Source organism: Trifolium pratense, linkage group LG3, assembly GCF_020283565.1.
Source record: "Trifolium pratense cultivar HEN17-A07 linkage group LG3, ARS_RC_1.1, whole genome shotgun sequence".
Classification (NCBI taxonomy): Eukaryota; Viridiplantae; Streptophyta; class Magnoliopsida; order Fabales; family Fabaceae; genus Trifolium; species Trifolium pratense.
In genome coordinates, this window is record NC_060061.1 from 49882397 (window position 1) to 49940059 (window position 57663).

Genomic DNA, 57663 nt, shown 5'->3' on the forward strand with positions numbered 1-57663 from the left:
AATAGAACACAACAAAAAAAAAGTTAAAATAGTTACTACTAAATTGCAATGGTAATTTTCTTTTTGGTTTTTTCTAATTAACCCTTTAATGATTTAGCGGTAACTGCCCTCAATTTATGAAAGGGTTATTTTCATTTAATACTTTTAAAAATTTAAATGTATTCCATGTATACTCTTATTTAATTACTCTTAATTCAACTAACATACTTATTTTTAAATTCTCCCTCATAATAATTAAGGATATAAGTGAAATTAAACATTTAAAACATTTAAAAATTTGTCAAAATTTTTTATAAAAAGGACCATTTTTTTTTAAAGTTCATGATGTTTTTGCAAGTATACAAAATCGTCAAGTAGTATTTTAAGATTATCGTTTCCTCAGGGATTGTTTTAAACTCGTATCGCGGTAACTGTATTAGGAACACTATTTTTAAACATTTTGATTGGGGAAAATTTCAGAAAATCTTTCGAGTCTTTGTTTTAACAGGTTTTCAAACGATTGAGAGTTTGTCGGATCCAAGTATTTTGTATGCAACACGTGAACTTACGCACAATTAAATCGGTTAACTCACTCAATGACGAATTGATAACAATTGGATTCAATCTCTTGCAATCCAATACTCTCAATCAATCACAAATCCCTAATCTCTTAGGTGATTTGTGATTCATTGAGGCTTTTAACACAGAATTCATAAGTCATAATTAACTATTGTTTAATCTCTTGAACAACAATCAATTACTCAAACTTCTTAAATCCATAACTAACTCCTATTCTCATAGAAATTCAATTACTATTATCATTCATGCGATTAGCTAGAAAACACAAAAGCTTTACAATCAAAGAAGTTTGAATTGAGTTAATTACACCGATTACAAAGGTTCAAGATCACGCGAACGCATGCTCCATGCTCTTCCCCTCGAACTCTCAACCAAGAAGCTTAATGTGCCATCATCTTCATGCGCATCATCATGCTCTTGTGTTGTTCTTGCATCATCTTCATGATCCTCATCTTAGAAAATGGGAAGAATTGCGAGATGGAGTGAAAATATCAGTTTTGATCCAAAGAAGTCGAACCCCTGCACTGGAAACTCTGTTTCTATTTATAATTTCACGAACCTGCGCCATGCGCAGGCCCTTGCGCCCTGGCGCAAAGAGGTAGTTACAGCTGCGCAGTGACGCAGCTTCCAGCTCAGGATCCATTTCCCAGATGTTCATCTTGCGCCATGTGCAGCTCTTCTGCGCCGTGGCGCAGCTTACAACAATTAAATCTTCCAGCACAAGTCTTGATTGCGCCATGCGCAGCTCTTCTGCGCCATGGCGCAGAGCCCAGTGAAGTTCTCCAACAAATGTATCCTTACCCTGTGGCGCCATGGCGCATGCCTCAAAGAAAATCCTTCTTGAATGGCTCACAATTGCGCCATGCGCAGCCCTGTGGCGCTATGCGGCGTAGCCTACAGAGAACTTGAGCTTCCCATTGTGCTCAACTGCGCCACGCGCAACACTCCTGCGCCATGGCGCAGCCTGAACTTAATTTTTCCCTGCTTTGCTTGCGCAACACTCAACCTTCGATTCGGCTCCTTTTTCACTCATTATGATCAACTTCTTTACGTTATTACCTAAAAATTTTCTTAAATATGCTCAGATAACATGTCATGATGAGGATTCATCAAAAAGTGTTCATTATAAAAAGGACCAGAGAGAGTAATAAATTTGATAGTAAAAGCTATAAATCTCGAGATTAATTGTTGTGCACTGTCGGTGTAAAAATTCTTTACACATACATTCAACGATGCGTTGCCACATCATTACATGAATGTGACACATCATGTGTTTTTAAATATCATACATGATGTGTCAGTATATGATTGGATGCATGTGTAAAATAATTTTACACTGACGATGCATATAAATTAAATCCATAAATCTCATGTTTAAATTAGTATTGTTTGAACCACTTCTTAAAAACAAACTTAATTGCATTTTCGATCTTTATTTTATCAAACTCACAAAAAAGTCTCTATTTTGAAATCGAACTTTTTAATCTACTATTTTTATATTTGTTGCAATTTTGGTTCTAACTTTTTTTTTTTGGCCTTTTTGACCACAAAAGTGACGACTTTTAATGCCAAAAAAGATAAATTTTAATCTCAAATATGATATTTCATCTTTAGATTTAATGTTTGAGACAATAATTCATTTTTTATGATGCTAAAAATCACAATTTTTAGAGTAATAAAAATGTGGGTTAGGAACAAAATTATAACAAATATAAAAATAGAAGGACAAAATTATAACAAAATAAACTTTCACCAGTTAAAAAATTAATTATTTTTACATGACATATGAAAAAATTAAACAACAGTTGCGGATTTGATGGGTCTAAAATCTATAATAATAAATGTATGAAGAAAAAGTTGAATAAAACAAAAAGGGATGATGTTTCACTGCTTCACTTTCCCTTTTCAAACTACTCCATGCAATGCAAGTACCTAATCACTACTGCACTGTAATGCCCTCTTACGTTCCTATTTTCTGCTTTTTCTTTGGTGTCTATTTTATATAAATCTCAATTATTCATTCATTAATTTAACTTACGGGTACATTAAATATAAAATATTAGAAAAATTATTTTTAAGTGAATTATTATCATCATGCTTTAAAGATTTAATTTTTTTTAGTCCACCGTTTCAATTATTTTCATTAAAAATGAAAGATAATTGAAAATATAATAAAAAATTATAATATTTTAAGATATTTTTCAACAGCCAATATATATATATTTTTTTTGTATTGATCATCATAAATCAACCAAATAAAAATGGGTACGGAATCGTTGCATACCATACAAGTATTATGGTCCGGTACTGATACGTACTCAGTACGGGTACTTCACCATTTTAGGAGTACCCATACTACATAGCTTGGAGTATAAGTATAGCAATAAATTCCTCCTCGGGTAGGATGAGTGGTATACTATAATATTTATCTTCATATTCACCTACAGTTTGAAAAAAATATCGTACCCTCTATTTATGTGGGTAATAATCTTTGTATTTATAGCTACTGATGGACTATTCGCAAGTGTACGAATTCGCCACGTAGTAATAAAAATATCGATCCACAGGGATTGTGTGACTAAACGAGTATAATAGTGTCTATAAACATCATGTAATAAGAAAACATAAATTGGGGGTTTGTTTGAGTAATTTGACGGTAAGAAAAACGTGCTAAGTCAATAAGTGGAAAAGCGAGGTAGAATCATCAGAATCACCTAATCTATAGCTTAATCACATGCAATCTACCATACAATATGAATTCACTCAAGTATTCGCAACTGGATCAACATTATGGTGAACCGCAATCTCTTGTCAAAATCCACCCTATTCGTTGTCGATACTCCTCCGATCTCTCGGATGAAAGCTACCTACAACGAAGTATTTGAAAACGCGTTGATCGTTCGCTACACTCTATGTTTCAATCTCTCGACCGGAAACACTCAAGTGCTTAATGCAATTCAGTTCAGAAATTAAACCAATATTCTCATACGTGACTTAAATCTAGATCCATTACAACGCTAATGAAGAATCGTAAGGCATTAAGTATAGATTTGCATTAAACGAACACTATTACAAGAGTGAAATCATACAATATAGCAGATTACATTAGATTACTCTACATCCTAAGCTATCCTAAATCCTACCTCCACGAGCAGTTTAGCTCCTCATGTTGCTTCGTTCGCCTCCTAGCTTCAACTTCATGGCTTGAGAATTCATGCTGCTGATGTGCTCGAAGCTATCCAATGAAATTCAGGATCTAACGGAGAGAATGCTCAGAAAATCAGAACGTAGGTGAACTGTAGCAGAAAATTCGACCCAGATCCAGAAAACTGACTTTTCTATATATACTGATTGCAACCACGCTGCGCGTCAGATCTACCATGCTGCGCGTGGTTGCTGAATTTAACACTACGCTGCGCGTGAGATCTACCACGCTGCGCGTGGTTGCTGAAATTAACACTACGCTGCGCGTGAGATGGGCTACGCCCCTAGCGTAGTGCAATTCTCCTTCACGCCGCGCGTGATAGATCTCACGCCGCGCGTGATAGAAGCAGGTTTTTGGTCTCTCTGGTGCAGGAATTACGCTGCGCGTGGTCCATCACACCCACAGCGTAGTGCAATTGTGATTTTCCTGCATATTTTCCTGCTTTCTTGTAGAACAAGCAATCTTGCTTTCGAGTTGATTTCTCTTGATTTTATTGCTTAAAAACTACTAAAATGAGTCTAATGTTCCTCAAATAGCATGGATTATGAGAGTGTGACGATCCGTCATCAGCTACGTACTTAAGTACCCATCATTCTAACGTTCATATTTTCGTTAACATATTTAAATTTTATTTGTTTTTACTTTATAAATAAACATTTTAAAAATTTGTAAAAATTTCATAGTGTTGTGTTCTTGCCTGAAACTGAGATACTGATACTTAACTAAATGTTATTCTATGTTTAAGTCTTAAAGTAGGTAAATATGTAAAATATGATAGATCTTCAAAGATGGGGAGAGGAGTATATATAGGCCTAGGGGTAACAGCCAACGAGAGATACCCTCCGTCTTCTTGGGAGCGTATACTCCACGTGGGCTACAATCTCGGTCTGTTACCCTTAGGGTTTTGACTAATTCTCATCCTTATCCGGTATTTAAGGAAAGTATCTACGATCAAGCATTAACTTTAATGGGCCTTCAGTTATCTGTGGGCGAATAGCCCATTTAGATGAGTTGGGTCTTGGGCGAAAGGTATATTTTTGTCCGATCCATGTTGTATTTTTAACAATTTATACATATTTTCATATAATAATAACAATAATATAAATAAAAAAGTAAATATATATTATGCGGGTATGGGAGATGCTGATGGACACTAATTGGAGGGCCAGCCAACACTTTGACATCCCTAATTGGAGGGTGTGTTAAATGTCAAAAACCAAAAAGGGAGGTTATTTAAAGAAAGCAATCCATTTATCTTTTATCCATTTACTTTTTACTTCTCTTAATTACATTTTAAACGTGGAGAAGTAAAAAATTTCGAGTTCAAATTCATGTTCTTACATATAAATATTTTTGCAGCTACCAATTAAGCTACATTTACCATTAAAAATAGAACATTTCTTTTAAAAATTAATTCCCTCTCTAAATGTATATTTTTTTTTAGAATTTTAAATACATTTATAATATGACAATGGTAGGAGGATATATACAAACAATAATAAGGAACAAAAAATTATGTTTCTTTTGTTAGTAGCAAAAGTTGAATCCTCCAACCTTCTTAAACCATGGAAGCATCTAATCACTCATTCAATTAATTATTTTGCTAACATTCACTATATTTTTAACCCGCGTCTATTATAAATTTATAATTACTACCTCTTAAATGGTTGACTTCAAAAAAATCTAACTCTGATTCCTTTTTTAAAGTTTTTTTTTTTTACGCAAGTAAATTTAATTTATTTTATTGATAATAATTTTAATATAAGGTGGTCAATAATTATAAATTTAGAGATTAGCGATAAAACGAGTCGCTTGAGTTAAAACATATATAGACTACTCAATTTAGAAGATTTATATTATCAATGCACTCTCCCAACATTAGGGATGACAATGGATGCCCATGGTTGCAGTTTTTTTATTTATTTATAATGGTTGCGGGTTTGATATTACCCAAACTCACACTCATATATTCGGGTGCCACCCAAACCCAAATGTTGTTCGGGTGGGAAAATAAAACTCACACCCGCTGAGTTTGAGTTTTTTCACTCAAACCGAAACTCGTAACAAAAACACGCATAATTAATTATCTGCTCAAACCTGACCCGAACTATATTTGATAAAATGCAAAATGTAGCACAATTTGATAATATAATTTGTAAATTTCAAAATAGTTTTTTTTTTTTTAACTAAACAATTCAGGAAATGTTATCATCACTACAACTTGCACCAGCATAACATTCAAAAACTTAAAAAAAGAGCAAAATACAAAGAAAGGACATAATAGGATATCATAGGTAATTTAATATATAAACGGGTGGGTGAATGAGTTTCGGGTGTGAGTTTGATACGCCCAAACTCATACCCATATATTCGGGTGCCACCCGAACATAAATTCAAATTCAGTCAACTCGAATTTCGTCCGTTGACTTGGATTTGGGTTCAGGTGGGTCTACCGAGTTTGAGTTTTCATGCCATCTCTACCCAACATGTTCACTTTCAACATATATACAAATTAAATCGATATTTCGATCTATAAAAAAATTTCACACCTAGTTTAGTTTTTCTTTTGGTTAAATAAATTCACCTAGATTTTTTTTTTTTTTTTGAGAAAGTTCACCTAGCTGTTGTCAACGAATTTCCGACCATCATCAAATAAAATCTTGATAAGTAAAGTGCAAGGGAAATTTGAGTACTATGCATTATTTAGATTGTATTTGAGGGTACCCCTAGAGAATATATATATATATATATATATATATATATATATATATATATATATATATATATATATATGTTGTGTGATGAAAAAGTTCGTTATTCTTTGGGAAAATAGAGTATTCCATGTGTGTAAGATTCCTCAAAGCACATGGCTCCCTAACATATCTACAATACATTCCAAATCCTCTCCCTATATGTTATGCGTTGTGTTTTTTCATCCTCACTTGTTTGTTTATTTTCTACACTTGATTCTTCAATTTCAATGATTATATAATATTTAATGGATCTCACAAAAGGCCAAAGTAAACCAACTTTAACACATGCACTCATGAGAAAAAATGAACTTTGATCATGGCATGTAGTAGACTATCCACATCTGTAGGGTCGTCCTATCCGTCGATATATCTGTAATCGTTGAATTAAAATTGAACAATTTAAATTTTAATAATACATTATTATATAATATTTTTTTAAAAAAATTATCAAGTTTGAAATCTTTACTGTTCAATCTCGATTAACAGTTATCGACGTGTGCCAATTTTTTGAAATGCTTTCAAATACTTGAAATTTGAATTTGATGAAATTGATGAAAAACATATTTTCATAGGATACAAATGTAATGTATCCATCCAATTAAATTTCTCCATTAATTTTGTATGCATACAAATCACACACACCCTCATCAACTTATCTACAACTAATTAATTGAAAGTGATAGTGAAATATTATATTGGGGCATAGAAGCTATAACAATGTAACCCTACACCATAAAGAAAAAACAAAGTCACATGTGATGTGCCGGACACAATAAGGCAGGACTAACCAAATCATCACTAATCCATGCTATTCATAGGAAACATTGCTCACAAAACCAATTTGATTGGCACATTATTCCTTTCCTTTTTAGAAGAAAATATATATCATACCCTACTAATAATAATAATATTCATTTGTATATAGACATATAGATTATTATAATAACCTAGCACAAAAGAATTATATTATATGCAAAGGTGGAATCTAACCTTCATTAGAGTTGGTTTTATATCCAATCAAAATGGTAAAAGTAGTCATGATGCATGGATTAATTAGAGAGAAAAAGGTAGAAAGAAGAACTATAGGTTATATATGGTTTCAAAAAAGTATACTAGATTGTGTAATAAAGAAACAAAAAGAAATGAATCTTGAAGAATAAGGGCAAAATGACATTTTTACTTTATCTTATGCTTTTTTAAGGCTGTGAAGTGAAATTGAAATCATGTGATATTTTATTTTACCATGCTTGGATTTCAAGTAAAGCGCCTGCAAATAATAAAGTTTTTTTTTTTTTTGACAAATAGTTAAATTTAAATTATTTTTTATTCACCTATACTATGTACTTTCACTTTAATTGTTTGAGTCATGGATCCAACCTGAATTACCATTAGGTGAAAATAGCTCAAACCAATGATCAATAATAGCCAATGACTTCTTGTTCAAAAAATAACCAATGACTTAACCTGTAAGTTTATTTAGAGATAATTTTATGACCTATTTGAAGTAAAGGTCTTATTTTAATTAAAAACTAAATTACCATAGATTTTCTAAAACGTTAGGTTATACTTTAAAAATGATTTTTGACATATAAACAAATTAGATTTAGACTCTAAAACTCAATTCAACCTACATATTTTTACCCCAAACTAGCTTTAAGTAGACTAACGTTCAAAATTGAAAATAGATTGCCGCCAGTTAATTAAATAGTAACTACAGGGTAATCTCAATCGTCCTATATGTTATACCATAATAAGTGTTTCATATTATAATTTTTCTACTTTTTTTTTATCGAAACGAGCTTAAAAAGTTTTACGAGTCTCGAGCAAAACAAATCTATCACGTATAAATGATCATTGTGTGTTACCTCTCTCAATCTCACCATACTCAACTCTTCTCCTTTTATTGTTGCATCAATGTTCTATCCACAAAATTAAACCACAGTTATAAACCTATAGGTAATAAATGTTACAATTGTGTACGTTGAGGTGTGAATTTCAATTTTGTCGGCCAACACGAGTTGTTCAGATCTTATATAAGTATATTTCAGTAAACCAAATATGCACTCTTAGTTCTTAAGAAAATGAATTTAGAGGCCAATATGGTGAGAAAATGAAAAACGATTGGAATTGAGTGCCAATATTTTGAAATGAAAGAAAATGAATGCCATGTTGACATGTAGTAGTGGTACATAATAATGAAAAGATTGTCTTGTTCAAAAATAATGAAAAGATTGTGAAATAGAAAGGAAATGAAAAGCGATTTAAATGAAAGATTGTGAAATATATATAAAGGAAAATCAATTTTAAAGATGCTTAGAAAAATTAGAGAAGAGCTTATAACTAGAATGACAAAACTATTCGTTCCGGGTAGACATCAACATATAGTTGAGTCACTTCTAGTTTGGTTTTTATGTTGTTTTTCTTAAATGTTTTAGGAGAAACAAACAAAAATTGGAAACATTTTGTACCTAGAGAAAGGAAGCCATGAAATTTGTGGTCCTTTACAAATTAGATTATTTTTGGAAAACAAAGAAAAAGAATAATAGTAGCTTTTTAATAAACAAGAAATTTTAAAGTAAAAAAAAAATTAGTAGTGAAGTTTTTTTGTTTCTTGTCTAATTAGTAGTGAAAATGACATTACTTAAAACACAATAATATGAGATTTGGTACCATTTGACTAAATTAAATTTAATGAAAATGATTTCAATAAACAATTTAACATAGTTAAACGAAAAACTAAAAAAATATTATAAATAAGAAAATTTATAGAGAATCATCGGTTTGGATTTTTATACATGTTGAGTCACTTCTAATTTGGATTTTATTGTTTTCTTAGTTGTTATGGAAGAAACAAACACAAATTGGGACCATTTTGTAGCTAAAAAAAGAGAGCCTAGAAATATGTGGTCCTAAGCAACATATTCTTTAGAAAAGGAACAAGTATAGCACTACTTTATAAAATAACAATGGTTTGATTGCATGCACATGTATCCCAATTGTATATGTAGTGTAGTCAATAGAGAGAAGCACATGTCATTTTATTCATGGAAGAAGGTTGAGAAAAAGTGGCGGTTGGATTAGAGCATTAATTTATTAACTTGCATATATTAAGAAAAAGATGGTGATAAATGAGAAGGTAATAAAGGAAAATAAAATAAAATTTGAGAATTAATTGAATTGCAAACATTTATTTTAAAGTTATTATGATATTATAGTACGAAATTTTCATTATAGTAGTTTAATACTAGTGAATAGTCTATTTCAGGAGAGCTACGAAACTCACAAAGTGAATTCTTCGTTTTTTACAGAATTTTTTCCTATACATAAAAATTAAGAATCAAATTTCTAACCACTTATTTAAATAACCAACATTCTTACTTTCTAAACTAATTCATTGTTGGTATTAAAATTGCAGACATTATTAGTGGCCTATGGGAACACTTATGCTTCTACATTTTTATAAATTAGTAAAATATATCAAATAATGCAAGAGTTTAACCAAAATGAATTGGTCAAGTCATAAAAATATTAGGCCTCTTAGCTAGATGGTTAGAGGTTCGATTTTTAGTTCCTGCATATGAAAAGAATTTGGTTAGTGCTAAGGGAGAACAAACCTTATGTGTTTGTCAAATTTTTCAATGGAGATTAATCATTACTAACGATAACGATAAATCAAAGTTAACGATTGTGAAAATTTTGTACATAGAAAAAAAATTCAAGGAGTAATATTTAATTATTAAGTTATACATGTTGCACGGGCAAATGTGTTTGGCGAATTTAATTTGAATACTCTAGTACCTAACTTACATTGTCATAAACAACAACGTGGTCGTGCCGGAGTGGTTATCGGGCATGACTAGAAATCATGTGGGCTTTGCCCGCGTAGGTTCGAATCCTGCCGACCACGCTTTTTTTTAATTTACCTAAAAAAACTTACATTATTGGACACCAGTGTCTTAACTAGATGGTTAGAGGTTCGATTTTTAGTTCCTGCATATGAAAAGAATTTGGTTAGTGCAAGGGAGAAAAAACTTTACGTGTTTGTCAAATTTTTCAATGGAGATTAATAATTACTAACAATAACGATAAATCATTGTTATCGATTGTGAAAACTTTGTACATAGAAAAAAATTCAAGGAGTAATATTTAATTATTAAGTTATACATGTTGCACGGGCAAATGTGTTTGGCGAATTTAATTTGAATACTCTAGTACCTAACTTACATTGTCATAAACAACATTGTGGTCGTGCCGGAGTGGTTATCGGGCATGACTAGAAATCATGTGGGCTTTGCCCGCGCAGGTTCGAATCCTGCCGACCACGCAGTCCATGCTTTTTTTTAATTTACCTAAAAAAAATTACATTATTGGACACCAGTGTCTTTTGCTAAAGTTTAATGTTATCTCTATTTTCTATTTCATATTAATTTATATTTAAAATATTCACATTTTAAATAAATTTTATCTAAAGATACCAATATCACTAAAAATTTATCTTTATGTAATATTGAGTAATCTTTCTATTCTCACTGTTGAATAATTTTAAGATGAAAAAATGAACTGAAAAATTTAGTAAAAGAGAAACCAATTGGGACTTGGAGCTCACACTTCTTGATTTTGGTTTCCCTCAGATAACTATATCTCTCTCATTAACAAAAAAGTGTCTCATTTATTTGCAACATACAATGCCAATCAATTTGATGACAAATCTATTTTGATGTTTTCTCTCTAGGCCTCCCATGTATCTTTTATACCTCCAAATATTCCAATTTTGCTCTTGTTAAAAACTTCGGTTCGCAGAAACCGAAGTTTTTTTTAGTTCAAATTCAGGAAAAATTCGGTTAACAGAAACCGAATTTTTTTTTTCAAGGCAAAAAAAAATTCGGTTCGTAGCAACCGAAGTTTTTATTAAAGGGCAAAAAAGTAAATTTCAGGGGGGAAGAACCATGGGGGGCCTAATGAGAAAACATCATCTATTTTTCATGCAGTACTGGGCCAGCCCAGCCAGATCCAACATTCTAATCTGACTATTTGTGCTGGGCCAAAATGCTTTGTTCAGTTTTTGTGAATTTCTTTTTCCAACCTCCACTTATCTTTCGCACCCCTTAGAAACTCAAAACTGTCATTGGGCACTTTTTTTGTTTTGGATTATAGAGTCCTTACTTTTGCAAATATATATATATTTTTTTTATAATTTTTTATAGAATCTAGATGCGTAAAGAGTGATTTCTACACATCTTATTTTAAAATCGGGATGTGTAACATGTACTTTTGAGGACTTTGACATATAAATTTTCATCAACATAAGAAACACAAAATGAATTATTAAACCTCTATCAAATTTTCTCCGTATGCAATAGTTAGGTTTTAAATCTGTAACACTTATTTAAAGTGCAAATTTTTTACCATTCAAATGAATTCATTGCTGATAACCTTTTGGAATCTTCCAATATAAGATAGAACAAATTCATTTGTCTAACATTCAAAGTGAATCAATACAGTTATGTGTACAATATATAGAAATTTCAATTTGGATTTCACCTCATGTATAAAAAAGAATATGTGCAACCAAATTTCCACAATTAACCTCTGACATAACTTGCTTCCACAATCTAGGATTTAAAAGTCAACTTGCTTCCATAACTTGTTTCTTGATATAATTTCAAGAATATGTTGAGATGTTCACTACACAAACATATAGCTTGTCAATGGTTCATTGGTTCTTGATGACTATAAACATATAGTTTTGAATGAAATTTTGGTTCAATTTTTTAAATTTTTAGTTCCTCCATTCACTACAAGAAAATTTGTCTTTAGCGACTGAATAGGAGCTGCTGTTCTTTCAAACCGTCGCCGGTAATTTCAAATTTAGGATTTACGACCATTTCATCTAAACCGTCGTGGGTTATCACTCTCACAGTCTCATTCCATCTATTTTTCTTTCAGAACCCGCTTGTTTTTTTACTCACAACTTTCGTTCAATCGCACTCAGATTCAAACTCGTTTTTACCCAGCTCGGGCTTTGGAAATTCAGGCACTTTAGGTAACTCTGGTTTTGGTAATTCAGGAATCATTGGAAGCTCGGGCTTTGGTAGAGGTGGAAAATCAAATTTTGGAATCTGAGGTATGTTTGAATCTAGAAGATTGCATGCCCCGACAACCATTGTGTTACTTCTTGATAACAAGATAGCTAGAATCACAAATGGAAAAATGGTGGTTTGCAAACCAATGTAAGCCATGGTTTTAACCAAAGCTGATGAGAAAAACTTGATGAAAATATATTAGAGTAGTTGGTGCTCTTTTCTATATGCTAATGATTTTGAAATGCTTTGTAGTGTGTTCTGCATATGTTATATCTATGGTTTTTATAGATGTAATTGTGTGACTAAAATGGGTAAGCAAGGGTGAGTTGGTGGGATTGTGTACATATAAATACTATTAGTTCAACTTCTTACCTATGAATAATTATTGTTATTAGTGGCGGATTAAAAAAATTATATTTTGGAGGGGCTAAAAAATACTCCCTTCCTCCTTTATTATGTAACCTCTGCAAAAAGGTACCTAGAGGGGAAATATTTGAGGGGAAATGCTTGTGTGGAAAAAAAAGAAAAATCTAAGAGAAACTGAGGTATTAAAAAGTGAAAAAAATAAATTTGTGGCGACTGGCTTGTGTTTAATTGTAAATTAGTAGGTCTTATGCCTAAAAGTATATATTAAAAAAAATTAAAAGCAAGATATATAGTAGTATTTGCATTAAAAAACATGAGCTGGTTCATCATGGCATTGCACCGGTACGTGTATCATACACTCTACCGTATGTGATCATCAATCACAAAATACTCATACTAAATTTCAAGGGATATCATACTTAATTTGTCAAATTAACTAACTGAATTACTAAATTTCAAGGGATATCATTGGGATAGGGTAGTTGAGTTTGAAGGTTGAGCCTCATATGAGGCATGGGAGGTGTTGTGTGTAAGTTAGGGGTGCAAGTGCACCCCTTTGGAATTTTAAAATTTTCGTCAATATCTTTATGTTTTATGCACTTTGCACCCCTTGGTTTTTTTTTTTTTTTGTTTTGTTTTGAACCACGATCTACTCAAAGATTCAAAATATTTTTTACTATTTTCATTCTATCCTTTCCAGTTATCTTTTTTTAGCTAGGTCTTTAAATCTCTAGCTAGAGACAAAAGCTCTTATGGTTTATCTTTTTCTAGCTACGTCTTTGAATCTCTAGCTAGAGAGAAAAGCTCTTGTGCTTATGGTTTAGCTAATGTTGGTCTCAATTTAAATAGCTAGCCTTACTTTGTGGCAAGAAGTCCCAATGGTGATTAGGGATAGCTTTTAAGCAAACAGGCTTGGTAAACCCTTTTTTGATTTATTCTCCCTTTTTTGGTTATATATATATATGTTGAGGGGTTAGCTCTTTGCTATATTTTCCAAAATGTTTTGTATAAGAGGGGAGAGTTAAGGATAGTGTAATTTAACCATCTGTTAAGGGAAAAGAGTAAAATCTACTCAAAAAAAATTATTTATTAAATATCGTAATGTATAATACTGTCTTAAAAAAATTGTATTCTTTTTTGTGAATAAAGCCAAAATTTGTCTATATAAACCGGATAACCAGAATCATAAGAAAAACATAACAAACATTTGTTTTCATACTAACTTTATTGCTCATGTTTTCTTGTTATCTCTACCATGGGTAGAAGAAAATTGAAACTTGCTTATATAATCTCTAACCATTTTCCCTTTTACATAATGTTTCCCTCCTTTGGTTAATGATTATATAAGCAGTTCCAACTTCCTTCTTCCCATGGTATGATAACCAGAAAAATAAATGAGATGAGCAAAAAATTAATTTAAAACGAGATTTGTTATGATTTTCTTTAGACTCCAGACATTAGACTTATATAAATCGAGAAATTTTATTTCCCAAAAAATTGTATATTCAAAAAATAAGAATACAATATTTTTTTAAAGCAGAATAAGTAAAAATAGAAAATACAATGTTAATGTTATGAATAATATAGATGTGGATGTCCATTAGTCTAGGCTCATATTCTTGGCCCATGTAATCTCCTATATATATGACTATCTCACAATGTAAATGACACACCTTGAATAGAACAATACAAGAGTCTATTCTCTCATCTCTTTCTCTCCTTCATCTCTTCTTCTCTATTCTTGTTATTCTCTAGGAATAGTTCATAACACGTTATCAGCACGATAGTCTCTCCCTTTCAAGAAAGGTATAACAACAATGGGAAGTGACAATTTTATTTTATCTATGATTTTTTTATTCTATTTTTTTCATATTTTTTATTCTCGTTTTTTTTATATTGATTCACAAACCTACGATCCAGAAGTATCGTGTTGATATGAATCCTGAAGATTCATAGTGTGATGAAATTTTAAAATATGAATCCTGAAGATTCATAGTATGATCAAATTTTAAAATATGAATCCTGAAGATTCATAAGCATACGCTTATAAAAGTACCGTAAAATATCTTTTAAAATATGAATCCCGAAGATTCATAGATATAAGTAAAATCAATATCATGTTAATCTTTTAGAAGAATTCAAAAACATCAATCCCTGAAGGATTGCATAAATAACTGATTTGATCTGTTATACAGTTCTTGAACAATTTAAGAATCAATTTTTATTCTCGACGAATTCTTGAAGAATTCGTTACGGATACATCTATGAAGGATCGTACAATTAGATATATTATATAGTTCTCAAAGAACTTAAAAATTCAAATTTTGTCCTCCATGAAATCTTGATGAATTCAATGTTATATGCATCCCGAAGGATTGCATAAATGATTATTTTTAGATTATAACAATGTTATATATAGTTCATGAAGAACTTCATATGAATTCCTGAAGAATTCAATATACATACATCCCCGAAGGATAATCTCATCAATTTTTGTAGAGTTCTAACAATTTATAATTTTTATTAGAGTTTTAGCAACTTATTTACTCTTATCTTATTTATTTTGTTGTTATTACTATAATTCATGATTACATTTTTTTTATTTATTTATATTTTTACAGTTTAATCATACATAATCTTGTTGAATTCCTGAAGAATTTAACACTAAAGCATCCTCGAAGGATTTCTCAAATAATACAATTTTGATTGTTAATGAAGATTAATTTTGATATAGTTCCTGAAGAACTAAAGAAAAAAAAAACTTAATATTGAAGCATCCCCGATGGATTGTGCAAAGAATGAAATTTTATATCAATGTTTTGAAATTTAGGACATAGTTCTTTGAGAACTATAGAAGGTTAATATCACGCATCCCTGAAGGATTGCGTGAAGAATGAATTGCTCTTACAATATAATTAAAGATCATGTTTAGATTATTCATTATATATAAATATTTCTCAATATTTCTTGAACATTATTTATATAGTTCTCGATTATGCTCCTGAAGTAGCAAATTTGAGAAATGATTTTAAGAGTATGCAAAAAGATTAATCGCATAAAATTTTGGCTTGCATATTCTATATACAACCTTCAATGCATATTCTATATTATTTTTTTCGATATATTATGCATATTATACAATTGATTTGAAATAATAGTATTATGAAAGGTGTATATTGCTTTTAAATTCACTTAATTATTTTATAGCTACGATTAATATTATTTTTAATTGTTAAATTAGTGGTTTTATTTACATTATCTTTTAAAATAAAGAATATGAATTATAACATTTAATTGTCATCATAATCACAAATTAATTTGTTACATAATAATCATGAATTATTACATTATCGGTAATTGTTAATTAGTTCTATTTAATCATTAATTTGTATGAATTGGTTTTGAGTAAGTTCAGTTACAAAATAAATTACATATTGCCGTTACTTTTTATAGCTATTATGAGTACCTATTAAAATTTCATAATTTTTTGTAATGTTAGTGTAATTAGTGTAAGATCGGTTACATAATAATGTAAGATTTATATATCTCAGTTACAGTTTAAATCTTACTCATGACATGACCTTTATTATTTTTATTCAATCTTTTAATTGTTAGTCTTCTATTTTTATATCTATTAAATAAATTGAAACCATCGATTATCATTCACCTTAATGGTCGTTATCTCTTGTGATAATTGTTTTATAGTTGACACCATTATTCTCAATGTCTTCTATGTTTTAGAAAATAAATCTCACATTAATTTGTTTTTGTTTTATTGAAATTTATTTCATCTGTCAGTTTCTTTTACTAAAGATCGGACCAATATATATATTTGTTTTAAAGTTGGCTACTATTCTTCTCTTCAAAAAGAGCAACGGTTGAGATTCAATTAATTTGCATATTTTCTTTTCTCTTCAATTAAACCTTCAGAAGCTCATGTGTGATTGATGAGTGTTTATAAGTGTTTTTTTTACCGATAGTGCAATTGCACATATAATTTTGAAATAGTACAAAATTATTGAAGGCTCCGAAAGAGTAAGTGTTGTAAAGAAATAAAGTTACATTTTACTAATGTATTATATATTTTTAAGTTCTTAAAGAAATTTATTATGCTTGGAGAAAATTCACATAAATAAATATCATATTGAAACAAATGAAGGACATCTTGTATCTTTATCTTACGTCAACATTTGCCTCTAGTTTGGGGTATACTTATATATATTTGTGCAATTGAAGCACACGTTCTTGTAAACCGGAAGTTTACAAATCATAATAAGTTTGTAATTGGCAAGATCAGTTGGGTCATCTCTGATCTATAATGATGCAAAAAATTTCTATGGATATGTATTGAATGACCAGAAGTTCATTCAATCTAATATTTTTTTGTGTATTACCAGCTCGCAAAGAAAATTGATAAATTAAGAAAACGAGCGTCTCTTATTTTTTAGAATATATATAAGGTGATATTTGTAAATCAATACACCGATCATGTGGACCGATTAGATTTCTAAAATTTGAATTGATGCATCAACCAAATGGTCACATGTATGTTTGTTATAAACTCAACCAGAAATTTGTGAGATTATTTTTAAGAGATCATTTTATATATATTATTCTAGAAAGTATTTGATAAATATCATATGTTAATTGAAATTTATACCAAACATCTTGTGAAATATGTTCATACAAACAAAAAATAATGGACCTGAAGATCCATTCTAAGTTATAGTTGGGAACACTCAAACATGTATGTTGAGATATTGAATAGCATCATGCCAACAAATTATTATATGCATAAGCTCTCCCCTAATTTATTTGAATTTTAGTTTATAAACCTATTTTCCCATATAAACATTTTTGGATGTGTTGGGTACGTCTCAATTGCTCCAATATAATGCATTTAAATGGGTAGTAAAAGAATATTGGGAAAATAATTTTTCTATGAATCTCCAAAGTGAGCCAATAATTGGAGATTTTTTACAACTTTATGGGTTGATTATCAATTGGTGAATTAGTTTTCCCAATATTAGGGGGAGATAATAAGCAGCTAAAAATATGAACTAGAAGTTCAATTGAAATGTTTTGAAATAAATTAATTATTGTTATTTTGATCCTCTTAAAAATCAATATGAACCAGAAGTTCAAAAGATAACTCATTTGCAAAATTTATGAAATCAATCAACAGCTGATAATGCTCCAATAAAAATGAATGTCTCTATTGGACAATCTAATATTGCAAATGATTCTTAACCACGCTTGAAGCATGGTAAGCAAATCGGTTTCAAGGATAAATTCCTCAAATAAGATACGGAGCTAAAAAAAAAGAAAGATGACCCAAGTGAGGATATGAAAATCTCAAAAGAGCATTTGACATAATTGATTTTTCAGTTCCAGAAGAACTTATTAGGTACCTAAAATTTATGAAAATAAAGAGATCTCAATAAATTATGTCATGAATGGAATACGATGAAACCGAGATGAAGTCAACGTTGACAATATTTTTGCACATAATAAAGCGCTATATATGTGATAAATGACAATGAGGATCATAAATCAAAGTCTATTAAGGATTATAGACAATGAAATGATTGACTAAATAGATAGACACAATTGATACAAAATTAAACTAGCTTTGCAAAGCGAAATGTTTTTGGACCAGTAGTTCATTTCATCTGCAGATGGAGATAAATCGATATGAATAAGTTTTCAAGAGAAAAATAATAAAAACAAAATGTTTAGAGTTTGAATTGTTATTCAAGTATATTGATAAATGTCAATCATTGATTTTCAAGAAGCATATTCACCTGAAGTGAATTCAAAAATTAATCAAGTTGAGTAGCATCTGAAATACTCAATTCATGTGAAATATGTGTTTTAACGTATTTGACTGGCTCACTTGATAATGATGATCCCTGAAGGATTTAGTTATATTTGACAATGAATTATTTATATCTGAGGCTTATATTAATGATAAAATATCATCTAGACTCCCGAAGAGCTTATGAGATATTCTCATTTAAATTTATAATTTAAATAAGATTATATAGCAAAAGTGTTAAAATAGTTTGACATTGACAAATCTAATTTGTTGTATACTAAAAATGGTTGCAATGTCATTTGATGTGTCATGCCTCAAGAAAATGATAAACAATTTGAATTGGTCCTGAAGTACCATATTTTAATTCAATTAAGCTCACTAATATATTTGCTATAATTTCGTAGTATTTTATTTTTGCCTATTCATCCAACCCAAATATTGAAGTAAAGCAAAGCATACAATTATTTATACTTTAAAGAAACAACAATATCATCCAATCATGTGAAGATTTTAGCACTACATCAAGCAAGTTGAGAAGATGTTTTTGTTGAGGATTGTAATTCAACACATACAAGAAATTCGTTGTTTTATTACAAAATGATGGTTCCTGCAACAACTCAACATGAAGATAATATCATACGCAGTGCTAATTTAGAGAAGAGTATAATAAAGAAGATATGACAGATTTTTCTACAGAGTCAACTTTTAGTAAAACTTTGGAGCAGCTAATACAGAAGATTATTTGATTTTTCATCTCATGTATAATAATTGTCTTTATGAGGGGGAGATATAAATATGTTCTGCACTCTTTTTCCCTTCACCGTGGTTTTGTCCCAGTGGGTTTTCCTGGTAAGGTTTTTAACGAGGCAGTTCACACACAAAGGATGTTGTACTCTTTTTCCTTCACTATGATTTTTTCCACTAGGTTTTTAATAGTAAGGTTTTAATGAGGCATATCATCGATGGACATCCAAGGGGGAGTGTTATGAATAATATAGATGTGGATGTCCATTAGTCTAGGCCCATATTCTTGGCCCATGTAATCTCCTATATATATGACTATCTCACAATGTAAATGACACACCTTGAATAGAACAATACAAGAGTCTATTCTCTCATCTCTTTCTCTCCTTCATCTCTTCTTCTCTATTCTTGTTATTCTCTAGGAATAGTTCATAACAGTTAAGATATAGTACGTAGGTAGTTTTGAATTTAGAACAAGAACAATGAATATTATTTATTATTATATTTAGTACATTATTTTTAATAAATAAAATATTTGTAGTTTTAATTTACAATTAACTCTCAATAAATTTTTATTTGTTTGTTCTAAATATATTTTAATATAGTTTATTGAATAAAAGAAATTGTTTTTTTTGCCTATATGTAATAATTTCTTTCACTGAATAAACTATATTTATTAAAGTCTATTTACAACCAAAAAATCTAGTTAGACTCCATATTGTAATTAAAATCATGAAATATTATATTTATTAAATATCACAATGAATGATATATTTTTTGAATGTCAAATAGATAGAGCAGAAGTACCAAAAATACTCAAAAAAAAATAATATACATAAAAAACACAAAAAAGATTCTAGAAAGAAATATGTTGGTGTTTTATGTTGGCCTCATTTTGCTAAAACAAATATTCAAGCAAGATGTTGGATAGAATGCTTCAACATTGGATACAACGTTCATGCTTCAACATTGGATACCACATCCAGTGCGCTCTGTTTTCGCGAATGATATATTTTTGCGTAAGATCTTTGAAAGATTTGATTGAAGATTTAATCCACGCCTTTTAATTTGTGTGCCAACACACAGGTGTTTCCAGAATCTTCAGTAAGCGATTTATGTGTTATTAGTTCCTCAATATTAAGAGATAAAAGATTTAAATTCTAAATATGGAATCCACAATAAATGTTCGTTTGAGATAAGGAGCGTTGTCACGTATAATTAATAATGGATCTCGTGATCAAGTTTTGTTTGCTAATCAGATCTTCAAGTTAAGGAAACAAAACATTTTAATTGAAGATTATTCCTTGAAGGAACCTTTAATCAAGCTGTGCTATTGAAGCCTAATTGAAGACCTAGCCTGAGCTAGTGAAGGTTATTTAAAGAATGTTGACACCATTGTTCAAGTAACTGAAACCAGATTTGAGTCTTACAAAGCGTGTGTTTAGGGTTTTAGTATTGTTAATTGTGTTCTGAGTCTTGTGTTGATTTATACACTGATTAGGAACTGTGTGTCTTTGTGTTGTAATATCTCTGGAGCTTCTAAGCAAGGAGATAGTGTGTGTGAACCATTCCTAAGCTTTTAAGTAAGGAATTGGTATGTGTTTTATGAAGTGTGTCTTCACCTGTTGAATCTAGAAGTGTATGATCACAGTGGCTGTGATCAAGAGGAGGTGAGCGGAGGTTCTCATACCTAGGTGTGACTTAGGTAGAATATAGCACGGGTGGTGATTAGGTGAGAAGTCATAAACGGGGCGTTTATTGAGGGCTTCAAACTAATACTATCATAGTGGATTCACTCCTGGATTGGTATCCCCCAGAGTAGGCTGTTATGCTGAACTGGGTTAACAAATAACTGTGTTATTCTGTTTCGTGCATTTTATATTTCCTTATTGTTCGTCTAGTTCAGTGTTGAACACAGTGTTGGATCATCGGATCAAACATACAGTGTTGGAGCATCGTGTTCAACATCGTGTTACTAGTGTGCCAGAATTTCAATTGGCATCAGAGCAGGCACCCTGTTCTGGATTTAGGGTGAGCTCCAGGGAAAGTACTTTCTGGCGAAATGGACAAGGAAGGAGGAACAATTTCCAGACCGCCCCTACTGATAGGGCCTGAGAACTATGACTATTGGAAAGCTAAGATGATGGTTTTTCTTAAATCCATTGATAGCAGAACATGGAAAGCTGTAGAAAATGGCTGGGAACCCCCAGTGGTCATTGATAAGGATGGAAAGAAAACCAGTGAAATCAAGCCTACAAAAGACTATTCTAAAGACGAGGATGACTTAGCTCTTGGAAACTCAAAAGCCTTAAATGCCATATTCAATGGGGTGGACATCAACATGTTCAGACTTGTCAAACGATGCACTGTGGCTAAACATGCGTGGGAGATACTTAGGAAAGCACATGAAGGAACCAACAAGGTAAAGTTGTCCAAACTTCAGATGCTTCGCACAAACTTTGAAAATCTGAGTATGAAGGAAGAAGAGACTATTCATGATTTTCACATGAATATTTTAGAATTTGCAAATTCTTTTGATGCCTTGGGAGAACCCATATCAGATGAAAAACTTGTGAGCAAAATTCTCAGATCTCTACCTAAGAGGTTTGACATGAAAGTGACAGCAATTGAAGAATCTCAAGATCTGGTCAACATTCAAGTGGATGAACTAATAGGCTCACTTCAAACACTAGCCTTTGCCTCCAACACTAGAGAAGATGAAGAATCAGATTTGGAGAGTGATGAAAGTTTGTCAGAAGCAATGGTCTTGCTAGGAAGACAATTCAACAGAATCGTGAAAAGAATGGACAAAAAGTCTAAGTTCAATGTGCCAAGCATCAAGCTCGACATCAACAAACAGACCAATGATCAAAGAAGGGCTAGAAGTGATGAGAAAACCAGTCAGTCAGAAGGGGTCCAGTGTCAAGAATGTGAAGGATATGGACACATCAAAGCTGAATGTCCTACCTTTCTGAAGAGACAAAAGAAAAGTCTGGCTATCACTTGGTCAGATGAGGATGACTCAGAGGAGGAAACTGAAAGTGGATCTGCAAAACATGTCAATGCGCTGACAGGTCTGTGTGAGTCTGATGCTGAATCATGTGATGAAACATCCTATGAAGAACTACTAGCTACCTACAAGGACCTATTCATCAGGAGCAATGAATTCTGCAAAGCCTTGGAAAAACAAAAGAAGGCGAATTGCCAACTACAGGCTGAGAAGAATGAATGTCTGGATATAATTAAGACTCTCAATAAAGAGATTGAAAAGCTGAATGAAGACTTGGAGCATGCTAGAAAACAAGTTAGAGTCTTTGCATCAGGAGAAGAAAAGTTTCAAGCCATGTTGTTAAAACAAAGTGCAGGTAAGAAACCTATTGGCTTTGACTATGAGATAGTGGATCAAGAAATGGGTTATAACAAAGCTACTATCACTACCCCCATTGATAAAACTTTTCCTGTTAGTGGTGGGTTACTACCTCCCCATCCTCCCACACATCAGGGAACTGACACATGGTTGAAACCCAAGCAGCATGTCCAGACTAACTCGATGCCTCAACATCCACCTCACCATCGATACAACGGGTCAAGATTTAGGACTAAAAGAAGGAATTGGAGGTGTCATTACTGTGGTAGGAAAGGGCACATCAGACCTTACTGCTACAAGTTGTATGGCTATCCACAGAATTCACGGTCACTTGAACCCAAATCTGAGAACGTGAATGTGAAGAAAGAGTGGAAGAAAAAGGAAGATTGTGTAAGCTTGATAGCTCATACATCTCTGCGGGCATCATCTAGACAAGATTGGTATTTTGACAGTGGATGCTCTAGACACATGACTGGAGTGGAAGGATATCTAGCCAATCTAAGATCCTATGCCACAAGTTTTGTAACTTTTGGAGATGGAGCTAAGGGAGAAATAAAAGGAATTGGGAACCTAATTGACAATGGGCTACCAAACTTAGATAATGTTCTGTTAGTTAAAGGACTTACAGCAAATTTGATTAGCATCAGTCAATTGTGTGACCAAGGCATGAAGGTGAACTTCACACAATCAGAATGTCTTGTTACAGATGGAGAAGGAAGACTGATAATGAAGGGAGTAAGGTCCAAATACAATTGTTACTTGTGGGTATCTGAAGAAGGAAATTATATGTCTACTTGTCTCATAAGCAAAAATGAGGAAGTCAAACTCTGGCATCAAAAGTTGGGTCACTTACATCTGAGAGGTTTGAAAAAGGTCATAGCAGAAGAAGCAATCAAGGGAAATCCAAAGCTCAAGATTGAGGAAGGAACTATATGTGGTGAGTGCCAAATAGGCAAGCAAACCATGGTGGCACATCCGAGGCTCCAACATCCGGTTACATCTAGAGCACTTGAACTATTACACATAGATCTGATGTCACCTATGCAGACTGAAAATCTTGGTGGTAAAAGGTATGTTTTTGCTTTGGAAGATGATTTTTCTAGATTCACTTAGATAGATTTCCTTAGAGAAAAATCAGACAGCTTTGAAACTTTTAGAAACTTATGCTTACAACTTCAAAGAGAAAAGGAGGTTGTTATTGTAAGAATAAGAAGTGATCGTGGAAAAGAATTTGAGAATGCAAAATTCTTTGATTCCTGTGCATCAGAAGGCATTTTTCTTGGATACTCCACAAACAGCAAAGCTTACAGAGTTTATAACTCTAGAACTAAAGTTACCGTGGAATTAATGAATGTGGTAGTTGATGATGCATCATCAACCAAAACAGCAGATGATGAATCATCCATTCAACAGTCATATGATATTGTATTTGATGAAGTTTCAGGTTCTAACAATGAATCTGCTGATCCTAAATCAAAACTTGCTCGTGTCAACAAAGTCCCATTTATCAGGGATTTAGTTGAAGAAAATAGTGTGAAGCTTGATCATGTTGCTATTGGATGCATATTCAGTAAAGCATTGGATGTTGTTGAGTTTGAAAGGCTAAGGGGCAAATTAGGAATTTGCCTGCATAAGGAATTATAGCAGTTAAGGAGTTTTGAGCGTGCAACCACATTTTTCACTTCGCTCCCACCAGTGATGCACGCTAATTCCGGGCAATCATATCAAAATTGCCATAACCGTGTCATAACATGCAATCAACTCTCTTTCACCTACTGTCCCACTGATTGTGCTTTGTTTGAAGTTCAATTCAATGAAAAACTATTTTATTCCAATCAGATCACCATGTTAAACTCTGATAATACTGTTGATGCTACTGTACAATCATTTGTAGTTGTGAATGATCATGTGGCTCCATCTGATAAGTCCATCTCTGATTCTGTTGTTGAGCTTGTTACTTTTTCTATCAAGGAGAACATTACTACCCTTGATGTTGCACAGAATGTTGGAACATCCTCTGTCCAGCCTAATCCAAATGCTGCCACTACCACTGAGTCTTTTGGTGATAGCTGTGATTTTGAGGCTGCTACTGAAGATGAATTGCAGGACAAAGAAAAGAATGATATTCCTGCTGATGCTATTGAAGACCCTAAAACAGAGGAAAATATAGAGAAAGTTGTCTCTCTTGGTGATAAAGATACTGAGTCTGAAAAGATAGTAGATGAAGAACAAGAGATGATTGATCTTGATGAGGTTGACTTCTTGGATGAACCTCAGCCAAAGACTGTTCATGGGAGATTGGAACAATGTTTTCTTATGCCCTTGTCATATTATGCAAACAAGGGGAAATGTCTATTTTGTGAATGTTGACTATGTGTGTGTTGTGATGGAGGTAGTAGATATGCTTTTTACAACCTCTAGTTAGCTGGATGAAAAGAAGTTGTAGTTTGAGCGAATGATTCATGCTCTGAAGCTTGAAGAAACTGCATTAGAAGCAACTGACGCAGGTGTTGATGAGAATCTGAGTGTTGGTGCAGGTGGTGATAATGAGGAAGAAGACTCTGAGGTTGAAGATGAGGGAAATGATTCCCCAAGACAGTGCCTCTGTGTAATGTTTTCTTTTGGATTTATTTTTCATGTGTGGGCTATGATCTAAATTTAAGCACCTTGTGTGCATCTGGACTGTGATATTCTGCACTGTGTCTCTGGTTTTTCTGCTACTTCTATGAAGACCCTATTTTGTCTAAAAAAAGGGGGAGTAGTTGGTAGTTAGTAGTGTGCAGTATGTTGATGTGCTATTTGATGTTGCAACATCTGATATGTGTCGTAGTACTTATGTTTGCTCTGTAAGGATTAAGGGGGAGTAAGTTCTGATATGCATGTGGTACTCGGATACCTTGTTATGATATGCACTTTTTTAGGGGGAGTAAACATGTTTGATTAATTTTTTGCTCATCTCTGATATTGAGGGGGAGGAGTATTATTTAGTGAGCATGATGTGCTGACAGATGCTCTAACATCTGGTGTGGGCACGCTAGCAGTATGTGATGTATAGTATCTGATGTATGTGCTCTGCATATGTTCTGAATGTGCTTTGCATGAGTGGTGTGTGATGTTTTGATACTCTGTTATGCATGTCTTGAAGGGGAGTAGTTATCTGATGTTTCATGATTTGGTGCTTAATGTTGAGACATTTTCCCTTCCTGTTGTGAAGTGTAGTATATGTTATGTATAGCAATGCTGCTGCATTTTTGTATGTGAAGTAATGCTTATGCTATTACAAGACTACGGATTGCTAGATACTAATATATGGATTTGTTATGCTCTGATACTCTGCACTATGGATTTCTGTGATACTCTTCGTTCATGAAGCTTCTGTTTGGCATATTTTGTGACTAAAAAGGGGGAGAGTTAGTAAGTCTGCCTGATGTACTGTTGATTGTTTGCTGAATCTGTGAAGAGTAGTATTATGTGCTGTGGTTTGCCTTGGTTTGCCTTCAGTGGCCAAATGCTAGATGTTCTAATCGATGCTGAATCACGTTACCTGATGCTCTGTTGAAAATGAACATCTTGATTCCTGAGAGTTTATTTCTCTCAGCCTTGAGGGAATTTATTTTTCCCCGATGATTCTTTTTATGAGAATATTTTTCACTCCATTGGCGTTTTCCTGTGAGGCGAGTCGTGTTCACTATTCCGCTGTTGCATGCCTCTGTTATTCTTGTGCGATACAACTATTCTTATTTGCTATTTTCATCTGAGAAGTTCTATTGAAAACTGCATTTAAAGATGTTCTACTTTACTTCATGACTGTGTGCTTATGTTGATTTGAAGAAAGGTAGGTGATGTATCTCTCTAGATTGGTTGAAATGATCTTAAGTTGTTTTAGCCAAAAATTGCCAAAGGGGGAGATTGTTGGTGTTTTATGTTGGCCTCATTTTGCTAAAACAAATATTCAAGCAAGATGTTGGATAGAATGCTTCAACATTGGATACAACGTTCATGCTTCAACATTGGATACCACATCCAGTGCGCTCTGTTTTCGCGAATGATATATTTTTGCGTAAGATCTTTGAAAGATTTGATTGAAGATTTAATCCACGCCTTTTAATTTGTGTGCCAACACACAGGTGTTTCCAGAATCTTCAGTAAGCGATTTATGTGTTATTAGTTCCTCAATATTAAGAGATAAAAGATTTAAATTCTAAATATGGAATCCACAATAAATGTTCGTTTGAGATAAGGAGCGTTGTCACGTATAATTAATAATGGATCTCGTGATCAAGTTTTGTTTGCTAATCAGATCTTCAAGTTAAGGAAACAAAACATTTTAATTGAAGATTATTCCTTGAAGGAACCTTTAATCAAGCTGTGCTATTGAAGCCTAATTGAAGACCTAGCCTGAGCTAGTGAAGGTTATTTAAAGAATGTTGACACCATTGTTCAAGTAACTGAAACCAGATTTGAGTCTTACAAAGCGTGTGTTTAGGGTTTTAGTATTGTTAATTGTGTTCTGAGTCTTGTGTTGATTTATACACTGATTAGGAACTGTGTGTCTTTGTGTTGTAATATCTCTGGAGCTTCTAAGCAAGGAGATAGTGTGTGTGAACCATTCCTAAGCTTTTAAGTAAGGAATTGGTATGTGTTTTATGAAGTGTGTCTTCACCTGTTGAATCTAGAAGTGTATGATCACAGTGGCTGTGATCAAGAGGAGGTGAGCGGAGGTTCTCATACCTAGGTGTGACTTAGGTAGAATATAGCACGGGTGGTGATTAGGTGAGAAGTCATAAACGGGGCGTTTATTGAGGGCTTCAAACTAATACTATCATAGTGGATTCACTCCTGGATTGGTATCCCCCAGAGTAGGCTGTTATGCTGAACTGGGTTAACAAATAACTGTGTTATTCTGTTTCGTGCATTTTATATTTCCTTATTGTTCGTCTAGTTCAGTGTTGAACACAGTGTTGGATCATCGGATCAAACATACAGTGTTGGAGCATCGTGTTCAACATCGTGTTACTAGTGTGCCAGAATTTCAAAATAAATCACCAAAATCACTCAAAGCAGCCATAAAAAACTAAAAGGAGAATAAAGCCAACTAAAATATAATGAATAATATCATCTGTTCTAACTTAAAAGCTAATTATATCTTTATTTTTTTATTTTACCTTAAAAAATTGTATTCTTTTTGTAAATAGTCAATATTTTTCAGGTCAATTTTTTTTAATATGCGGGATAACCAAAGCTATAAGAAAAGTATAATAAACATCGTTTTTATAATTACTTGTTTTCTCTTTTTTTTTTGTTCTTGTTATCTTTACCATAGGTAGAAAGAAAGTGAAACTGCATATATAATCTCTAATGATTTTTTCTTTTATATAAGCAGTTTCACCTTCCGTCTTCCTATGGTATGATAACCAGAAAAAGAAATGAAATGAACAAAAATTAATTAAAAACAAGGTTTGTTATAATTTTCTTTTGTCTCTGGTTATTAAACTTATATAAATCGTGATATTTTGCTTTCCCAAAAATATTGTATATTCATAAAACAAGAATACAATTTTTTTAAAGCAGAAAAAGTAAAAATAGAAAATTCAATTTTAATTTTACCAAAAAAGAAAATACAATTTTAAGATATAATAGGTAGTTTTGGAATTTAGAACAAGAACAATGAATATTATTTATTATTATATTTAATACACTACTTTTAATGAATAAAATATTAATTTCATATTTTTAATTTACAATATGGACTCTAAATAGATTTTTATTTGTTTGTTCTAAATATAATTTAATATAGTTTATTCAATGAAATAAATTGTTTTTATGCCTATATGTTCAAAATAAATATTTAATAGTAGTAACATATATTCCTATTGTCCCTACTTTCTTTCTATTTTGTTGTCGACATTTAATATAAGATATTTTACAAACTTCTAAATGCATAAATTATATCTTTATAAATAGTAAAAAAAAATAAAATATTTTTATCTTTATAAAATATCCTTATTTAATTTACAATATTGGGATATACTATTAGTTTTTTTTCCCTTATAAATCATTTCTTTATAAAACACGTAAAATTGCAAATACTATAATTATAAAACAAAACAAAAAAAAAACTTATTAGTATTTTTTTTAACAAGCCAAAATAAGTTATATTAATAAAAACAGTCACCTCAACACAAGATGTACTAAGATAGACTACAACGGTTTACAAAAAGTTAAAGAAAGAGAACCATAAACAAATGATATGTGTAATAAAGATATCATATATCATGTAAACTAATACAAATCCAAATTCAAATATAAAAGTTTCAAGACCAATTCACATCTACAATATAATTGAGGCATATAACACTACAACATTTTCATTCTACAAGAACGCCAAAAAAGTGTTATGTAATGTTAAAAAACCGTTTCCATAGGCTACGAGAACGGTTTTCCTGGCGTTCTACACCGAGGGGTTCTCTTAGCCTTTCAAAACGGTTTTTACTTTCAACGGCAACCCCATCAAGACAACCGTTTTCTTAGAGTCCCTAACAGAACGGTTCTTAAAGTTCCCAACCACAACAGTTTCTCTATGTTCTCAATTTAAACCGTTGCCATTGGTCTAATATAGAGAACGGTTTGCTTTTATCTACCACAACAGTTTTTAACCGTTGTCCAATGTAAAACCGATCTGGTAGACCCTTGACTTTATTAAATATCGAACAGATACTAGATACAGCAACGCTTTCTCACGTTGCAAAAATAAATAACCGTTCTTTTTTTTTTATACTGCAACGCTTTCTCACCATTGCTCTACAAAAAACCGTTCTGGTAGACCTTTTACTATATGATCTAAAACAACGTTTCTTGGCTAAAAGAACAATTTCGCAATGTGAAAAAACTATCATTTTATTTTCAATTTAATTTTAACATTCTTAAAAATAATAATTATTATATTGGACTTAAAGAATGATAATTTCAATATGACGAAATAATAAAAGACATAACAAATTATTAAACTAAAATGATTATCTTTCTATTATACAGTATCAAAATAACATCGATCAACATAAAGTTGTCCTAAATATTGTCAATCATTCACAATCAAACTAACATATTAAATGAATATCCTAATGTGAATCATTCACCATCAAACTAACATCTTCAAAATGTATATCCTATTAAAAAAACTTAAACATCTACACCTCTTCATCTTCAAAATCTTGCATTTCTTCATCGATATCGTTATTCATCATCTGCAAAATAAAAGTTATATAATTAAAATTCAGAGAAAATTGAAAAGAAACAATGAGCAGATCAACTATCTAATTAAAATTCAGAGAATATAATTATAACATAGAGTAACTGTACCACCCCTAACAACAACCAGCATCAGCAGAAACATCCTATTTGCACCAGAATTTTGTTAACAGTCTTGTACATGAAAATCAGATATTAAAAAAATACACCACAGGTGCCTGCAAAATGAAGACAGGATCTAAACCAAATAAATGCGCTAGTCTAGCCTACTTGCATCTATGCATGTATGTGAATACTGAAAAATGGAACATACCTTCTTGAAGACACTCTCTCTTAAGCAACAACAAATGTCTTGATCAAAGAAAGGCAGAGTTGGAGTATGGACTATAAACAGCATCTGTTAATGCATCAAACATATAGTTGTTCAAGATAGTAGAGAGACTAATGCTAATTAATAATAACCTATTCTCAATTAAAATAGTTAGATTTCACCAATATTACAATTCAAGAGACAGCAGAAAGTTGTGTCAAAAAAGAAATAAAGAGATAGCAAAAAGCTAATTGAAACACTTAATGGTTAATGGTTGGATCTATGACTTACAAAATTTAAAATAAAAGATTGGGTAATTGATATACAAATATAATAAGAAGAAATACATGTTCAAACAACTTGAATAACTTGCCTCACAACATAATCAACATATATAAAGCAAGCAAAAAGCATCTTGCCCCTACATATAAACACACCTATGCCTCTCCCATGATCACACGCAGAATATGACTTCAAAACCAAATAAAGACCACAATATCTCACTCTGATTGTGATAGCAGGGCATGCCACTACACTCTTACCTTTTATCTTTCTTTTTATTTCTATACATTTACCCCTACCTCATATCGTCTATATAACCAAACAACTCCCAAAACAATGAAAGCATATGAGGTGAAATTTATATTGTTACTGTATCTTACTAATTGTTTTCACAATTAAAATGATATTTACACACTTGTATGGTGCACAAAAATCAAATTCTTCTGATTCAAAACTCAGATTTTCTTTTGTACAAACATCACAGTAGACATACATGATGCATGTGCTCGTGACTTATACATTAGGTGACTCTCGATGATAAGAAACAAGAAACCGCTTTTTGGATATTTCCAGGATCAAATTTGGAGAAAAAAATCAGCATATTCTAAAAAAAGGAGATGTTCACTAAATTTTGACATTGAAGACAGTTTCAGGCTGTATCCGAAGATTCTGCAGCTTGGTCCCTCTAAACAGACATTTAATTAAGATACAATTTAATGCAAATAAGTTAATCAGAATGTGAGAAATGTTTAAATGATAATTTTGCTAAGTCTGATTAATCAATTTGAGATGCTTACATTTCACTAAATTGAAAAGAAATTTATATATTGTTTTGATTGAGAGTAATTGTACAGTATAACTAAGCCCCTCACAATACAGTGAAAACACTATCCCTGAACTGAAGCCTTATATTATAACAAAACTCCCAAAAACTAAGCACCTCTACAAAAACAATTAACACCAGAAAACACACAAAGCCTTGATCAACGTTTTGATCATATATAACAATCGGCCACATAAGTGATCGGGCATAATGCAAAAAACAAATCAAAGTTTGATTGCGATGAAATGCTATTTCAAATGAGCAATTAGTGATTTAACAGAACATTAAAATGATGCTTTATATTAAAAGATTGAACAAAATCAATGATTTATTTAACATAAAAGAGATACCTAACAAGTAACCATGCAACAATATGGTCTGTAATAAGTATTTGAAATTGTTTTCAAACTCAGAGGAAACCTCATTGAGTCTCCAGGGGCAGCGGCGATACCAACTTGAAACACCCTTGTGATTGTTGTCGAGGGAATAGTGTGGTACCAAATCTCAATAGGGAAGAGAAGGAAACGAGACAAAGCAACATAAATAGTTTCGCAGGGAATGAGACTACAGGATTCAGAGCAACTAGTAGGGTTAAATCGCAGGGTGAAAACGTGCACCAACAACAAGTGAAGTGATAGAAAATTCAATGAACAGAAATCAAATAATCAAATCAATTGAGTTCAACAAAACCAAATATTAAGACAAATCAAAAGATGGTAGACCTCAATCTTAATAGTGAGCCTATTGAGGAAACGACCAAGTGGAAAAGGAAGACATTGAACAGTACCTGTCGAAATTGATATTAAACTTCGAGCTGAGGCGTTGTTGAAACTGCGATTGAGCTTCGAACTAAACTCCGATTCAATAAATAGAATCGGTGGCTGAGAGATTGAAGCTCCGTAAGAGGAATTAGGGATTGAAGCATCGTGACTGGCAGAGGGATTAGGGATTCATACTTTTATTTTTGCTTCGTGAGAGGGAGATTCAGGGATAATTTCAATTGGAGGGATATTCAGTGGGAACGAAACCAATCGAGAAGGGATTAGTCAGTTTCGAAGGGTTTGTGAGTCGTTTGGAATTTATCAACCGAGAATTATGATAAGAAATTTAGGGATTTAGGGTTCTTGGAATTGATAATTTTGCACCAAAGGGATTTAGGGATTTGTTGTTTGTGATTTGGAGTAGGGATTTTGATCTTCTCATACGAAAGGGTTTCGTGATTTGTAGAATGGAAGAAAACTAGTTTCTATTTCTATGTAGTTTAGATTTGTACTTGTAATACGATGATGTGAAATTTTTCAACATAAAGAAGAACGGTTTTATATATTTTGTTTTTAAATAATTAGATATTAGTATACCCGAACGGTTTTTTGTCGTTGCCAAAAAGATACAATAAAAAACCGTTCTAATTGTATAATAAGAGAACGCTTTTTTGTTGTTGCATAATGTTTTTAAAGTTTGATACCCTATCGCTACAGTATACAAAAACCGTTGCTTATAGTACTCTACGAGAACGGTTTTTTTGCTTCAAAAAAATCAGGGGTTGCCGTAGAGCTAAAATGTTGTAGTGTAAAATCAGGAAATGACAATTTGAAATTTGATTACATACTGTTGTTAGTTAACATCTCAATTATTTTTTTAAACGACAATAATATCTCAATTGTTAATCCACTTATTAGTGGATAATGTTTAGGGCATCTTGTTTTCTTAATATTATTATTGTATTTTTTTGACACAATTATTATTGTATATTTATCAACACATAAGTAAACATCATTAGTATTATTATCACTATTGTTGTTAATCATTTAAAAAATATTAACGTATTGATTGAGAATTATTCTGAGCAAATACCAGATTTTATTCGAAGAGTATAAAAGAAGAGCAGAAACTTACAATAAAAGTAGATCTGTGGAAGAACATAGAATGTTCTGAGTTATAGAACGGAATATGAGGTGGAGAATACAACATTGGAGAGGGAATAGTTGCAGAAAACAATTTAGTATAGTTTGAGGCTAGGTTAAAGAAATTAGAGTGAGGCACATCATGTTAAGTGGTGAAGAGTTCTTTATATAGGCTAATAGATGTAGTATTGGGCCGACGGATGTGACATTGGATTTGGCCCAATAAAAAAGACCAGTCCATAACAGAAACAAATTATGTTGCTTTTCTATATTTAAAAATATTTAAACTATGCATGTATTTAAATAATTTTTTAAAACTATGCATGTATTTACATAATTTTTTAAAACTATGCATGTATTTAAAAAAATTTAACAACACAAATAGAAAATTATTTAAACTATGCATGTATTTACATAATTTTTTTTTGACAAATATTGAACATAAATGTATCGGATGTAACTTAGGGTATACTCCCTCCGTCCCGAAATATAAGTAAAAGTTGATCAACAAAAGTTGATGAATTTGGTCCAAATCTTTAACAAAATATACATCAAATTTCTTTGACCCATTTTTGCTTATATTTTGGGACGGAGGGAGTACGTGTTTTGTCTAAATATTCATTAATTAGAGTCAAGATATTGATAATAATGACGAAAACCTAATTATCAAGATATTTTGTTGCTCTAACTTGAAAGTTATAGCGCTTATAAAAATAAAAAAAAAATAAAAAACTTGAAAGTTATATATTTAAAAATCAGTTTTTGTCCTCTTATTTTTTATTTTTTACTTTCAGTCATTCACCTTATTTTGCGGTCAATTTCGATGACATAACGAAGTCACTTATACAATAAATCTTATTAAGTGGGCGTATTGAATTGAAATTTCAAAGATTTTAAAAGAATTTTTTTATAATAAAATAATCGTGTGGCTGTATTCAACCAAGATTTTAATGAAATGTAAATAAATTTGTTGATATTCAATTAATTAATTTTTTTCTTTGGTGCAGCGAAATCTGTTAGTGACATATTTTATTTTTGATCTCTATAAAAAAATGTAACATATTTTGGTCCCTAGAATAATTTTATACATGCAGTTTAGTCTCTACTTTTTTAAATTGTTTAATTATCCTCGAACTTTTAAATTTTTAAATAACTTTTTTTCAATTATGTTTTTTTTTTACAACATTTTTTCAACTATGTTTAGAATACTAAAAAAGTTTCATGAAACTTTACAATTTTTATAAACGAGAAGAATAAATTATAATGTATCATCGTGTTTTCTCCTAAATTCTAATTCTAGTCGTCACTATTTTTTCTCTCTTCTTTGTTTATCAAATCTTGACCTGAAATCATCCTTCCAAATTATTTTTTCTTTCTCGTTATATTAAATATTAAATAAGTGTGATTTTCACATATTTGCTTGTTTTTGTGTATTTTGTTGTGCCGTCTTTGTGCGGTGTATTTTGTTTTCCCGTCTTTGTGCGGTTTTTATTTGTTTCAGATTGAAATCAAGTGTAAATCCATTCAATGTCGATTTTTGTGTCATCAACGCTACACATCTGGAGGCATGGACATTCCAGACACTTCGATATAGTCATATTTGTAGGCTTATTGAATTTGCCTTCTTATGCTGTTAACATGGATGCTATGTTTATTTGCAGATTTATCCTTTTTGTTTTTAGCGAATTTAAATTTATAGTGTATCGATTTGCTCATCAATTTGAATGAATGAATATCTTATATACCCTTTTGGCAAAACAAGAAGTGCAATCAAACTTGTCAATTTATTCTTGAAGAGAATTTATCAATCAATGGATACAAAAACTCAGAGCTTAGAATCATCACTTACAGTTCCAAGTGTTCAAGAACTAGCACTCCAAAATCCACAAAAAGTGCCACCAAGATACATAAGAGATGATGATGGTGATGATGATTTCTGCACCTTTCCTTCTTCTGATCCATCTCTTACCATACCTTTAATAGATATGGCTAAGTTGGTCAACGCTGATACACAACAAGATGAGCTTCATAAACTTCATCTTGCTTGTAAAAACTGGGGTGTTTTTCAGGTAATCATTTGTTTTAGCTTCCAATTACTTCTAGTAGCAAAAAAAATTCCATTCTTTCAGCAATTTTTGCTGTTTGTTTAAGAGAGAAATTTTGTTAAAACTTTACTTATTTTCCCGCTGAATTCTGAATCATCAGTCTTAGAATTGATATTAGGCCCAACTCATTTTTATCAAACCGACTTGTAAAGTGAGTATTGCCTGCAACCGATCTTAACACACCCCTTAGCGCCCAACACTGTTGGGCTTGGGGCGCAGATATAAATGGGATTCTTAACAATCAGCCATGAGTTCTATTAGTTTATTGGGGTTTAGCTGAAATTCTTGGTTAGTTCTCCCTTCAGTCTTATATATAAGAGAAAGTTTGGGAAACAAAAGTTGATTTACGTGGTTCAAATTTTTGACCAAATACATCAATTTTTGTTGATCAAACTTTCTCTTATATATAGGAAGTGAGCGAGTAATTCTTTGGGATCCCGAAGTTTTCCAACCGCGTTGTCTGCTTATTTGATATCTATATATGTATTGTTAATGGTAAATTAATTATTATAATTTTTTCTATTTGTATAAAATGGATCATGATAACCTAAGAGTGTTTGAATCCAACTTGAGAATGTAGCACCGTTAAAACTTTTGAGGAATAACTTTCTCGCCCGTGTGATTGTACTTGACATGAGAGATTAGTTTCTGCAGTTGTGCGTAAGGATGTCGTGTTTGTCTCCCGTGTTATTGGACCAAGCTGTGTAATCTCTCAGAGTTGTGTTTATTTTTCATTTCATTTTGGATATAAGAAAGCTAATTGAACATATTGAATTTGATTCCCTTTTTAGCTAATTTTCCAATTTTAATTCAGATAGTAAATCATGGAGTCTCTTCCCTTAAGAATATGGGGAATCAAGTTAAGAGATTCTTTGAGCTTCCTTTACAAGAGAAAAAAAGATGGGCACAGAAACCAGGAAGTCTTGAAGGGTATGGTCAAGCATTTGTTACCTCTGAGGTGCAAAAGCTAGATTGGAATGACATGATCTTTCTCAAGTCTTTGCCTATTCAGAATCGAAAATTGGATTTGTGGCCTCAAAATCCTCCTCAGTTCAGGTACATACATTATATTGTTCAATGGCTGAACCGAAAACATAATGATACCAGAGTGTGTTTGAATATATGGATACAATGGAAATTACTTATAACCTACCAACCGTGGAATTTCGGACTTGAACCCAAATCACAGCGGATGTGAGCGGAATGTACAACCATTTGTGTCAACCACAATTTGTTCTGTCATGAAAAGTAATGTACATATGAAACTCATACCTCAAATTCCAAATTGAAATAGGCAGCATTGGAAAGTGTTTAGTGTCCAGCGTCCAAATTAGTTATGGTCACACTTATGTAGCACTGACACTTCAGATAGAAGGCGTGTCCAATGTCTGACATGTGTCAGTAGTAATGAACAGCTACATGAAACCAACACATGTATTTAATTTACATTCAATCACTTCTATTTTTCTCAAATTATTATCAATGTTATTCCTGATGTCCATGTCTGTGTTAGCATATCGGAGGGTGGATGACAGTATTTCAGTTCTATGAAATAGTTTACCTCTATTCTCTCTATAATTATCCTTCTCATAATAATCTATATATCATTTTTGTTTCAAGCAAAACTTTTATTACAATATTTTTGTTATGTTTGTAAGGGTCTTGTGTTGCAATATATTATCAGGGAAACATTAGAAAAATATTCTGAAGAAATGAGGCAGGAAGCAACATCAATTGTGAGTTTCATTACTTTGGCTTTGGGGCTTGAGGATACAAAGATATCAGAAAGTTTCCATGAAGGACTATATGATATAAGGATGAATTGCTACCCGCCTTGTCCGGAGCCTGAAAGAGTTCTCGGGATTATTCCTCATGCTGACAATTCCGGAATCACTCTCTTGGTTGATTTTGGTGATTTTCCAGGGCTGCAGTTCCTCAAAGATGGAAAATGGGTTGGCGTCGAACCAATAGAAGGTGCTATTGTTGCTAACATTGGCCATATAATTGAGGTTTGTATTTTCTCCTACATTAGAGTGCTATAGTGACAACATTTTGTAATAAATCACGTATCGCAGAACAATAGTCGTTTATCCAAATTCTGCTATGCTATGGCGCTATAGCGCGCTGCTATTTGACAACACTGCTTTGTGTTGAAAAATTTACATAGAGTTAAACCTGCTTTTAGGATAAAAACATTTAACCAACCCCAACATGATTCTGGAGTGTCTGGCCGTGAAACCACAAATAGGCTAAACCAAAGTTACTTAACTTTAAACTCAATTTTAACCAAAATCAATTTTATAAAAGTAGGCTCGTTCAAAATCTCGTATGATTATCCAAACATACATTATATTGTAACAAGAATTGGAATTTGGTTTTCCTGCTGTCCAAAATCTCACGTATTCACAAAGTCGGCACATTTGATGCCATTAGCTTGAGATTAATTAAAATCCTACATCAATATTTGAACCTTCTGGTTTTGATTCAACACAACTACTGTTGGATATGCCTTGAAATCTCGGTAACAAGAAGTCAGAAAATCATGTTTTTAGGGAGATTCTGCCTGCTCACGCCCAGGCGTGGGAGCTGGCGCCCAGGCGTGCAGAATTGGGATCAATTCTGCCTTCTCACGCCCAGGCGTGGGAGCTCACGCCCAGGCGCAGCGCGTTTTGACAGCATGTGTTGTTTTGCTGTTTTTTGGGAAAAATCTTTTCTTGGAGGGTACTCTGACTTGGATTTGTTTTATTTTTAAAACAGATTTGTTACTAGTTTTTTGGCATATATTTTTCTATAAATAGGGATCACTTTATTCATAGAAAAACAAGAGAGTGAAAGGAACAATAAGGATTTGCCACCATCAAAGGCTAGGGTTTTAGAGAGAGAACAAAAGGGTTTTCTTTTGGTATAATTCTAGGGCAAAGGTTTATTGTTTGCTTTGTTCACCTTGGGTAGACTAGGTCAAATTGAGTTTCTTCATCACGGGAAGGAATTCGGGATTTGGGTAGAGTTAGGGTTTGCTAATTCTTGTAACCCAAATTTGGGAATTGCTTGTAAATGACTTATTTGATTCTAGTGGAACGGAGGGCTGCTCTCTCCCCCAGACTAGGTTATTTTAACCGAACTGGGTAAACAAAGATTTGTGTCTCTTCTCTCTTTTATTTGTTTACTTGCTTTTGGATTATTATTATTATCATCATCTCTATCAACTCTTTGATATTGGTTGCTTGACTCAATTGCTCCACACATCAAGTTTCGTATTGGTGTGATTTTATTAACGAATTCACAACAATTGGCGCCCACCGTGGGGCCAGGATCATTCGATAATCAAGTACCATGGGTTCGAAGTTTGATATCGAGAAGTTCACCGGTAGTAACGACTATGGGTTGTGGAAGGTGAAGATGAGGGCTGTTTTAGTCCATAACACGTGTGTTGAGGCCTTGAAGGGGGAAGCACGGATGCCGGCGAGTCTCTCCGCCGCGGAGAAGGCTGAATTGAATGATAAGGCGGTTAGTGCTATCATCTTGTGTCTCGGAGACAATGTGTTGAGAGAAGTTGCAAAGGAGACCAACGCTGCGGCTATGTGGGCTAAGCTTGATTCATTGTATATGACTAAGTCGGCGGCACATAAGCAGTTTCTGAAACAAAAGCTCTTCTTTTACCGAATGGTGGAGACGAAATCCATGACGGAACAACTGGCGGAATTTAATAAGATTATTGATGACTTAGCCAACCTTGAGGTGAACCTAGAAGATGAAGATAAAGCACTACATCTACTATGTACGTTACCTAAGTCCTATGATAGTTTCAAGGATACCATGCTCTACGGCAGGGAAAACCCTGTTACCTTGGAGGAAGTTCAATCGGCCTTGAGGTCGAAAGAGCTAACTAAGTCAAACAACTTGAAGGTGGAGAGCGGTGTGGATGCCTTAAACGTTTCAAGTGGGAGAGGTGGAGGTAGAGGTAGGAAGGCTAAGGGAAAGGGCGGTGACAAGTGGAATTGTTTCCATTGTCAGAAGAAAGGTCACTTCAAGAGGGATTGTCCGGAGTTGAAGGACAATAATTCTGCTCATGTTGTTGAAGGCTCATCGGAGTATGAGGGTTATGAGTATGGAGAGGCACTAGTGGTGTCTGGTGATGATGCTCGTGACGGTGGAGAGTTAGGGGATTTCGGGGTGGCTGTTTCAGAGGAGTTGGAGAGGTCTTGCTTGTTACAAGGTGGAGATCATGGTGAATATACTTTGGTGGAAACTCAGTTTGAGGTGGAGTCTTCCAATAGTGGTAGACAGTCAACATTAACCCTTGGCTATCTAATCGGAGATAGGGAGGAGGGTGGTAGTGTTGAACCAAAGGGGGATGACCATGGAGACCTTGTGGGTTATGTTTCAATTGTATCTGAAGAAGTGCAAGACCTTGAGAGAACCTTCAGGGAGGCAATTGAAAGCAACGATGATCAAACTAGGGAACTTGTAGGACTGCTGGAGGTAGTTGGATGCAAGGGGAGTTTGATGTTGCAGCTTGTGGAACCGCCTAAAATTCCAGGGTGGGTTCGGAGCCAAGCAATACTTCGAGAGGACGGAAGGCATTCCGGGGGTCGAAGGATGGTGGAGCTTGTTGGGCTATCTAAAACGCCGGTGATAGTGGGGAACAAGCGTTTCTTCAGGAGGACGGACTTAGCTACTCCGGGGGCTGAAGAGGGTGCGGTGAATCTTGTGGGTGCTACCAAACATCCTATGGTAGTGGGAGGCAAGATCTTCATGAGGGCGGAAGGCATTCCGAGGGATGAAGGTGAGGTACAGCTTGTGGGAAGCAAGTGGAGGATGATGCCTAGGTCAAGGTTCAAGTGGGACTTGGACTTGGCCGGTGATCTTGAATATAGGTTCAAGATGGAGAGAGCAGCATGGTGGTTGATGGGATCACCATCGATTTAAATGCAAGGTGGAGAATTGTTGGATATGCCTTGAAATCTCGGTAACAAGAAGTCAGAAAATCATGTTTTTAGGGAGATTCTGCCTGCTCACGCCCAGGCGTGGGAGCTGGCGCCCAGGCGTGCAGAATTGGGATCAACTCTGCCTTCTCACGCCCAGGCGTGGGAGCTCACGCCCAGGCGCAGCGCGTTTTGACAGCATGTGTTGTTTTGCTGTTTTTTGGGAAAAATCTTTTCTTGGAGGGTACTCTGACTTGGATTTGTTTTATTTTTAAAACAGATTTGTTACTAGTTTTTTGGCATATATTTTTCTATAAATAGGGATCACTTTATTCATAGAAAAACAAGAGAGTGAAAGGAACAATAAGGATTTGCCACCATCAAAGGCTAGGGTTTTAGAGAGAGAACAAAAGGGTTTTCTTTTGGTATAATTCTAGGGCAAAGGTTTATTGTTTGCTTTGTTCACCTTGGGTAGACTAGGTCAAATTGAGTTTCTTCATCACGGGAAGGAATTCGGGATTTGGGTAGAGTTAGGGTTTGCTAATTCTTGTAACCCAAATTTGGGAATTGCTTGTAAATGACTTATTTGATTCTAGTGGAACGGAGGGCTGCTCTCTCCCCCAGACTAGGTTATTTTAACTGAACTGGGTAAACAAAGATTTGTGTCTCTTCTCTCTTTTATTTGTTTACTTGCTTTTGGATTATTATTATTATCATCATCTCTATCAACTCTTTGATATTGGTTGCTTGACTCAATTGCTCCACACATCAAGTTTCGTATTGGTGTGATTTTATTAACGAATTCACAACAACTACTGATGTACCAACTGCATGAATGCCGTACCAGATCACATCTTGCCGAACAATGGCAATTCGAATTCCATAAATTGTCATCACATCACGATTTGCAAATATATTTACATGTTTTTCCATTATGCAGGTGATGACAAATGGGATATACAAAGCACCAGAGCATAGAGCTGTAGTAAATAAGACGAAGGAAAGATTGTCGATAGTGACATTCTGCTATCCAAACCCTTCTATAGATATTGCACCTGCTGAGAAGCTATTTGGTGAAGGAAACAAACAAGTATACAAGAGCATGACACATGCAGAATACTTCAACAGGTTTTTCAATAGGAAGCTTGATGAATCCTTTATTGATAGTTTGAGATTATGATAAATTATGTATTTCTTTTGTTGCATGATGAATGATGTTTTGGTTGTATCACTCTTTCATTATTTTCTTTTGAGAGATCGAGGCTTGGTTTCATTATTCAAAATCTTTTTGTTTCTATGCTTTCATATACTCCAAATCATCACTGCAAATATGGTCATTTGATCTGAGTATAATTCTGCAGAATTGTAAACATGTTTTCTGCCATGGCGCTTACATTGGTTTGTCGACAATCATTTTGTTGGAAAAATGTTACACATAGAATTATTTCAATACAATAAATCAAAGAAATATTACAAAAAATAAATATGATACATAATAAAATAAAATAAAATTATAGAACAAGAAGAACTTATCGCATTATTGACTGAGGCGTGCAAATGCACTGGGCTTAAGAGTATTTCGCCGCCACAGGTAAGTTACCCGGTGCAGTTGGCCTCATAGCTAATACTCTCCAGGATACAACAGTCACATCTTGCTAGCACTGCACGTGAATTAGCAAGGTCTCATAGAACTATTTTTTGGATGCTCATGGGAACTTAGTATTATTATATATTTTACTTGTGTCACTTAGTTTCCTATATTCTTCCTCAGTCTCGTTCACCCTTTATATATATAATATACTATTGCTAATCAATCTCATAAGGCCAATTAACCATGATCCATAAAATCTGTTTATTAGAATTAAAGAGTTGTAACCGCCCAAGTAAATACGAACAACTATTTTGACCAAGCAAATTAAGTAACGTGCATAATTAACAATAATAACAATATTAATAATAATAAAAATAATAATTTAATATATAAAATAACTTTGAAATAAATTATTGGATAAAATATCCTACAATCCCCCACAATTTATTTTAAAGTTTTAGATTTTACGTTTTAAGTGTTCCCAAGAGCGTGAAAAATCAACGCATAAGTACTAGTGTCTTTTGGACTATGAACTAGCACATAGAGCAAATGAAATTTGATCCACTAGAATGTCGGTGAGATTATAACCTCTATGAACCTCATTCCGTATGTGAAACAGTGACTTCATCACTCACATTGATCTCTCGTCCAAAGTTGTTCAACGCGGTGTGGTGCATTTTGGCCTTGCACCTATTCCTGGATTTCATGAGTGGCTCTAGAAAGTCTGCCCAAGCTTTCATGGAGGCGGCCCCACCTCAACACTCATATAGGTGAATCTATCAAGTGTATACCACATTCAAACACACCACTCACTTATGAGCTATAGATTCATTAAGAGAATAACTCAATCTCCAACGCTGTAGTATACACTATCCTACACCATACTACACCATAGGGATGAACTAAAATAGAAATTGGATAGTGTCTTCTCAAATTGACAAGTGACTTGTTCTTACCCATATGAACATAGCCTTGCAAATTTTCACAATCTATGTTGGGTTACCATCACTTTCAATTTTTGTAGTGGACATAAATCCATCCCCCTCGATGTATATATCATCCACTAGTTTCTTGCTCAGCGGGATTATCACAGGATCCTTTATTTAGTAATTCAACAGCTGTTTCACAAAATCACAAAGAATTCATTGACTAAGACGTCTCTTAGTCAATATCTCATTTATTTCCGAATATACATCCATGATATATTATCATAGGTTTACTTAGATAAATTCTAAGCAACAAACATTCTCACAAAGGAGAAATTAAATTTATTATATAGGTCTACTTGAAAATTTTCAAGTGACAACACCCCCACATTTGATATAATTAATTCTCCAAGAAAATTATTTATCCAAGTCTACTCGAAAGAATTTCAAGCGACAAACCCCCACATTGGAGAAATTTATCCACTTAAATATTTATATTCTTATCAAAAGTTTTATTATTAATCATCATTGTATTATTCTAATACAATGGATACTCCACAATGTATATATATATATATATACTTTTCTATATTTCATAATATCTCTCAAATATTAAAATCTTGGGCTCAAATATGTCCAATAGTTTCTCAATACATAATAGATGCAAGTGTCCATTCTCGAGAAACTCGATGTTTCCAAATTCCAATATAGTGGCAACTAAAACTTACTGCATCACTTAAATTATAATTAGTGCACACTATAGATATTAGGCAAAATAAACAATAATATTTCAATCATAAAGTAAAAAATTATCACGCTTCTGATATTCAAACACATTAGCTTAAATTCACCAATCAAAAACCATTTTACACAAATTGAAGTGAATATCAAATTAATTTATACATAATAAATCTACTAATTCTACACATATATATTAAATCCTCAAAACAGTTTTGTCATCCACAACAAAGAATTCACCTAACAACATTGCTTCATCATTGTGCAGAATTAACCATGCTTATTCAAATGTAGTACTTGTTCCATATAATGAATGACACAAGCTCGGTATAAAAATTACTTATCAATACACAAATTCATAAGCATTGAACAAAGCAATACCAGTACAATCTTAAAATTTTATAAAATTACTTTATCACTAAACATATTGAAAACACGTTCATAATTTTAATATATAATTTCCATAAACAATTAAGTACTAATATCCACCGAACAGGCACAAATTGGACTGAAACATAAGACATGGTTTATAATTAAGTAACTAAAGTTAAAATAGATAGAACCTGGGTGAGATGTATTGAGATGTATTTCTTTCAGAAATTCATTTCCTGTAAACTCAAACTCGTCAACTCCTTGTGCAACGCTCACATATTTACGCTTTTAATCGGTGATCAAAATCATCACAACATTCACGCCGATCATTTTTACTAACATTTCATTAACCGCAGTATAAACAAATCACGAAATAGAATTAGTAACAAATATACTTTATAATAATAATTCTATGCTAAATCAAAAGAAATACTCTTAAGATTGTTGGAAAAATGTTACACATAGAATTATTTCAATACAATAAATCAAAGAAATATTACAAAAAATAAATATGATACATAATAAAATAAAATTATAGAACAAGAAGAACTTATGACATTATTGACTGAGGCGTGCAAATGCACTGGGCTTAAGAGTATTTCGCCGCCACAGGTAAGTTACCCAGTGCAGTTGGCCTCATAGCTAATACTCTCCAGGATACAACAGTCACATCTTGCTAGCACTGCACGTGAATTAGCAAGGTCTCATAGAACTATTTTTTGGATGCTCATGGGAACTTAGTATTATTATATATTTTACTTGTGTCACTTAGTTTCCTATATTCTTCCTCAGTCTCGTTCACCCTTTATATATATAATATACTATTGCTAATCAATCTCATAAGGCCAATTAACCATGATCCATAAAATCTGTTTATTAGAATTAAAGAGTTGTAACCGCCCAAGTAAATAGGAACAACTATTTTGACCAAGCAAATTAAGTAACGTGCATAATTAACAATAATAACAATATTAATAATAATAAAAATAATAATTTAATATATAAAATAACTTTGAAATAAATTATTGGATAAAATATCCTACACATTTTTCCATTTGTAATTCTAGCTATATTTTTACCAAACACAATGTTTATCAGGGCGTGCAATCTTCAAGAATCAAACATAGGTCAACTTCCAAAACTTGATTATCCACCTCTACCAAAAAGCCCGAGATACCAGAGCTGCCTAATGTACCTGAATTTTCAAAGTCTGCGCTACCTAAGTTTAATGTTCCTGAATTGCCAAAACCCGAGCTTTCCTAATGTCCCTGAGTTGCCTTGCCCAAATTTGATCTACCTAAGGTCCCTGAGTTGCCTAAGTTCCCTGAATTGCCCAAACCTGATCTATCTAAAGTCTCTGAGTTGTTTAATGCAGAAATTTCGAAGTTACCTGAATTGCCAAAGCCTGAATTACCTAAGGTTAATGTTTCTGAGTTGTGAAAACCTGAGCTACCTAAAGGCCCTGTGATAAGTGGTAAATACCAGTGATTTTACTTATACATTTTAAGTATTTATTGACTTGTTTTATAAAGTTATTTGAAGTAAAAATCGCATTTTCTATCACTTTTGTAGATTTTTATGAGCTTGATGAAAAAAGAGCTAAAAAGAATAATTTATACACATTTCCTTATTTTCAAATATTAGAAATTAAAATTAAATCTATTAGAAGTTTTGAGCAGCATGTTAAAACCACCACTAACCAAGATTTTGATTGGACCGTTTACTTTTATGTCTTTTATAACCTTTCCTTAACTATGCAGATACTTGGCAAGTAGATAGGATCACACATGACCGCCTTATTGCAACCACGTTGATAGCTTTAAGTGTGAAGTTTTCAAAGTCTATAAAAGGCTAACTTGTGAAGCTTTTCAAGATTCATTCTTACCTTAGAAACAGAGAAAGAGAGCTTAAGGAATACAGAAAAAAAAGTGGATGCACTTTTTTTTGGACTAGATGTAAATTACTTTATTAGGGCAAAGTCTAATGTGCATAAGTCTACCAAATTGTGCACCATGCACAAGTCATCAAAAACATTATAACGAATACGAATTTTACAAAATCTACCGTTGGATTGAAAGTTTATATCGTATAGATCATCCATAATTTTTTTAAAAAAATTTGAAAATCATTTGATATGTTATTGAGACACATCCAGATTAACGGTATTCAATAAAAATCCATAAACCGTTAATTTTGATGAGTCTCAATAACATATCAAATGATTTTCAAAAAATTTTAAAAAATTTATGGATGATCTAAACGTTATAAACTTTTCATCCAACGGTGGATTTTGTAAAATTCGTATTCGTTATAAAATTATCGAAGACTTGTGCACCATGCACCACTTGATTAAGTGGTGCATGTTAGACAAAGCCACTTTATTAGTATGTATTTTTTTGATTATGGTGTTATATATGATTTTGGTTATTTTGCAATATTGATGTTATTCTTGTTTTCAATGTTTGAATCTTTGATTTGAAATGATATAGAGATATACTTTTTAAATTTAGGTTTAACACTCACTTAAAGTGTTAGATTTTAACGCTATTGTATCGATTAATCACTCGAGGAATCAGGGGTTGAGGACGGAAACGTACGATGAGCAACACATGAAAATATTGATAAATGACTAGAATCTATATAAAAAATCAGGGAAATATATATGAATGAGTTAATGAAGTCAAATGAGGTCTAATCCTAGCAATCTCATCTCTCTGTTAATTAACTCCTCTTTTATTGTTCCTATATTTTTGTACTTTTACACAAACATCTTGAAACTAATTTACTTAGAATTATATTAATTATTGAACGACATCAATATCGCACCAGTCCATGTGGAAACGACCTAAAGTTTATGAGTTGCCTAAGCCAAATTTTCCAAAGGTTCCTGAATTACCAAGACTTGAGTTACCAAAGTTAAATGTCTCCGAATTGTACCAAGCCCTCAGTTACCTAAGTTAAATGTTTTTGAATTGCCAAAACCCGAGCTACCTTAAGCCCCTGAATTGTCAACACCTAAGTTACCTAAAGTCTCTGAGTTGCGTAAACCAAAAATATATAAGGTACATGAATCGCCAAAGCCAAAACTATCTAAACTTAATGTCCCTGAATTATGGAAACCAAAGTTGCCTAAATTTCCTGCAATTCCTAAAGTTGTCCCAACCACCGCACCATAAGTTGTAATTAATCCTTACATTGCATTGTCTCAACTCTCAAGTCATTTATAATTTTCTCCTATATAGTTCCTAGTTCATGTTGTATGATGGCTGTGATATGATTTATACAAATTTCCAATTCAATATTCTATGTTGTAGACTACAGCCATAAGGGTTATGGTTTAGTTTGAACCTCTTATTTTTTTTTTTAGAATCAGCAAATATTATTAAAGCTTACTCTAGAACAAGGAGTACTAGTAGCAGCAAAAGAAAATGAACATTACAAGATCTGAAACCAACAAGGCAAAGTCTGCCCCCATTACAACAAAAAGGACAAACATATAAAGGCTTACAAAAACTTCACCCTAAACAAAACAAAACTGGCAGGCAGCCTAAAAAACACAAAGGCAACACCTGCAGAAGCCAAAAAGCCTTGCTACAACAGCACAACACAGCAACAAAAAACAACACAAAAAAACCACCAAAAGGAAAACTCTTATTAAGATTACATATTACTTTTAGTTTGAGCTTATTTAAATCGATTATTGATGGTTTTACTCTAAAAAGTTCTTCATGTATGTGTTGGTGAATTTAATAAGATTGTAATTTTAGTGACGAAAATTCAGTATTTTCAAATTCTAATGTTGTTTAATTTTATATTTTATATTATAAAATTTAACTAATATACAACCTCCAAATTTAGCTTCCTAATTTTTGATTTTTTAGAAATCTTTCACTCTCTTGGACATAAAAGAAAGAATTTGGTGGTTGGTTTGAATCATATTAACACAAAAATCTTAGAAATACCGAAGACATCACTAGACACGTCTCTTGATCTCTTTTACTTTGATACACTTCTTGACATGTGTAACAAAAGTTGAATTTACATGATCTCATCATTACAACCTGTCATGTACCTAATTCATCAAACTCTGGGAGAGAATTTATGTTGGGGGTAGGGGTATATGACTAAATGGGTTGGGGTATACGAAGCAATTATGTTGGACTACCACTAAATGAGTTGGGATTTATGCATGGTGCATAAACATGTCTTATGCAATATAACCACTCCCAACTTTTAGAAGAGTTGATCCTCAAATGACAACTATAAAAGGATAAATTGAAAGTAAATAAAACTGAGGTCAATTAGAATTATGCATTGCTTCAATCAAACTTATGGATACAAGCATTGCAACCCAATATGTAGCATGAACTCAAATTATTTCCCCATACATATAAATATTCCAAAAGACTCAATCTAATGAACAAAGGAAAAAATAAAAATAAAACATCAATGAAATTTGAAATTCTAAAGATTGTATATATCAATAATTTTCAAAGAAACTAAGATTTCACCAAAGAGAAAGGAAAAAATAATCCTATATGTTAGGATTTTTATTTCAATCTAGAAATCAGAAAACAAGCACCTCAACATCCCATCACAGCACAATTATACACAAAGTTCCCTGATTGAACTCTGGCAAGTAAATTCCACTGTGGTTCGCCTTTGTCTACTACCCAAGCATTGACTTCTGTTACCATTCTACCCTGAAGACTAGGACCTCCAATGACAACTAGCTTATCTCCGCATGATCTAAAGGCCATTCCCCATCCATTTACCGAGGTTACTCGATCAGGAAGGCTTCCAATGATGACCCATGAGTTTTTATCTTTAACATATCTTTTTACTACATGTTGTGCATAATCAGCAGCAAATAATACATTGTTTACAACAGCAATTAAAGGAGGTGCCTCACCACTAACTGGATTTGCACCATCTCCTCCATTTCGAGATGGGCACATGTCAGGTATTTTGCGCCACTCTCTTGTCTTCAAATCAAACTCCTCACCACAGGTTAACTGTGTTGTTTTGTCAACTCCAACCCCACCAAGGACATAAAATTTTCCATCCATAAACACAGCAGAACACATTCTCCTTGGTGTGTTCATGTCTGGAAGAACCTCCCAAGTACCGGTATCTGAATTATAAAGCTCAGAAGAGCTCAAAATGTTGCCATGTTGATCACAACCACCAGCTAATAATGCTATTTCTCCGAGGCTTGCAGAACCAAACAAACATCTTGAAGTATTCATTTTCATTCCCTTCACCCATGAATTTGTCAGAATACTATACTTATAGATGGCATGACCAGTTATTTCCCTCCCAAAAACAAGAAGCTCTGTACCAACAGTTAATGACTCCTTGTCTGAAAGCATAAAACATAAATTGGAACTCATTTTAGGCAATTGCATCAACCGATTACGATTGGGATCGAACGCCTCCCATTTAAGGACATCACAAGAAAAGTAAACCCAATGTTCAATTATTCCCATTTTCCGTCGAAGTTGATACAATTCTCCATTCTTAACGAGTGATCGAAAACTTTGGTTCAATACAGCAATTGAGCCATAATCAGACCTTGATAATCGAGCAAGACAATTGAGGGAGGCATCATAATCGAGCCGAGGAATAAGCAAACTTGACTCACCTGCATGTTTTTGGACATTCTTCTGTTTGTCCCCTTCTATGGAATCGTCTAAAATTTTAATTGACTTTCTCGACATAGCTTTTTATTCTTCTAGTTCCTTCAAATCATAATATTTTATAAGTCAATTGAAAAACCACAATCAACACAAATATTTGAAAAAACTCCATTAATTAAATATTGAATGTAAAATCACATGCACTCTTTTAGGATATAACACAATTCACACATGAATTATAGAAATTGATGAACATCCAATAAGCAATACTAGCTCAGCCATAACGATAATCAAAATCAAAACAATAATAAGAAATGAGACATGCTGCCCTAAAAACGGATATTTTTCAAAATTAAATGCTTACACACAAGCTAGCATATAGAGTTCGTATAAAAAAAAGAAGATATTTTTTTTAAGAATCAATCAAACGAAAAACAATTATTCGAACTATGGCGACATGCATACCCAAATTCAACGATTGAAAAACACCATCAAAACGAAGAAAAACGTGTATATTTTTCGTTGTTATGAATCCTATACATGCCCTTTTTTTATGTCATTTTATATGCCTTAAAATTGTGGGAAAAAACTCAAGAAAAAAAAGGACGAGACAAAAAAAAAACGAATTCTAAACAAATTTTTTAGAAATTAACCTGAGTGTTTTTCAGCTTGAGGGTACTTTTGGATCTCTTTCACACTCCCTCTTTCTAGAACTTCTCCAATCTGTGCGAGTGATGATTCTCTGTCGTTAATATTAGGTATTGAACATTATTTGAGAGAGCTCATAGTTATTTGTTAATATAATCATTTAAATATTGTGATAAAAATTTTATTTCTAATTGAAAAATTGTGGTCAAAGTCAAATAATGGATTTATGGTAAAATTGTAATTATAATTGTAAAAATTTTGGTCAAATTTTTCAGTCAAGTATAAATCTTTAGTCAAAATATATTTTCCTTAAACTTAAAATTAGAATAAAAAAAGATTAAATTCATATTAAATTTAATTATTAAAAATTGTAATGCTAATTAGTAAAATACTATATTCAAGAAGTTTTATGTAGTCAAAAAAATGTAGTCAAATATTTTACATCTTTTAATTATACATATAAACATACATTAATTATCAAGTCAATATATCCAAATAGAGTCTTAGAGCATCTCCAATGGTGATATCACCATGAGTAACATACATTACTAATAAGTGATCCATGTACAATGCAATGTAATATTTATGTAACTCATATATATTTTGCTCCAATAGTGATACCACTTTCGGTATTATACATATTAGTAACAATTGGTTCATTATATATTTATTTTTTTTAACTTAAATTGATGATATTAAATTGATGATACGGTACCTTAAATAAGATACTGTATATATCATTAATTTTGATACTCTCTATGTCACGTCATGAAACTCCAATATATTTTGATACTCTTCATTAATCTATAAAACTCTCTTTTAATACTCTTATTGAAAATGCTCTTCAAAAGATGATAATGATGACCACCAAAATCATGTATAATCTCATGAATATCAAAGAATGATAATGATGACATGCTTACATAAATATCGAAAGATTGAATATTTGGACTATAAGTCAAATTTTTTATTTTTTTTTTCAATTCGTTATGCTAGCAAGGGCCTAATGTTTAGGTTCAAAATTAAAGTTCAGACAAAACATACTCCCTCTCTCCGTTCCTTTTTACTTGTCGTTTTAGAAAAAAAAATTCGTTTTAAATAATTTGTCGTTTTGATAATTTAAAAAAAAATTGTTTTAAATTACTTGTCGTTTTGATAATTTAAGGTTATATTTTGTCTATTATACCATCTTTCCAAATATTTAGGAGTAGTTGTTGAAACGGTAAAAAATTTAATATATATTTGGAAAACGAAAGTTTTATTTTTTTTTGTACATAACATAATAAATTTTGGTTTTTTTTACATAACATATTAAATTTATTGGAAAAAGAAAGTGTGTGAAAACAAAAATTATTGGTCAATTAAAATAAAGGTATGATAGGAAGATAAGATACAAAAATACACTTTGTTAATTTGGTGATACCATTCTAAAACGACAAGTAAAAAGAAACGGAGGAAGTATATACGAGGAAAAATTAGATTCTCCTCATTAGGTTCTCCTCATTATTACCAATATATTGACTCTAATTAATGAATATTTAGACAAAACATATATACTAAGAAAAATTAGATTATTTACATCATATACATTTACGTAAATTATTTTTCTAAATAAGCCACTAGGTTTGGTCTAGTGGTGAGGGGTTTGGGTAATATGTTATAGGTCCTGGGTTCGATCCACTGCTGATTGTAAACAAAATTTTTTTTTTTTATGTAAAATGCATAGTTTATTTTTTTTTGGGTAGTTAAAAAGGGCTAACGCCAAAAATAAAAGAACTATAGAGTTACATGAATATTTTTAGGCATGCAAGCTCCATATATATATATATATATATCATAAAACAGAAGACTCGAAACCGCATTAGGAGGGGTCTCAGTAACATGAATGTTAAAAGAATCCATAGAGAAGCTAAAATTAGCTAGCATGATCAACATTTCCATTTCGCTATCGCCAAGTATGATTAAACTGCACTTGTCAGTTCAATTTTAAAAAGAGTAAACTATCAAATATCCCCCCTGAAATTTTAAAATTCGTCAAATACCCCCTGAAATTTGAAAATAGGCAAATGCCCCCCCTGAAATTTTAAAAAACCAATCAAATTGCCCCTTGGCGTGGACTCTGACTAGTAGTGTCAGGGGCCAATTTGATTGACTTTTTAAAATTTCAAGGGGGTATTTGCCTATTTCCAAATTTCAGGAGGATATGTGACGAATTTTAAAATTTTAGAGGAGTATTTGACAGTTTACTCATTTTAAAAACTCTTGTATACTGTGCACCAAGGTAGGCGAATTACTGTTGATTTTAACTTTCCCCAAGATCATATCAACCAGACTTTTTGAGTCACTTTCCACTTGAAGGTTGTGGAAACCCTATCTCCAAGCAAGCTGCATGCATTCTCAAGTACATTTTCCAGATTTCGGCGGAGAGAGTTTCACAGGATTCTATTTTGCACGAGTGTCCTTTAATCCATTTGATTTTCGAAAGAGGCCCCACATCTAGCTAGACCCAAAGAATCCTTGCAGGCTCCATCACAATTAAGCTTAATTCACCCTTCTCAAGGTCTTTTAGAACCAACGAAAATAGTGTCACATTGACGAATATTCAGAGGATGGTGGATTGTAATGAATCCATATAGGTCATAGAAAAAATAGGCCCAATATACATTGGTTAAGTTTAGATGATTAATCATGTTCTTAGAAGGATAATGATATTGGATGAATGTAATAGCAAACAAAATGAATGAAAGAACAACTTTTTAGTTGTTCATAAATGGAAGAGAATATTGCTAAAAGAGACTAACAAACTACAATAAGCTAACAAACTAACAAACTTTTCTTTCATTCATTTTTACTTGCTATTACATTCATCCAATGTAATTATATATAGCAGTGATTAATCTTAACAAACTAACCAATGACTCATCATTGGTAAAAATGTGCTTGAGACTGTGTACCATGGTTGTTGATCGAAATCAGCGTTGGAGAACCAAAAATGCGCTCATCGCCGCCGAGGTAAAAAACACAAACGACATTACCAAAAATCGTCGTCAGAACGAACTCAACACTCATCTGCAGCCAGGATCAAGGATGAGAGGGTGGGTGGACGTTAAATAGTTCGGAAGAACGAACAAAGTTGTTGACGAAAAAATCCGTAGTAATGACATGTTGATCCATTGCGTTGGATATTGTAGCGTTGACGATATTAATGTTGACGCCGGATAAGATATGGCGTTAGAACTATAGAGTTCTAGACGTGACTGGTTCGGATCTTTATATGCCTCATCACATGTTGATTTTGCTCCTGAACAAAGTCAGGAACAAGATCAGAATTGAAGGTATTTGTTTGTTGATTGTTGAAATGTGAGAGACAAGATTGGAGATGGCGTGGATGCAAGCTCTTTCGGAATGAAGAAGTTGTTTGGATAATTGAATCAATGTGATGAAGAAGGTAAATATAATGAGGGGAATTATTGGCAATGAAATTTGTGTATGAGTGTGGTGGTGAGATATGGTTGTTGATGTATGGTATGGATGGTGAAGAAATGTATTGGTTCAATTGTGATGGTGGAGTGTTGAAGTAGGTTGATTGTTTGTTTTCATTTAGAAATTTAAATTGGACCATGAACAAGTCATTTTTATTTGGTAGATATAGACAAAATGATAAGTTATTAAAAATTCACACATTCAAAATATAGAAAGATGTAGTTCAAACTTCAATCATGGCGTTTGACCTAACAATTTTGACATTTTTATCAATTGAGCTAAAATTTGTGGACGAACAAATCCTATTTTAGTCCCTATCAAATTGTCTCCAAATACTTCTCTTCGTATCAAATGGGGAGATCCATCTTTTATCTTTGTTTTTTGTATTAGATTAAGTAGTAAACACTACTTAAAATTTAAACACACAATTGCAAAATTTCATATTTAAACCTTGGTAAAAATATTCAACATAATAATATTGACATTTTGAGTCGAGATAAACTTTATAGACTTTTTTATCCCTTGTACTTATAAATGTAAAAACTTAAATTTACAGCGGTATACCTCCATATAAGACTAGGGAGAATCTTTCTTGTTTTAGATTAATTTACGGTGATAGTCACATCAATCAATATCATTTTAATTCTTTTTCATTTAATTTATTTTGTTTGTGTGAGTGTGTCTAACACCTATCATTTATATTTGTACCTATATTACCATTTTCCTTAGGATCATAGTGATGGTAGGGAGAGAATCCATGACAAAGAAAACACCAATTGTAATGAACAATTTTTTAGTTGTTCATGGAAAGAGAATATTGCTAAAAGAGAACATTAATCTAACAAACTAACTTCTTTCTTTCTTTCATTCATTTTTTTTTGGTAGTATTCTTTCATTCATTTTTGCTTAGTATTACATTCATCCAATGTCATTATATATAACATTGATTAATCCTAATAAATTAACCAATGACTCATCATTCTTCTGATCCTTCTAAGAACATGATTAATCACCTAAACTTAACCAATGTATTTTAGGCCTATATTATTTTCTATTACCTATATTGATTCATTTACATGGATGCACTTGTCTATGTCTCTACAACACCACCATCGTAATCATGTAAGTTGGGTCATTCATATATAATCTCATCTTTTTTTGTTGGTAGAAATAGAATCTCATTTTCAAGTCTCATAAATATCAAATAATGAGAATAGTTTTTTTCTTTTTCTTATGGCTCTTACGGTTCTTATATTTCAATTTGCTCAAACAACCATGAGGGATGACAAAAGATTGAAGTATTTGGACTTTATAATTTAGGTTCAATTCTTTAAGCTGACAAGGGGCCCATGTTTAGGTTCAAAAGTGACTTTATTATAAATCATCATAACTTAAAAAATCTAACATGCTATAACTTTCAAGTTAGAACAACAAACATCTTAGGTTTTCCTCATTATTATAAATATTTTTATCAATATCTCAATTTTAATTAATGAATATTTAGACAAAACACGTATACTAAGAAATATTAGATGTTTTACATCCGATACATTTATGTTAAAAATTTGTCAAAAAAAATTATGTAAAATACATGCATAGTTTAAATATTTTTCTATTTAAAATATGATGACATATATAGTCAAAGTCTCTAAAATATCATGTTAAATATCAAAAAGACATTGATTTATTAATTCATAATTATATTTTAAAATAAATATAGTTATATTTAAATATATTCATGTGAAATAAGCTTTTAAACAAGCTAACATGCCACATTAGATTTTCAAAAGGTCAGACTCATTTTTGCCATGCCAAACTTAGGCTTGATAAAACCTATTCTCAGCTCTACTTAAAAGCTAGCTATCTATAATCACCATTGGGACTTCTTGCTACAAAGTAAGACTATTTAAATTGAGACCAACATTAGTTAAACCATCAGCACAAGAGCTTTTCTCTCTAGCTAGAGATTCAAAGCTCAAGCTAGAAAAAGATAATTGAAAAGGAAAGAATGAGAATAGCAAAAAATATTTTGAATCTTTCAGTATATCGTGGTACAAAAGGAAAAAAAAAGAAAAAATCAAGGGATGCAAAGTGCATAAAACATAAGGATATTGACAAAATTTTTAAAATTCCAAGGGGTGCACTTGCACCCCTCACTTACGCACATATGAGCCTCAACCTTCAAATTGTTTTCTTTTTACTATACACACACTTGAAAGTCTTGTTAATCACTAGACAATGTAGCACCCTTCAAATACTCATGAATAAAATCAAGAGATTGTAGTTTAGGTGAAGAGGTAAATAATGACGTGGTAGTGAGTGTGAGGAAATGATGTGACCAGGTTTGTTATAAGAAGGAGAATGAGAGAGAAGGAGAGTATTCAGTATCTTCTGGGATTATAGGAATTTAATCTCTGTAATATTTTCCTTTTAATCACATAATAATACAAAAATTTGCTTTCTAAATTCATTGTTTCTGTTCTGTAATTTTGGTTCCTATCAATAACATAATTTAACTCTTTTGTAGTTTTCTCTTCCCATAAATGGATTTAAGGTCATTTTTGTATTTAAGAGATTGTATGGATTTAAGGTTATTTTTTAATTCCCATAAATGGATTTATGGTAATTTTGGTTCCCATAACATACTAAATTACATAATTTAACTCTTTTTTGTATTTTTCTCTTCCCATAAAGAGATTGTAGTTTTTTTAAAAAATTTACACGTGAATTAAAAATACATGTTAAGAAACTACAGTTTTTTTATAAGCAATGTTAATTGTTAGTATTACAATATTATGTTATTTTTTTCTCCTTTTTTCGGGACTTGAACCCTGAACCTCTTGCTCTTTAACTCTTAGCTTAACTAGCTTAACCAGCTGAGTTACCTATCTGTACCATCCCACTTCAAGAAACTACATATTGTAATTTTGTCTCAAAATTGTGTAATTATTTTTTTTACACAAAAAGTTGTGTAATTATTTCCCTACAATATACCAGTAACTTTTTACCGAGATTCCATAATAAAGGACGAAGGGTGTATTTTTAGGCCCCCTCCAAAGGAAATTTTTAATCTGCCACTAATAATAATCATATTTCTCAAGCTTCCAAATGATCTTATCTTCTTGAACAAACTCAAAGAGAGTATGTAGAATTTTGGCAGCAGCCACGTTGACGTTGCCAACAAGGTCTTTACTTATGTATAAAAGTCATGTTTGGAGATTGAGAAATTTTCTCTCAATTTTTTCTTAATGAACTCTTTTTTGAGTTGAGAAGAACTTAAACTCTTTAATTATCACTTGGAATGTGTCCGAAAATAAAAAAAAAAATTAAATATTGATTAAAAAGTTAAAAAAATTAATAGTAGCTAATATTACCAATATTTAAAATCTTTGAATCTGGCACCATAATTCATTCATTATGGATGTGGCGAAACAAAGAAAATCATGAAGGAAACTTTGTTCGGCCAAACCGTCCACATAATTATATTCTAGGAAGGGCTAAGGAATATTTGGAAGCTGATAGTGTGAGCAGAGTTGTTGCTTCAAGGCCGAAAGAAGTGGTTCAAATTGGGTGGAAGCCTCCTCCAAGTGGTTGGATTAGACTAAATACAGATGGCTCATGTGATGAAGATGGAATGATTGGTTGTGGTGGTGTGTTAAGAGGAAGTGAAGGTGAATGGTTGGGAGGGTATGCAAAATTCATTGGAAAAGGGAATGCATATATAGCAGAACTTTGGGGAGTGTTAGAAGGTTTAGAGCTTGCAAGAAGAATGAAT

The 57663-nt window shown here is 32.4% G+C and overlaps 2 protein-coding genes, 1 long non-coding RNA gene and 2 other non-coding genes across 9 annotated transcripts; 3 read left to right on the forward strand and 2 right to left on the reverse strand.

The window, feature by feature from the left end:
- The first annotated feature begins 10341 nt into the window (after positions 1 to 10341).
- Positions 10342 to 10423, forward strand: TRNAS-AGA. Its single transcript has one exon. It is a non-coding gene; the product is annotated as a tRNA-Ser (tRNA).
- A 335-nt stretch (positions 10424 to 10758) lies between these two features.
- TRNAS-AGA lies at positions 10759 to 10840 on the forward strand. The gene has a single exon. It is a non-coding gene; the product is annotated as a tRNA-Ser (tRNA).
- A 19053-nt stretch (positions 10841 to 29893) lies between these two features.
- Positions 29894 to 32791, reverse strand: LOC123917510. Of its 2 annotated transcripts, XR_006812476.1 has the most exons (3): positions 32345 to 32781; positions 30456 to 30539; positions 29894 to 30360 (listed from the first exon to the last, which is right to left on the reverse strand). It is a non-coding gene; the product is annotated as an uncharacterized LOC123917510 (long non-coding RNA). The 2 variants fall into 2 exon arrangements; XR_006812475.1 differs by having other exon boundaries at positions 29894 to 30539; positions 32345 to 32791.
- Positions 32792 to 35236: 2445 nt separating this feature from the next.
- On the forward strand, positions 35237 to 46078 carry LOC123917512 (protein SRG1-like). Of its 4 annotated transcripts, none has more exons than XR_006812477.1 (6): positions 35237 to 35530; positions 36381 to 36622; positions 37251 to 37575; positions 41432 to 41619; positions 45494 to 45592; positions 45879 to 46072. XR_006812477.1 is itself a non-coding variant. In XM_045969256.1 (6 exons), the coding sequence occupies exons 1-5, from the start codon at positions 35273 to 35275 to the stop codon at positions 45895 to 45897; spliced, it is 1032 nt and encodes a 343-aa protein (XP_045825212.1). In that variant the 5' UTR covers positions 35237 to 35272; the 3' UTR covers positions 45898 to 45928; positions 46005 to 46078. The 4 variants fall into 4 exon arrangements, 3 of the variants coding, with proteins under 3 accessions (XP_045825212.1, XP_045825211.1, XP_045825210.1); XM_045969256.1 differs by lacking the exon at positions 45494 to 45592 and having other exon boundaries at positions 45879 to 45928; positions 46005 to 46078; XM_045969255.1 differs by lacking the exon at positions 45494 to 45592 and having other exon boundaries at positions 45879 to 46071.
- A 2623-nt stretch (positions 46079 to 48701) lies between these two features.
- Positions 48702 to 49838, reverse strand: LOC123917511 (F-box/kelch-repeat protein At1g74510-like). Its single transcript, XM_045969252.1, has one exon. It carries the CDS (start codon positions 49836 to 49838, stop codon positions 48702 to 48704), a length of 1137 nt encoding a protein of 378 aa, XP_045825208.1.
- Positions 49839 to 57663: the final 7825 nt, after the last annotated feature.

Excerpts from the sequence above, each read along its gene's own strand:
- LOC123917511 (XM_045969252.1), bottom strand. The coding sequence starts at position 49,838 with ATGTCGAGAAAGTCAATTAAAATTTTAGACGATTCCATAGAAGGGGAC.
- LOC123917512 (XM_045969254.1), top strand. The coding sequence starts at position 35,273 with ATGGATACAAAAACTCAGAGCTTAGAATCATCACTTACAGTTCCAAGT. Across the intron at positions 35,531-36,380 it reads AAAACTGGGGTGTTTTTCAG|ATAGTAAATCATGGAGTCTC; the intron begins GTAATCATTTGT and ends ATTTTAATTCAG. Across the intron at positions 36,623-37,250 it reads CAAAATCCTCCTCAGTTCAG|GGAAACATTAGAAAAATATT; the intron begins GTACATACATTA and ends ATATATTATCAG.